Raw genomic sequence first — 72,089 nt, 5'->3', positions numbered from 1 at the left:
AAAAAGAAAAGAGAGGCAAGAGGCAAGTAAGAGAGAAAATGAGCGAATCTTGAGAGAACTTGAAAAAGCCTTTGAAAAGCAAAAAGAAAATAAAAAAGAAAATGAGACTGAAAAAGAGAACGAAAAGAAATTTGAGAGTGAAAAAGAAGATGAAAAAGAAATTGAAACAAAAGAAATGAGTGATTCAGAAGAAAAAGAATCGAGTGAGAAAACAAGTGAGCAAGTGAGGATTATTTCTACTAACCCACCTGTTCGATCTTCTTGTGAATTAACTTTTCAGGTTCCTAGAAGTTTGTGTGACCAATTCCATCTACATTACCTTCCAAACGAGAGGTGTTTTAGGTTGTTCGAAAAAGGTAAGTTCGCGAATGACTACCACCCACTTGCGATCGAAGGTAAGGAAGGTAAGGATTCTTTGTTTATCGAATCAAAGTCACTTGATTTGGATAATTTTTGTTCACTTACTGTTGTTAACGAATTTGTTTTAAAAGGTGCCATATACAGCTTTTCTTATGACGATTACTACATTGGCAAATTTGTTGACAACATTGGACTAGTTTTCTCTAAGCGAATTTTGAACATGTTTGATCAAAGTCTGTCACGTAAAAATTCTCATGTGTTTGACCCTGCAAACTTTTTGAACTCATGTGTTAAATCTTTATGTTTAAATATGCCTGCTCAATTGATTTGTGATAAATCTGCCTGTTTGAAAAGTTGCATGTTCGTTAAAAATTCTTTATTTGGCATCCATCTTAAAATATCTTCACATGATATGTGCAATTGTGTTCTTCATGAACAATCTTTGAGTTTTTGTGCGAAATTTCCATGTAGTGATTTGCATTCCCGATTAATACTCTTGAAGTATGAACCTTTGCATTTTGGTATGCTCGGTTTTGTCAAATCAACATGTGTGTTTAAACTAGTGAAATATAATTCGTGTGGTGAGTTGATTATATCTTTTTCTAATATGTTGCTTGTTGGAATTCCTAAACAAGTTCGTGTGTTCAAGCCTGGTATTTGCTACATGAATTCATTTTATGGAAACATTAAGCACTTTGCATCATTTACATTCAAATTATGTTTGCTTGATGTTCGAACTTTTGATAAGAAGGTGAAATTCAATGATTTGGGTTTCAATTTTGATTCATTTATTAATCACCTTGTTTGGCCACATCTGAAATTTTCGTTTCATTTCGAGAAGGTAAGGCCAACCTATGTTTTTGGAATTGAATCAAATTTCCATGGTAACTTTCCTTTTCCATTTAAGTCCATAGTTTTCAATAATAATAACCAGTCTTATTTTTGTGAATTCCACCCATCGAGGAGCAAGACATGTCATGGTGCGTCACCACCTATTCAAATTTATCGGAGTAATAGGTTTGTCTTACGTTATCTATCGAAAGAGAGAAGATTCATTTTGACCGAGAAAGGTAAATCCAATCCTCAATTGTCTTCTCTTCATATTCGTCAAGGTAAGTCATCTGAAAATTTTCAAATATCTTTGCTCAATTCGATTGAAGTTGAAAATTCAATTGATTGGTTGTTTGGAAATTATTTATACTTTGATGTGATGGATTTTTCCTTTTGGCATTGTGATGATGTGATTATTAAGTTGGAATTTGGAGACTCCCCTCATGTTGTTCAAAAACGAAAGGAAGAGTTAGCATACCTTTGGCCATGGCATACCTTGCATGAGCAAGACAAGGGACCAAATGAGTTACTATATTCGATTAAAGAAATTAAAATGTTTTGGATGAGGAATAATGTGTTTAAGTGCCTACCATCATTTTCAACCAATTATCCCTTGATCCAACTTAGTTTTCATGTTTGTAACGATAGTCTAACGAAACTCTTTGATAAATTTATGTATGCTTGCTTTGTCCAATTGAGATTTTTGGCATATGTTCGATTGAATGAATATTTTATGAACTATCAAACACATTTGAATTTGACTCCTTTGAGTTTCTTTTTACCGGCTGTGGTAAGAACTTTTTAGGTTTGTGTGACATCTTCCATCCCATTTGATCGAGGAAAACCATGCACGAGTCAAAGTTCTCCCATGGATAAACAGCTCGACTTGAGGACAACTCACCTAAAAGAGGGGGGGAAGGATACGAGCACGCCCCGCGAACTTCATCGAACAAGTCTGTCAAGCCGAGCATTGACATGTTGGCAAGCTGATCCCAACTCGTTTCCAGCTCCACGAGCTCCGTCCAGCTCAAATCCAGCTTATTCAAGCTCGATCCAACTTGCCTGAGCTAAACCGAGCTCACTCCTAGCTCATATTCAGCTCACGAGCTAAACCTTAGCTCAACTTCAGCTTAGGAGTTTAGCCTCAGCTCAACTTTAGCTCACGAGCTAAAGCTTAGCCCATTTTAGTTTAAACTCAGTTTTGTCTTTAATACATTAAATAAAAATTTTCACATATTCATTTAAGCATTAAACTTGTCTTATATTAATATTTGTTATTAATATGTCATTGTCATTATATAAATTGATTATGTTCACATAGCCGAATTAATGCATGACATTAATGTGTTCACATCATACCGAATTTATGAGTGTTCATGAGATGTCTTAATGACTTGTTTATTTCATGTAGGTACATTCCTTTGGACGGTACAATGTATGGATGAAGAAACACCTCTTTTGGGCATTCCACACTCATGAATGAAGAAGTATTAAATGCTGGTGCATGTACGGCTAGATGCAATGTTTCTACAAATTCATGCATGTGTCGAATGCATGTATGGACATTAAAGGCTAGTCCATGAATGGATCAAATGCATGGGATAATAGAATGCATGAATGGCTTAAGTGCATGTATGGTGGCTGTCTCCTAACTTTCCAAGGCAATTATTCGGCCAAGAAGTAGCTGTTCACACTTTGAATTAACCTATAAGCTACTACACATGCATGGATGGGTTCAAGAACGTCCAAAGGAAGGAACTAACTCAATAATTCAACACATTTATTGAATTAAGTGTATGCACAAAGGGGAGAACGAATTTACTAGGTTCATGCCGCCATTTATGAACCTACATGCTATTAAAGAGTTTAATTATGAGGATACATGTTCCATACAAGTGCATGAACGCCCCAAGGAGATGATTGCAACCTTTGGTGCACATACAAGTCACTTGAAGCCTTTCTTTATGATTAAGCATTATGCACACACTGATACGAGCACGCCCCGCGAACTTCATCGAGCAAGTCTGTCAAGCCGAGCATTGACATGTTGGCAAGCTGATCCCAGCTCGTTTCCAGCTCCACGAGCTCCATCTAGCTCAAATCCAGCTTATTCAAGCTCGATCCAACTTGCCTGAGCTAAACCGAGCTCACTCCTAGCTCATATTTAGCTCACGAGCTAAACCTTGGCTCAACTTCAGCTTAGGAGTTTAGCCTCAGCTCAACTTTAGCTCACGAGCTAAAACTTAGCTCATTTCAGTTTAAACTCGGTTTTGTCTTTAATACATTAAATAAAATTTGCACATATTCATTTAAGCATTAAACTTGTCTTATATTAATATTTGTTATTAATATATCATTGTCATTATATAAATTGATTATGTTCACATAGCCGAATTAATGCATGACATTAATGTGTTCACATCATGCCGAATTTATGAGTGTTCATGAGATGTCTTAATGACTTGTTTATTTCATGTAGGTACATTCCTTTGGACGGTACAATGTATGAATGAAGAAACATCTCTTTTGGGCATTCCACACTCATGAATGAAGAAGTATTAAATGCTGGTGCATGTACGGCTAGATGCAATGTTTCTACAAATTCATGCATGTGTCGAATGCATGTATGGACATTAAAGGCTAGTCCATGAATGGATCAAATGCATGGGATGATAGAATGCATGAATGGCTTAAGTGCATGTATGGTGGCTATCTCTTAACTTTCCAAGGCACTTATTCGGCCAAGAAGTAGCTACTAACTAATTCTATGTTGACCATAGAGCTCCTTGAGCATGTTCACACTTTGAATTGACCTATAGGCTACTACACATGCGTGGATGGGTTCAAGAACGTCCAAGGGAAGGAATTAACTCAATAATTCAACACATTGATTGAATTAAGTGCATGCACAAAGGGGAGAACGAATTTACTAGGTTCATGCTACCATTTATGAACTTACATGCCATTAAAGTGTTTAATTATGAAGATACATGGTCCATACAAATGCATGAACGTCCCAAGGAGATGAATGCAACCTTTTGGTGCACATACAAGTCATTTGAAGCCTTTCTTTATGACTAAGCATTCATGCACAAACTAAGGGGGAAGAAAGTGTCCATTCAGCTAGTGCATGAATCTGCCGAATTTATGAACTATTTTAATACATTAGTGTGAACGTTTTTATTATTGTGTGAACACCTAGATGCCGAATTTGAATGGTCATCTATGTGCCTATAAATATTTGTTTTCTTTCATTTGTAAAGGACTTTTGACTTTTGATCATTTGAATGAACTTTGTTCAAAGAGTGAGTTTTCTCCTCTCTAAATTCGTACGAGTTTCGATCTGACTTATCTAGAGCATGCTAGTGGCGTCTATCGTTCTCTTTTGAACTTATCACCTTGCTTTGGTGTGGCGTTCAACCTTCTACAATTCCGCAATCCCACCTTGAACCGAATAGAAATCGGGGTGACACTTTTAGTGTTGAATCGTTTCTGGTGTTTAAGCTCATTTATCCATTCCACCGACTATCCTAGATTTTACCCAACTATAATATCTTTTTACAAAACCGAGCCTTCATTTATCAACTTCCATTTTTCTTAATTTTATACTTAAATCGAGCCTACTACCCTTATAAATTTACCATCACCTTAGAAAGCTTCCGCATCTTTAGCCTTATTTCCTCCTATTTCCGATAACTCAACTATTCCTCGTCGACGATTGGGCAATCAAGTGAATCGACTCAATCAACCGAGCCGGATCACATCACACACTTAGGGGGAAGAAAGTGTCCATTCAACTAGTTTATGAATCTGCCGAATTTATGAACTATTTTAATACATTAGTGTGAACGTTTTTATTATTCTATGAACACCTAGATGCCGAATTTGAATGGTCATCTATGTGCCTATAAGTATTTGTTTTCTTTCAATTGTAAGGGACTTTTGCCAAAATTGTTAATGAACATTTGTTCGTGTGAGGTTGCTTCCTCTCATATCTCGTACAAGTTTCGAAAGACTTATCTGGCTTGTGCTAGTGGCGTCAATCGTCTTGTTTGAACTTATCACCAATCTTGGTGTGGCGTTCACCTATCCATCTATCCATCTTTCACCTTAACAATATAGGAACCGGGGTGACACTTCTTAGTGTTGAATCATTCCTGACGTTGAGTTCGTTTTTCCATTCCCCATCTTTCAACTTTTCCTTCTCGTAACCAAACCGACTCATTTATCCATCACCCATCTTTGGTACACATAACCGAAACTATTACTAAACTTACCCTTCTTGAAACCTTCCACTTATTCTAATCCATTATTTTACTTTTATTACTAAAATCCGAGGCACGAACGACTCTCTCGAACTACGATCGGGCAACTACGTGAATTCGACTCATCTACCCGAGCCGAATCACATCAATGAATCTTCATCATTCATGTAACCGAATGTGCATTTGAACCCAAACATTCATGTATTTTGTGCATTCATGTATTTGACAAATACATGAACTTGTAAACACCTTGAATCTGGTCTTGCATGCACCTAATAAATGTTGTTCATTCATGCATGTGGGATGTCCAAAAGAGATGTTTCTTCAAGCATTCATTGCGCCGTCCATGAGCATTGTACCTACAAGAAATAAAACAATTCATAAGACATCATGTGAACACACATAAATTCAGCACAATGTGAACACATTTAAGTTATGTGATATCTATGGCATTTTAATAACAAATATTAATATAAGACAAGTTTAATGCTTAAATAAATATGTGCAAATTTTATTTAATGCATTAAAGACAAAATCGAGTTAAACTAAAATGAGCTAAGCTTTAGCTCGTCAGCTAAAGTTGAGCTGAGATTAAACTCCTAAGCTGAAATTGAGCTAAGGTTTAGCTCGTGAGCTGAATATAAGCTAGGAGTGAGCTCGGTTTAGCTCAGGCAAGTTGGATTGAGCTCGAATAAGCTGGATTTGAGCTGGACGGAGCTCGTGGAGCTGGAAATGAGCTGGGATCAGCTCGCCAACATGTCAATGCTCGGCTTGACAGACTTGTTCGATGAAGTTCGCGGGGCGTGCTCGTATCATTTAATAACTTGGCTAAGTGTTAAATATGTCTTTTAAAAGCTAATTAATTTGTCTAAAATATTTCGGCATTAATAGGTCTAAATTACTATAGCAATTTAAGTTGTTTTTAGCTCATTTAATTTGTCTTAGTTACTGCATTATTTTAATGTGTTTAGATTAAGACAAATTTAATAGTTACTGCCAATTTAATTTGTCTTTGTCCAACCGAATAAGCTTAATTAGGTTGTTTTTGAGCTGCCGATTTTTAATGTGCCTTAAAGCTATTAATTTGCTGATTGTTAATATGCAGCTCACATACATGAACGACATTAAAAGAGAGCTGAAAATTATTTCTTTTCATGAAGTTTGCTCGTGCAACTCAATGGACATGTGCTGAAATTAAAATTCCACCAGCAGCCATTTAAATGTCTCCTGGTGTCTCTTTGAGGATTTCACTAGCCACCACTCTTCATCAAGATTCGGTTGAATAGTTGCTATCCATTAGTGTATCCTAAGCTCCATTATTAATTCCCCAAGGCTGTTCAGCTAACTGAAGCAGCATATTAGCTCCATGGATTCACTTGGCCGAACATACCAAGGAATTTCTAGCTCATCCATTACCCTTCAACTGGTTAGGAAGCTACAAGGAAGTTTCAAGGAAATTTCAGCCCTTCTAGATAAATCACAAGCTGTCCATTCGGTCTCCCAAGTGGCTGATCAGTTCTCATTCATTTTAAATATTTCCAGCTGCATGAAGATACCTTGGAAGCTGACCATTGACTTTCTCAAGGCTGGGAAGTTCATGGCACCTTCATGAATAATTCTGGAAATTTCCAGCTCATTAAAAGCTAAAAACAATGGTCCATTTAGCTACTCATTGACCATTCAGCTACCCCTTAGTTTTTAGCTATAAATATGTGTTAATTTCATTTTGTAAAGGTCACTCAATTTTAGACTTTGTCACTTTATGAACTTTATTGTTCTAGTGAGAATTCAATTCTCTTTATTCACTTTAGGACTGATTTGACTTATCGGGAATTTGTCTCGTGGCGTCTATCTTTCCTTGTTATCCCAAACTTATCACCTTTGTTGGTGTGGCGTTCAAAATTATACCTTTGGTTCCTATCACTCTTGATAGTGGTCAAGGTTCTTCGTTAATTTTCCTATACTGAAATCCACCTCAAGCCAATTTGAGACTAGGGTCAACAATCCCTATTGTTGGTTCATTCTCTGGCCTTAGTCGTTTATTCCCATCCGTCATCCAAATATAATAAATCCTTCTTTTGAGACCCTTTTAAGCCTATTCCATACTTTGATTTCACCTTCTTTTCAATCGAGCCAAAGATTGACCCAATTTACTATCGGGCAACTAATATGACTCAAATCACTCTCGAGGAGAGTTCATATCATGAAATCAGCTTGTGTGAACACCTTTAAGTACCAAATAAATTCGGTTAAGGCACCTTCAATAGCTCAATTTAAGTTGTACAAACTTAAGACATTCTAAATAACGTAGGAGCTAAGACATATTAAATGGCTGTAGTAATCAAAAAATATTTAATTACTTAGACATATTAATGCCGAATATTCTTAGACATGTTAATTAGCTTAAGAAACATTTAATTACTTAAGCTAAATATTATTTAAACTTATTCCAGCAACTAAGTAAGCTAAAAAAAATGCATAGATTAAGTAAAGCTAAATTTAAGCTGAAACCGAGTTAGATATTCCAGCAAATTGATGCACAAGCTAAAACCGAATAATATTGAGCTTAATGAGCTTGGATAAGCTATGAACGAGCTGAATGAGCTTGTAGCAAATTGCATAGAACACTTAAATCGAACTTCTTTGATTGTTTGATTTTTCTAGCAATGGTTTCCAACCCAAACTTGTTTAATTCAGGCCTGCACACAAATGAACAAACTAAAATTAAGCTTCATTTTGCACTTAAGCCCCTCTTGTTTAGGCCAATCTCGATGGTGTCAAGTTGCATCGTAACATGATGCGATCGGGATTGCATTATACCCTCTGTCTTGAAGATGATTTGTCCTCAAATCGGGCCATTTGCTCGCAAAGAAACTCTCAAGGACACAATCCCTTTTGTTCATGAGTCTAACAAAATCATTTTCAAAACCCCAAGAACCACAATTGGTTCGACAAGGAAGTAGGTTATTTGCATACCCTCCTTCTTTAAGAGGATACCACTTCGGCTTGTCACCTACACAAGAATAGAGCCAATTAGTGACAAAATAAGTTATAGGCATAAAAGAACTTGCTGAAATGCTATTCATAAATAAACCAATGTCGGAATAAAAAACACAATCGGTCTTACCTTTCCACAATGAATCAAAAAGCTCATAGATGGAAACAAGCCCGAATCACAAGGCATTCGATAGCTATGGTTTTGAACATCAGCACCCCATGGTTCAAATCCTTTAGACAAGGATATAGGATGATGTGCATCGGGATCAAAGACAAGGTTTTCTCTTACTAGATGTTCGATGTGGAATGTTTTAGTTTTTGTATTTCATTTTTATTTGTTATAATTTGGTCCTATCCAAAATAGATAGTTACCTATCCATATCAATCTGTTACTTTTTTATTTATTTATCTATTTTTAAATCTAATATTTAAATATATCAAATGATTTAGATTAAATATTTTTAAATATAAAAGCATTAATTGAATGTATAAAATTTCATCATTTAACAAATCTCAAGTAAACATTAAATCTTAAACCATTTAATATATATAAAGTTTATCTATTATCTCTTAAATAATTTAAACTATAATCATAATTTTAATATATTAAAATTAATATTAGCTATTTTACAATTATATAAGAAATTATTTAATATATAAATTACATAACACTAACTAATCTAAACCTTAAACCCCTAACCCTTAAACCCTAAATCATAAAATATAAATCATAAACCCTAAACCCCTAAAACTTAAACCTTAAACCTTAAACCCCAACCCTTAAAATAACCCATAATCCATAAACCTTAAAATAGTAACTTATAAACCTTAAACCCTAAACCCTAAACCCTAAACCCTAAATTATAATGATAATTAATTCAATATTTTAAATTTAATACTATCTCTTTTATGATTATATAAGAAATTATTTAATATATAAATTAAAAACAATCAGTCATATACCCAAAAAACTTTAAAATTATTTTAAATAATAGTATTTTAATTTTTTTTCAATTTTAACAAATATTTTTCTATTTTTTAATTTCAAATCTTTTCAACGTGTCATTATTTTTTCTGAAGAATTTAAATATTCAATTAAAAAATTGTATTTTAATTAATATAAATAAACTAGTTAAATAATAAATAGACAGATAAAATGTTTTTTGCGGCGTTTTTCAAAAAGCACCACTAAAGCTCGATCTATAGCGGCATTTTTCAAAAAGTGTCGCTAATGCTCGATCTATAGCACGTTTTTCAAAAAACTCCGCTAATGCCACTAAAGCTCAACATAAAACAACATTGTGCTTAATTTTTTTGGGCTGTTCTTTAGAAAGTGCTGCTAATGGTCGACCTATAGTGACATTTTTTAAAAAGCATCGCTAATTCTCGATCTATAATGGCACTTTTTAAAAAGCGCCACTAATACCACCAAATCTCAACATAAAATGGCAGTGTTGTGCTTAATTTTTTGCGGCATTTTTAGAAAGCGCCGCTAATGCTCGATCTATAGCGGCGTTTGTCGAAAAGCGACTCTAATGCTCTATCTATGGCAGTGTTTTTTTTATCCAAACGCCTCTAAAAACCTGTTTTGCTGTAGTGTTGTTTAAGGTGCCCTTATGGAATATTGGTTGAATGGAATTTGGTCATTTGAAAGTATGCATGGTTGAACATGCTTTGATACCTTGGTCATATGTGCAAATGGCTTGTTTAGGTGTGCTTGAATTTGTCATATTTCTTGTCAACACAGCCTAAGGCATGGGGGAGTGTCTCCTATAGATATTTTAAAGGTTGCATTTCAAGAGTTACACGGCCTAGAATACGGACGTGTGGCTTGGTCGTGTGAATCAAGTCAGAGAATTACACAAGCACGGACATAGGTTGGGATATGGTGTGAGCCCCTACTTCGAATGTTCACACGGCCTGAGACACGGGTGTGTGTCACAGCCGTGTGAGTCACACGGTTGTGCGACCCTATAGTTTGAATTTTTTAACTTTTTTCCATGAAGTTTTAAATGCTTCTGATTTAGTCTCGAATCATTTCTAAAGTATTTCTAAGGCCTCAAGGCTCAAATTAAAGATGTTATGAACGTGTATGTTTGAATTTTTCAATGATTATGAAATGTTAGGAATGAATTATTTAAGTTTGGTGTTTACAGTAATGCTTCGTAACCTTATTCCGATGAAGGATACGAGTTAGGGGTGTTACAGAGGAACTAAATTGTAAAAGTCCAATGGCTATAGTGTTTTAATTAAGAAAAGCGTGGGGACCTAGATAGAATTATCCAAAGAATTAAAAAGGTATATAAACAAATGTTCTTTATATAGATGGTGGGATGTGATGATGATATCTATTATGCATAATTTATAATTAAATTAAACTAAACATGTTTTCAAAATTAACTAAACATACTTAATTAAGTTAATTAGCTTACTAATTATACTATATATATGTTAAATGGGATGATAGAGAAAAGCTATATCATCTTCTCCCAACCTGTAAACACCATTTAAGAAAAGAAACAAGAAAGCATGAAACTTTTGAACATTTGTCTATTCAATTTCAAGTAATTCCCTAGCCATATTTTCTTTGATTTTTATGGAAATTAAATCGTGGGAGCTTGATTTAGCTAGCCCATGTACAAATTTGTGAAACTTTTAAAGTATTTAAGGGTTTCAATCATTGGGAAATGGATAAAATTGGTGTGAATTTGATAGAAATTAATCTTAGATTATAAAAAAGGACAAATTGTCAAGCTTAATTGTTAGTTTCTATATTAGGGACCAAATTGAATAAAATGCAAACTAGTATGAAATTTCAATAGGAATAGGAAATAGAGGGTCCCTAATTAGTATATGTGAAATCAATTTAATCTAAAGCTTTATATTAAAAGTTATGCTTGTCTCAAGTTTAATTGAATAATTTGCAAAATATGTTTATCTTTGTATTTGAATGTAATATGGATGGAAATTGATGATGTGTCATTGTTTAATTATTATTCGTAGCTAAAGAAACAACCAAGCCATCGAGAGGGAAAGGAAAGGCAAGAGCCAACAATAGTACACAAGCTTTCGATTTGTATTTTGATGGCTTAAGAGCAATTTAATTATTTCATATTTATGATATCTTGCATAACATGATATTAAAACGACAGAAATGTGCAAATGTACACAATTGCAACAAGTAATAAAGTGACAAGTAAATGTTGAGTTATTGTACCCATAGGGACCATGAAAAGAATTATTTATGAATGCTATTTAAAACACTTTGGTGAAGAAAAATAATTTTTTTGAAGATGGTGATTAAAAACTAAGATTTTAAACTAAGTAAGCTAAATAAATAAATCTCAAATGCATGATTTCAGAACACGACTTTAATCAAGATGACATAATTGTGTTAGATGAATTACATTTCTTAACTTAGAATTATTAAACTCATGTTTATATTGTTGCGAATAAATTCACGGCAACCTGGTAATTTGCTAACTTATGAACATACTCACCTACAAAAATGCATTCATCTCATGACTATATCCTTATGTCAATTCAACAGATTAAACAAATCTTTAACAGGCAAATATGTTATTGCACATACATACTTATTAAATTGAAATAATCTCTTTATCCCTATGTCAATTCAAATGATTAATTAAATCTAATAAACACATAAAAGACTACATGAGGTAACAAAGTATCCCTACCTTGAAACAGTTTAATCACAATAATCTTGCAAGTTATGCAAGGCAAATGTATTGTTAGATATCGTTGCTAATTTAACCCTCAACTACCTTAGATGATTAAACATGCATTGATTAAGTATTATGTCCATTCATTATAATTTCAATCCATTTAAATAATTAATTCATTAGCTATCTCAAGAATAACATAGTCTTGATTTTACTTAATCAAGCATCTTACCGAGGCCTATAACAACACAAACACAATTTTAGCAAATGAAATGCAATCAACCTAACACAAACTAAATTCAAGCTAAATTTATTAAATTACCCATTCTAGCAACATAAATATACATAGATATGTTCATCATAACAACAAAAATTAAAGAGATAGGGAATAAGAATCAAATCCGATGTTTTTCCGTAGCTTGACTAGTTTGCTTCGTTCTTCCTTCTCCATTGTCCTTGTCGACCAAGGCTGCTATGAACATTTAATTGCTACTCCAAATGGCTGATAAATGCCCCTTTTCCAAGAGGAGAAATCGACAAGAGAGCAAGGGAATTTGGAATGGAAAAGAAGAGAGAAAGTGGAGAGAAGAGAGAAAAGATGTGAATGCTTGAGATGTCTTTCAAATGACCAGCCTAAGAGGGCTGCTAAAAATAGCTAAAATTATCAGCCAAAGAGCCCTCCCTTGGCTGGCCACACATATGGCAAGGTTGATAGTTTCAACTTTGCTAATTTAGGCTTGGGGCAAATCTATAAAGCCACCAATTGTGGAGGGGTTTGTTTGCAACTTGAACAAGTCTTCAATGGCCTCTTTGCAAGCTAAATAATTAGCTAATAAGTTGATTTGGGTCAGCATATGGACAGTTTTGGGCTGTCTACTTCTTGGTCGATTCGGTTCACTTGGTTTGGCTCAACTAGACCACTTTTTCATAATTAATTAATAATAATTTATTTAATCCAAATTAAATTGGATATAAATTAAAATTAATTATATTATGAATTAATACACATAATTGGACTGACTTAGGCTGAAAATTAGTTCGCCTTGATGCTTCAAATTGCTTCTCAGTTTTGAACTTCTAACAGTGTTTGCCGAGCCAATATTCATCCTTTGTGCAAATCTATCGAAAATAATCAAAATTAATCAAAATTAATTATAAAATTAATTAAAATTCATTATTTTAATAATTTAAGTACAAAATAATTATTTTATAATATTTATATATTTTTTGACAATAATTTTACCGAAACTATATGATATTTGAGTTAAAAAGGGCATGAAAAAGTGTGTATATTTTTGTGTTTCTAGATATTAAGGTGATCTAAAAATGGTTATTTTTTAATTAATTGTGGTGATTGCTATGATATATCGAGATAGATGACTAAATTTAATAAAATAGAAAATAATATGGTTTAATTGATATATGATATTTGGTATGACATTAAGTTGACATGTTATATGATGTGTGGGAATGGTGAAATAATGATGAATTGAGAATGATGGAATGTGAATTAAACTATAAGATGAAATAAATAAAATTGGTTACCTTTTTAATTATTCAAGCAAGTCAGATATAGTTGGTATGTCACACAATTAGATTGTGTACGAGTTTATACTTCGATTTAGCCGATGATGCACTTATATGCCAGTACATTTGCTTTAATTTATTCGATGATGCACTATCTGTGACAATATGATGGCTTCGATTTATCCAATTATGCACTATGCGTGCCAGTATATTAGCTTCGGTTTATCTAATGATACGCTACATTTTCCAATATGATTACTTTGGTTTATCTGATGATGCACTGTGTGCTAGTATATTTGCTTTGGTTTATTCGATGATGTGCCATGTGTGTCAGTATGATTGCTTCGATTTAAACCAATGATGCATTATGTTTGCTAGTATATTTGCTTCAGTTTATCTGGTGATGCACTGTAACAGCCTGATTTAGACCCCAATCAAAACAGTGGTTTCGAGACCACGAATCCGAGTCAAAAAAATATTTAAAAATTATTTTCTATGTTTTTTTTGTGTGAATTTATATCTGTGAACTTTTCGTGATTTAATTTTGTCGTTTGAGTGTCTAATTTAACAAAAAGACTTAATCGCGTCAAGTACAAAATTTGTATGCTAATTTATGAAGTGTCTAATTGCTTTGTTCTTTTAATGTGGGGTATTTATGATGTAATTATACCCTTGAATTTTAGATGGACACATTCGGTCATTGTTAGTGGAGTATGAATAATATTAAAATAAGGTTAAAAAAATGTAAAACATATAATAATAAAATATTACTATATATGTTATATTATAAGATAACTAAAACAATCTTTTATTATTTCATCACCTTGCTGAATATAAACAAAAGAAAAAAAGAAAAGAAAGGAAGCTAGGGTTCGGGTGGTTTTGGAGCTCAATCAAGGTATGAAACTAGCTCGGTTTTTGATAATTTTTACGTTTTTCAGATCGTTGCTTCGATTACTATAAAACCCATGCTTGAATTTTTGATTTTGAAGAATATTTTGAGTTGTGCCATTATTGATAGCTTGTGATTTTTTTTGTTTGATGATGAAAAATGAAAGATATGTTTTAGATTAACATATTTTGTATTGGAGTTTTTGATGATTTTGAGTAATTAGGACTAAATTGAAAAAATAATAATTTGAGGGACTAAAATGTGAAATAAATTGAATATATGAACTTGTTTGAAAGTGAGTAAAATTCAGCCCAACATAAGTATAGAGAAATTTGGTGTATTTTGTGTTTTGTGCAATAGGGATTAAATTGTAAAAAGTTGTAAATGTCAGGGATAAAATTGTAATTTGCCTATTTATGTGTTTTTGGACTAAATTGAATGAAAATATGTTTGAATGATCTTAGTTTGAATATGTTTAGATCAAGAACTAAAGAAATCAAATTTGGACCGGGGAAAGTCAAAAGTTGTCGACTAGTCGATCCGTACCAGTTTTTCATTGTCCGAGGTAAGTTTATAAGCAAAAAGACGTGTTTATTTAGTAATTAAATGTTATATTTATATGCTGTTATGAAATGTAGAATTTTAATATGCTATGGCCGAAAATGATTAAATTTGACTACTACACTTCCGAGTTCAATTTGACCGAGTTACGAAGTCCGAAAGCCCCGTATGAACCTTAGGAATAGCTAGGATACATATGTCATGACATAGGATTCCGATATATGTGTGCGAGTAAGACTATGGCATCGATATGTGATTCCGATATGTGTTTACGAGTAAGACCCTGTCTGGGACAGTGGCATCGATATGTGGTTACATGTAAGACCATGTCTGGGACGTTGGCATTGTATGATTTATGTGAATATCCGAGTGTCCTATCCAATTCTGAATGGTTCATCGGGCAAAGATAAGTTGTATTCGAGTGTGTAAAATGAGCTAAATGACCAGGTATGAATTAGCTTGAGGTTTATTTAAAATAAGGTAAGTGTGTAAATTGATACTCATTACAAATTGTGTGTACTACAAATGAGGATTACTTGTGAACTAGGCATGGGTATTCAACCTTGTGAAAATTATTGAAATGAGTATTAATTATATGTATGGGAATTTATGTATTCGGTCACATAATCAATGCATGTATAAGAAATTATATGGTAACACCTGAGCTTATGTAATTGAGTGTATGTGAATTAAATTTGTAATGATTATTTGGCTTTAGAAAATTAAATGCTAATATGTTAGTTTGACTATATATACATTCGGTTAGGTGATATTTATAATGAATATATAATATGAATTTATATGCGTTTAGACCTAAATGTGTTATGATAATATAATTTGGTTTAGTTAAATTAAGTTGATAATATCCTTAGGTTGATTATTTACTTATGACTTACTAAACTATAAAAAGCTTACTTGTGTATATGTGTATTTTTGTTTTATAGATTTTGGATCAAGCTACGAGCTCGGGGACTGTCAGCAAAGTTCATCACACTATCTACTGTTTTGGTACCTTATAAGCTAAACTCAAATTATGGCATGTATAGGCTATACTATCCTTTGGACATGATTGATTTTGGTATGTATGTATTATAAGCCATGCGAAAATGGCTTGTTAATTTTGCCAAATATCTTTTCATGTTTTCATTAAATGATACGGTCGATATATTAATTATGGTTGGCATATTCAGCTATGATATATATTTAGATGTGAAATATGCTTGATGTGGATAGATAAATTTCTATATTAATTTGGTGCATAATTAGATGGAAGTAATGATTATAAAATGTTTTGGTTTTGGGTGATTTGACTACGACTTGTATATATGTGAGTATATGTAAAATTGGTTGATATGTTTGTTAAGACATGAATCTATGAATTGGTTTTGGATGAATTTGATGTTGATATATAGGAGAAATGAGAAAATTTTTAGTTATATGTAAGTTCAAATATTTAGCCAAATATGTGGCCGTGGATTTAGTCTTGGATATGACCATTGTGGCATTACATGATGAGCAATAAATAAAAAAACATGTTTGGATTCGATTCGGTAAGTTTAAGTGAAGGTCAAATAGTTGTTATGTATTATGCATATATATGCATTTATGGTATTAATATTGTAACGCCCCAAAAATTGGGCCTAGAAGAGTTGGGCTTTGAGTTTGGGATTCGGATAGAAGAAAACCTGAATATTGAGAAGTTTTAAATATTACTAGTGTTTAAAAAAATATATATATTGATAAAATATTTATGTTATTACTAATATTTTAATTTTTATGAAAATTATTATCATTATAATTATTAGATACAAATATATTTATAAAATTATTGTTGTTAATTTAGTGTTTAAATTAACATATTATTAGAAAATTTTACTGTATCTATTTTTATTAATTTATGAAAATTATAATTATTATTATTAGAAAAAAATATATATATTATCGTATTTGAAATTTTCATTATTATGGTTATTATTATTATTATTTTAGTTTTTAAATAAATTACAATGGATTTAAAGTGTGGGAAAAATTCAGACCAAGACTCTAGCAAAAAAATTATTATTTTTGCTCCTTTAGGGGATCTGGACATTAAGGTTTATTAATAAGTTGGGCTAAAATTGGACATAAGGAGGAGTCTGGCCTAGTGGTTAGGCGTGTTAAGCAGTAGGAAGGGAGCAGGGGTTCGATTCCCTGCGTGCACAAATGTGGGTTTTTATTTTAGAAAAACCAAGGGCTGTCGCAGGTAGGCCTTATTAATTATTCAGGCTAATTCATGTTAAAAGCAAGCAGCTGGCCTAGTGGCTAAGTGTGGTAGGAGGGTGGAGGAGTGCCTGGGTTCAAGGCACAGTGCGCGCATAAGTTGCTTTTTTATTTTAGAAGCCACGTCGAGCTAAGGTAAAAGTTAAGTATAGTTGCGACCGAGTTATGCCACTAAAAGGTTTATGGCGCAGTGGCAGCAGTGCGTTAGGGGTACCAAGGTGACACCAAAAGATAGGTGGGGCAAATAGAAATGACATAGTTACACACCTTGAAGCCTTCGATTAATTTATCATAAGTTTATTTTTATTCCCATGCATCAACACCTATTGGTGCATTATAAGTAGATCTTTGGTTGGAGTTGAATGTGAGAATTTATTCCATTAAAATTGTGAGTGAACTTATCACTACAAAACTTTTCTTTTTTTCTTAAGTGCAACTCTAGATTTTAGGTTAAAACAATTCGTAGTGTAATATGAATTGTTTCATTCAAGTAAAGACATTATACTGCAAAGATAGTACTTCTTGATTGTTTTGCATATAGCTAAGATCTAAAAATGTCACATCAACATTCTATTATTGAGTTAATCGATGAGTGACAAAAAAATTCAATTTCAATAATGTTGGTGATGAAAATAAAAACTTTTATAATTGAGAGATACAAACAGTAAAAGTCAATTTAACCTTTTTTTTTTGTAAATTTATTATATAAAATTTTCCACCATTTAAGAGTGTACTATACTCTAATATAAAAGAATGCCTCTGTAGATCTTATATATGAAATTCTATCCAGAATGTTTAAAATATGTATACATTGCAAATTAAAAGGACTAAAGATGTTGAACCCAAATTTTTTTTAATTAATTTACTTTCATACTAAAGTGATTAATTTGTTGTGTATGAAAATCCCAATTTTCCTAACTTAATAGACATCTGAATCATAAATAGATTCCCTGCAAAATCTTTGGTCCCCTTCTCCACCGTCAAAAACAATCCCAGTTTTGATGGGCGTAAAATCTTAGGGATTAGCGTTGTAGTTAGAAAAGACGCAGAAAACAATGGAAAGAATCAAAGGAAAGCAGCAGAAGGGAACAAATGGTCGGCTAAAAGTGAAGCAAAGCTTGGACCCACTTCACCAAATGTTTACCTTCTGTCTGCTAAATGTTCCCCCATCAATATCTGCTACCATTTCATCTTCTGTTAATTAATATCCCAACTTTGATACCAAGTAACCCAGATTTCCTTCTTTCTTTTGTTGTCTTCGCTTTGATTCTCTCACGCCGTAGCATATACATATATATACATGCGTTCGAGTCCAGGCGCATGTATGTTCTGTTTTATTTTTAAAAGAACTCAGGACGTCAGCAGGTAAGGTTTAAAAGTAAACGCGACGCTATTATATCAAAGAAGGAGACCCATCCCAGTGGTCAGCAGTGTGTTGGGCACCTTGGAGGTCCCATGTTCAAGCAGCGTTGCGTGCAGGAGGGTGGTTCTTTTTGATCTGCGCACACGAAAAGGGCCGTACGGGATTGAAACTCCCCCCAGCAGCAAGGTGCGAGGGCCGTACAAAATCTTCTCCCTTATTCTTAATTTATTTATTCCTTTGATTTTCTTTTCCAACAAGCCAAATCTATACTGTCATCTCCTCTTTTCTATCTTTCTATTTTCTCTTTTTCATTATACTAAAATCCGAAACATCCATACTTTAGTGATTCAGGAATTAATTTTTAGATCTATTTCCTACTTGCGATTAAGATAGATTCACAGTGGATTTAAGATTTGAAAAGTGTTGGAAACGCTTCTGACAAGAACGTCTTTGGTGGTAAGCATTCAAATCTTATTTTTTTTATTTAGTAATTCGAGGATAAGCTAAAAACCCCTAAATACTTTAGGGAGACTATCGATTTTTGCCAAGATTAAAATTAAGTATTTTTCATTCGGTTTTTTTATATGTGCGAATCGAAGGCTAGCGATCAAGATCTATTTGGAGGCTAGTAAGATCAACAAGGTTAATCGTGGGGGAGATCTCGTTAGCGAATCTTCATAAAACAGATGTGTAAACGACACCCACTCATAGACTAGATCGGCAAAAGCCGAAAAGCTAAAAAGTCGAAAAGCCGGCATTTGTGAACTTGCGAGCATGCGAGCGCTTGTGAGGTGGTTTGGTTGTTAATTTTGGTAATCGCAAGTAGTATGATTGCAGAGTGCGCAATTTCGTGCACTTCGATATATTTGGGCTTAATGGGCCGAAAACGAGTTAGCGGGCCAACGGGCCCAATTCGGTAAAAACGCTCGGTAAGTGTTTCTGTAATAGCCCAAAATTGGGTCTAGTTGGAACAAAGGTTTTGAGACCACAAAATCTGAGATATAAATAATTATTTTATGATTATTTTGAGGTCTATGATATGATTGCATGATTGTGTGAAAATTTCGTGAAGAAATTCTATGCATAAAGTGCTTAATTCGAAGTTAGGGACTAAATTGAATAAGTTGCAAAACTTGCATTCTAGAAGTTTCTAGTATGAAATTGATTTGAAATATTAATTAGGAGGTCTTAAATAGCAATTTGACCAATTTCTAAGTTATGGACAAAAATTGGACATGGATGGAATTTTTGGAAAGTTTAGTAGTAAGGGTATTTTGGTCATTTAGGGGTAAAATGAATTAAAATACAAAATTAAAAGCCAATTTTGCTCATCTTCTTCACCATGGACGTGTATACCAAGGGAGACTCCATGGCTAGGGTTTTCAAGCTTCCCAAGCTCAATTGTAAGTCCGTTCTAACCCCGTTTTTCAAGTTCTTTACGTTTTTAGAGTCCCGGTAACTTGATTTAGCTTATGCTAGCAATAGTTCAACCTAGGGTTCATATTTGGAAACATACACATAGGTAAAATTTGTGTATTCTGGTGTTTTATGATACAATATGAGGTTTTAAGTTATGTTAGACAACTTGTGCTACTCGGTTTTAAGTGAAAACGAGCAAAAGGGCTTAATCGGTAAAAATACCTAATAGTCATAAGTATATGTTAGAGTGAGAATTTGATGTTTCCATAGAAGGGAAAAGTGATCATGTCATAAAACATAAGAATAAGGGATGAAGTTTAATTCCTGAGCCTAGGGGCAAAAGTGTAAATATGCAAAAGTTTAGGGGCAAAATTGTAATTTTTCCAAAGTTTGAGTTAAGGACTGTTTTGCATAGTACATTAATTAAATAAGTAAAATATGATGTTTTAGATCCCGAAAAACGAGATTTGAACCTAGAATGAGAGAAAAATTGAAAATTGGGAAAGTTGGTAAAATGACCGTTTTAATATCAAGGTAAGTTCATATGTATAATAAGCATTAATTTATGCATGTTTCAATGTAAAATTGATATATTTACTATGATCTCCGAGGTGTTGAAAGTATGTAAGTTGGTATGATAATAATACAACAATAATGCTGTAATTTATATTTGAAAGTTAAATTTAGTGAATTAATTGAATTATGTTAAATTAAATGATTATGGTGCCAAGTTTATGAATTGATTTAAAAATATGTCTATGGTACATGAAGTGCATTGAATTATCATACATAAATGTGATTTCTATGATTATGGATATTATGGGAAATTGTAAGTTCATATGATTTTTAATAAGACAATGTGTAATTTAATGTTACTGCGTTGATAATAAATGAGATGTAAGTTTATATGTAAGTAATACATCACTATTACTTGTATTATGATATTTTATAAAAATATTGGAAATATGTTTGTCGATAATTACTTGATTGGTGAAATTGTTGGGAAAGAGAGAGAAATTCCGGTTGAACCTTCGGAAAGATTGGATGATACAGATGGTATGTAGCTAGGTCACATGTATAGTGCTGAGTGCACATCATGTGTACAAGAGAGCTACAAGACATTATGATGTAGCTAGGTCGCATGGGTGATACTATGTGTACACCATGTAGACAAGAGAGCTACGGGATATATGTAGTTAGGTCGCATGCGTGGTTCCAAGTGAAGGACACCATGTAGACAAGAGAGCTACGAGATAAACTGGCTAGGTCACATGGGTGGTACTAAGTGTTCACCATGTGTACAAGAGAGCCGAACTATATGATGGGTGGAGCTATGTGCTGAAACCACCAAGTATCGAGGATTGATCCGAAGTGTTCAATGGGAGACTCTCTATGTATTGCTTTGTGAGTTTTGTGATGAATAAGTGCAGGAACTTGGTTATGTGAATGATGTGTTCATTAAGTGACCAGGATGTGGTAAGGTTATAAACAAGTAAGTTATACATGAGGATGATTTTATGGTGACCTTGTGATCATGGGCCTATACTTGTGATGTATGAAATGTGGTGAAAATGATTTGTGATATGTATGTTAAAATGAGGTTAATACAAAGAAAGTGTGAAAGAGTGAATTAGCAATAAAACTATTTTGGACAGTAGCAGTGACATGATTTTGAAAAATCACCAAAAATAGTATAAATTGAATCAGAGGCTGAATGAGATATTAGATTAAATCTTAATAAGTCTATTTTCATATAAAAGAAACATACAAAGCAAAGGAGTTATATATTTTGATATATTTATGTTTTTGTGAGACTGATTCAGAATGATTACGTGATCCCCTGTTCTGACTTTGGAAAATCACAAAAATTTGGAGAAAAATAATTAGAGTCTAAAAATTATATTTTTAAGATCCATAATGAGTCTATTTTCAAGATAAATTAACAAGAACATTATCTGAGTTCTGTACTGTGAGATAATTATTTTTTAGTGAAGAGAGGTCAGAACTGTCAGAAAGTGAAACAGGGGAAACTTTAATGAATAAACTGTACTAATTTGCTGAACCAAAAATTATGAAAATTTTATGGTGGAAAGATATGTGAGTCTAGTTTCATGGGAAATTTACGGATCTTAATTTGGAGCTCTGTATCTCGAATTATAAATAATTAAGTGACTATGACTCGTGTGGACAGTTTGATGTGAACATTTATTAGTAAATTGTGAAATCGTACTTACAAGAATGCTATATACATTAAGGATGTGGAATGGAGAGGAGGAGGAGGAAAATAAATATATGTGGAATACATGGAAACTATGGTATATGAAATATTGATATAATGAAATAAATGATATGTGTTTATAAGAAAACAAAAAGAGAATGTTATGTATCATGACATGTATATATATGACTATTCTCAATGTAATGCTTGTTGGGTATGGAATTGAATTGAAATGTTTCAGGCAAACATGTTATTCTGCGCATCTGAATCGTGGTATTTTATAAAGATATGATCTAGCTTTAAATATGAATGCTTGATGATTAAGCTGAAGATATTTGGTAAGATGATAATCTTGGTATAAATGTATAAGTGGTACTATAATAAACAAGGTAAAATGAGTATGAGAGACACTTGTATGATGACATACAAATGCTATGTTTGTGGTTTAATTGAGGATGTTTAATCATTAAATGAATATCATGTTATATGCTTTTGATTTTGTATAAGTGTGTAAGAGATCAAGGTTGACCAAAGCTTGGAAAATAGCCTAGGTATATTCCACACAGGCAGAGACACGACCATGTGTCTCAGCCGTGTATGGAACACGACTTTGGGACACGGGCGTGTGGAGCCTTAAAGCATGAAATTTCCAAGATTTTCGTAAGTTCTCGGTTTAGTCCCAAACCCTTTCTAAAGTATGTTTTGGGCTCCGTAGACTCAAATAAGGGACTATGTGTAAGAGAATGAACGCTTTGAAATATGAATAAAATTTTATGGCTCATATTTTAGTTTAATGTTTGTATGTTTGTCTGGTAACGCCTCGTACCTTAGCCCGGCCTCCGATACGGGTAAGGGGTGTTACAGTTTCTGTTAATGTGTTAATGGTTATAATATGTATGTAAACTCTAGAATAGTAAATTTTACTGAAATACCCCTAAGTATGAAAATTACCATTTTACCCCTAGGTGCAAAATGACCGTTATACCCCTAGGGTTAATTTTGACTGAAATGCATGATATTCTGATTATGTTTGTTGTATGCCATGACATGTATATCTGTTGCATGGGGTTGGGTTTTGTTATGGAGGAAGAACCCGTTCTGGTGGCTGTGCCACGTATTCTGATATAAGCAGCTTTGCTGCGGATTATAGTTAGTGCCGCAACCGGTGCTAACACTGTAAGTGTAGGGATGGCGTGGGTGATTTATTCCCCACAGGAAGTGTAGGGATGGACGGAGGGAAGTGCAGGGTTGGATGGGGTTATCATGCATTAATCATATGAGACTGTTTTATTATGGGCCAACTGTATTAAAATGGGCCCAACTGTGTCAATATGGGCAAGGCCCAATATATCTCGACTTGTAATAGGGCTATGGCCCAGATTGATACTGATATGGGCTAGGCCCAGTATACTCTGTTACTGTAAGGGGCTATGGCCCAGATTAATATTGATCTGGGCTAAGGCCCAGTTAACACTAAATTCTGAATAGGGCTTAGGCCCAGTAAAGCTTGAACTGATTTGGGCTCTGGTTGGGATACTTTACACACTGAGTTTTCCAAACTCACCCCCTTTTTCCATCTTTGCAGGTGACCCTTAGATCGATGGACTTGGAGCTAGGCGGGATTCAGAGTGGCCACGAAGATAAGTTTTGTTTTCTTTAAAATAAGTTTCGCATTTATTATTTTGATTATTTTTATTCTGGTTAAAGTTGTAATAAGGCCGCTCTTTTTATTATTTTTAATATTTTGGGTTATTAAATTGGTTAGCTCTAGGGCGCATTTTATAAAAGTTACTTATTTTTAAAATATCACGATAACAGAGCAAAGCTTCCGCAACGTAAATGTTTTCAAAAGAAATAAATATTTTAAATAGACTTAAACTTAATTTATTGTTCGTGGACAAGTAATAGGCTTAAAGTGTGGCAATGGATGTGTGCATGTCTAGGATTGGATCATGGAAGAGCTAGGTACTTAAGCAGTCTAATTGACTCACCTCCTCTTTTCTTGAATCCTACCTGGTGCATAGTATCCATTCACTTTAAGCCATGACAAAGAAGGTTTGATACTTAACTGTTTTTTTTAAAATAACATGATTCTGCAACTACAAAGGTTTACAAGTTTTCAAAGTTTCCCATAAGATTTTACAAGGTTGTTAACAATGCTTTGATTATTACAATGAATCACGTTCTAGAAAAAAATAAGGCTAAGGTTTTATTCAAGTTTAAACGATAAAAGTTTCTAAACATCAAGAAGGGTTTTCAATGAAAACATGGTTTTCAAAAAACACTTCAATGTGACACGCCGGATTTGGTCGTAACATCTGGGCCGGGTTTGGGGTGTTACAAATATGAAAGGCAAAATTATGATTGATGTCTTGAATTGATTCTTTGAAATGTTTATGCGCATGGAATGATTGAATAGAAATGGAAGTGAATATTAGTTAATCATAAGTATTAAGCATTATTTGCATCCGATTAAGCTTAAGAAAATGATCAGATGAATAGTAACTTTTGTTACAAGTTGATAAAATGTCTATATATGAATTTAATAAATTGTCTTGAGCATTTGTGAAATGATGAGTAATGATACTATGAAGGTATATTAATGCTCATGACATATTCGGCCTAAATCACACATTTGTTTGTTTTCATAAAAGGTTTTATATGAGCATGTGACATAATTTGATGGATATTAATTTAGGCTTTAGTCACCTTGGTTATGATTTTTTTTATAATGATTTAGACAATAAGCATGCAAAATGGTCCATGTTATATTTATGTACTAAGTTCATAAAACCTTAGTAATAGATTTTTCTTTTATTAATTTCTTTGGAAATTATGTTAATGCAGATTATTTTATACGTTTATAAGCATGGTTCATGATTTTTTTATTGAGATTAATGTATGCTTTTTTTGACAACGAGTAGTTCACCTTCCACAGGTTATTCTAAGTCCTCCTCAGTTTCAGAAACCGATTCAGACTCCTTTTCTTCTTCATCCTCCGTCTCGATTTCACCATCGACATGAATCACCATAGTTCTTCGATTTGGGCACTGACTGGCTATGTGTCCCCTTCCTAGACATTTTAAACATTTAACGTCACGATTACAATTTATAGAAACCTCAGGTGCCTTACCTTTGTTTGTTTCGATATTAGGCTTGTTTGGTTTCGAAAGTGCCATAGAATCCTTTCCTTGAGATGTTGAAAAACCTCTACTTGAACTTTGGCCCCACTTGGATGTGTTAGAAGTGGAAAAATCTCGATTTGAGCCTTTACGCTTAAGTTGCTTTTCTACCTTGATAGCCATATGAACCATGTCCACCACTTCAAGATAGTGTTGAAGCTCGACGATATTTGCAATGTCTCGGTTTAATCCGGCCAAAAATCGTGCCATCGTTGCTTCAGAATCCTCTTGAACATCTGCCCAAATCATTGCAATTTCCATCTCCTTGTAGTAGTCTTCGACGCTTTTGGTCCCTTGTGTAAGATTTTGAAGTTTTTGGTGTAACTCCTGGTGGTAGTAAGAAGGGAAAAATCGTCGCCTCAGGACTGCCTTCATCTCAGTCCATGTAGAGATCGGTTGTTGATACAAGCTCGTTTCGTATGAAATAACGAGTCGTAATATTTCCCGATCGAAATTAGGTAGTGTCGGCCTTGAAATAAATTCAAGTCTTGGTGTTTAAAATTAAATGGCTTTGGGAAACAAGGGAGTTTGATGGAGTGTTGTTTGCTGGATATTTCAATGAAAACAAGTCGAACCCTTATTAGCAAATAAGGACCCGGGGCTTAAGGTTTCAAAGAAAGAAAGGATTTGGGATAAAACCGAGACCCTCTATTTAGCAAAATAGGAACCTACAGTATGAAGAACGCCACACCAATGGTGATAAGTTCGAAACAAAGTCAGATTGATGCCACTTGTTGAAGATAAGTCAATTTGAGCTTTGGAGAATAAAGAGAGTGAATTGCCTCACTAAAATGATATTTCATTCAGAAATTTGTCAAAAGTCCTTTTACAAGAAAATGAGTAACCATTTATAGCCTAATGCCTAGTAGCCGAATGGACATATTCTAGACTTAGTTTCTAAGCAAACATTGATCAAAAATGGCCAATGTAGGTTCGGCTGAATAGTGACCATACATGAAGCTTCCATATTAAGCAAATGAATCTTGGGAATGCATGTAACAGCTACATTCAGCTGATGAGCTTAAATGATCATTCAATAGGCAACTCTTGCTGAAAAATTATCAATAATAAAGAGGGCACTTGAACAGCCACATTAGGTGTGAATGGACGGTTTTGAAGAGCCTTAAAATGTGAACACCAAGAACCGAATGGCCAAAATGTATCCAGCAATGTGAAGGAAATAATGGCAGCTTGAAAAACTATCTCTTTAGCCGAATGGTCACTTAGAGAACTTCAATAATCAGCACACCATTTTTAATGTAGTTCATGCATGTATCATTAGGTGCATTGAATCCAACATGCATGCATCTTGCACACCACATTCGGCCAACCTTTCCCATGCATCTTCCACATTCGGCTGAACCTAAATAAAACAAATGAACCTCATTAATTTAACTCAATTCAGCTGAATTAATTTAAAACATAATATGAACGTACTAATTAACATTAAGCCGAATTAAATATGTACTAAACAAGACACATTAATTCGGCTGAACATAGTTAATTCATGTAATATATTCAAACAAATTAAATGACATCTAGACACCTTTAATTCAACCAAATCAACATATTAAACACTTGTAATAAATTAAGACATATTTAAAAGCTGTAATGAAACTTATTTAAATGCTTATTTAAATGGTCTAAAATTCCAGCAGCAAATTAATTAGCTAGAACGAAATTCAGCTTCAAAGAAGTTGAATATGTTCAGCTCGTTTTTAAACTCCTTGCTATCATTTTCCTCAACCCGTTCCACCATTGCTAAAATAGCATCTTTGAATCGTTTAGCTCTAGCTCGCGTTATTGGACCAATGGGCAGCTTAATGGCTTCTTGTTCGTTCTCCATTTGGTTCGTAGGCAAGCTCACATCATTCCCCTCCTCTTCAGAATGATTTGCCCTCAAATCGGAATCTGCATCAAACGGAGACAAATCAGAAACGTTAAAAGTCGCGCTAACATTATATTCACCAGGCAAGTCCAATTTATAGGAGTTATCGTTAATTCGCTCAAGGACTTGAAACGGTCCATCCCCTCTTGGAAGAAGTTTGGATCGCCTTTGCATAGGAAATCTCTCCTTGCGCATAACCAAACCCAATCTCCCAGTTCGAACACAACTCGCTTACGACCTTTGTTAGCATGTTGCTCATAGTTCTTGGTCTTGGCCTCAATATTGTCTCGAACTCGTTGGTGCAATTGCTTGACGAAATCAGCTTTGCGCTTCCCATTTACATGAACAAATTGATTAGAAGGCAATGGCAATAAATCAAGTGGAGTTAATGGATTGAAACCATAGACAATTTCAAAAGGAGAAAATTTGGTAGCTGAATGAACAGCTCGATTATATGCAAACTCCACATGTGGTAAGCATTTTCCCAAGCCTTCACATTCTTCCGAATAATAGCTCGAAGCAATGTAGACAGAATCTGGTTGACCACTTCGGTTTGGTCGTCCGTTTGCGGATGGCAAGTGGTTGAAAACAGTAACTTCGTTCCAAGACGCCCCCATAGTGTCCTCCAAAAATGGCTAAGGAATTTTGCGTCTCGGTCGGACACGATCGTTCTAGGCATGCCATGCAACCTGACCACCTCTTTGAAAAATAAGTTAGCAATATTAACGGCATCATCAGTTTTATGACATGCTATAAAATGGGCCATTTTTGAGAACCTATCTACAACCACAAATATTGAATCTCGGCCATTCTTACTCCTAGGTAAACCTAGCACGAAATCCATGGAGATATCAGACCAAGGGGTTTCGGGAATAGGTAATGGTTTATACAAACCGTGGGGCTTAATTCGTGACTTAGCCCGTTTGCACGCAATGCATCTATTACAAAATCGTTCGACATCTCGTCGCATCTTGGGCCAAAAGAAATGTTCGTGCAATGTAGCTAATGTCTTAGCAACACCAAAGTGCCCCATTAATCCTCCGCTATGGGCTTCTTCGATCAACACTTCTCGTACGGAACCTTGGGGTATACAAAGATTTCCTTCTCGGAATAAGTACCCATCATGTCAATAGTACTTCTCGTAGGCTCCCTTTGCACATAATCTAAAGAATTCACCAAAGTCAGCATCGTTGACATATAAATCTTTAAGAAATACAAACCCCATTAACTTAGCATCCAAAATATTTAGCAACGCATACCTTCGAGATAGTGCATCAGCCACTACGTTTTCCTTACCTTTCTTATATTTAATAACGTAGGGAAAAGATTCGAGAAATTCTACCCACTTAGCGTGTCGCTTATTCAACTTGTGTTGCCCCTTTAAATACTTCAAGGACTCATGATCGGTGTGTATGACGAATTCCTTGGGCCAAAGATAGTGTTGCCACGTTTCTAAGGCTCGGATCAACGAATAGAGCTCCTTGTCATATGTTGGATAGTTTAAGACAGCACCATTCATTTTCTCGCTAAAATAGGCAATAGGACGACCATCTTGCATCAACACAGCTCCAATGCCTAAACCTGATGCATCACATTCTAACTCGAAAGTTTTATCAAAGTTAGGCAAAGCTAATAACGGTGCATGAGTTAGACAATCTTTAATTTTCAAAAAGGATTTTTCTTGCTCCTCTCCCCAAATGAAGTTGGAATTCTTACGAATAACCCCGGTTAAAGGTGCGGCTAAGGTGCTGAAATTTGGTACGAATCGACGGTAAAAACTTGCTAGTCCATGGAAACTTCGGACTTGGGAGACATTCGTCGGACGGGGCCATTCTTGGATCGCCTTGATCTTCTCTTGATCGACTTCAAGACCCTCCGAGCTAACAATAAAACCTAAAAACACAACCTTGTTAGTGCAGAAATCACATTTCTTCAAATTAGCATACAAGGTTTCTTTTCTCAATACTTCCAAAACAGATTTTAAATGTAAAATATGTTCATCCAAATTTTTACTATAGATCAATATATCGTCGAAGTATACTACGCAAAATCTACCAATAAAAGGTCTTAAAACGTGATTCATAAGCCTCATGAATGTGCTTGGGGCGTTCGTTAAGCCAAATGGCATAACGAGCCATTCGTAAAGCCCATGCTTCGTTTTGAACGCAGTCTTCCACTCATCTCCCTCACGCATTCGTATTTGGTGATAACCGCTCTTAAGGTCGATTTTTGAAAATAAACTCGCGCCACTTAGCTCGTCAAGCATATCATCCAATCATGGTATAGGATGACAATACTTGATAGTTATTTTGTTTATAGCACGGCAGTCCACGCACATCCTCCACGTTCCATCCTTCTTCGGAACTAGTAAAACAGGCACGGCGCATGGACTAAGGCTTTCACGCACATAGCCCTTTTCAAGGAGTTCATTTACTTGCTTTTGTAATTCTTTCGTCTCTTCAGGATTGCTCCGGTAAGCAGGTCGGTTTGGAATTACGGCTCCCGGCACAAGATCGATTTGGTGTTCAATTCCACGAATAGGTGGTAACCCACTCGGGATTTCTTCCGGGAATACGTCTTGAAATTCCTGCAACACAGACAAAATAGAAGAAGGCAATTTGTCATCAAATTCGTTAGTGCCAAGCAAGCTCTCCTTGTACAAAAGAACCAACAATGGTTGTTTCAATAGCATCGATTTTCGAACTTCCCTCTCTTTTACAAACAAATTCTTTTTTTCAATCTCATCACTCATTTCTTTTTCTTTTGAATCACTCTCTCTTTTTTTATCACTCATCTTTTTGTTTTTCTTCTTTTCTTCACTCTTTTCTTTATTCTTTTCATTTTTTGTTCTCTCTTAATTTCTTTTGATTTTTCAATCGAACTCCTCATTTTGAGTTGATCTTCGTACACTTGTTTCGGTGATAACGGAGCTAGAGTCACCATTCGTCCCATATGTTTGAAAGAGAATCGATTTGTGTAACCATCATGAATTGCTCGCTTGTCGAATTGCCACGGACGTCCCAAAAGAAGATGCCCCGCATGCATCGGTACAACGTCGCACATCACTTCATCTTGATATTTTCCGATTGTGAATGAAATGAGCACTTGTTTTGTTACCTTCAATTCTCCACCATCGTTAAGCCATTGGAGTTTATACGGATGGGGATGTTTGGTGGTGGCCAATCCGAGTTTCTCCACCATCAACGTACTAGCCACATTTGTACAACTTCCCCCATCGATTATCACGCAACAAATCTTACCTTGCACTTGACATCGCGTATGGAAGATGTTTTCGCGTTGTTGATCATTTTCGGCACCTTGCAAAGTGAGACTTCTTTTCACAACCAAGATTTCTCCATTCTCGGCTTGTTCGATGTCTTCCTCTTCTTCGAGTTGTTCAATAGCCTCGTTCTCTTGTTCACTTTCGGATTCAATTTCTCCATCATCTCGAACAAACATCACATTTCGATTCGGGCATTGGCTTGCGATGTGGCCCCTTCCAAGACATTTGAAGCATTTGATGTCTCGGGACCTATTTGGTTGGGCATCCATCTTTCCTTTACTCGATTCGGCAATCGGTTTGTTGAATTTGGTAGCTCCACTTACTTCTTTATTTCGACTCGGCAAGTCTCGTTTGTTGGACCCTTGCCCCCACTTAGTCGTAGAAGAAGTATTAGGGAAAGAACGGAACGTACCTTTTCTCTTTAATTGTTTTTCAACCTTTATGGCCATATGGACCATATCAATGACCTCGACATAATGGTGTAGCTCCACAATATTTGCAATATCTCGGTTAAGGCCGGCGAGAAATCGAGCCATGGTGGCTTCTCGATCTTCCTCCACATCGGCGCGGATCATGGCCACTTCCATTTCCTTGTAGTAATCCTCCACGCTTCGTTGGCCTTGAGTTAAGCTTTGGAGCTTTTGATACAACTCCCGGTGATAGTAAGCAGGAATGAATCGCTTTCTCATTATGGCTTTCATTTCTGCCCATGTAGACACGGGACGTTCGCCATTGCGTCTTCGGCTCATCGTGAGTTGATCCTACCATATTATGGTGCATTCGGAGAATTCTATAGTAGCTAACTTTACCTTCTTGCTTTCCGAGTAATTGTGGCACTCGAAAACTAACTCCACCTTCTTCTCCCATTCAAGATAGGCCTCGGGATCTGACCTTCCTTGAAAAGCAGGAATCGCCATTTTAATGTTTTTTAAATCATCATCGGTCCTCTCTCGATCTCTTGGTCCCCGTGCTCGTTGGCCTTGTCGCCTTGCACTTTGTCGCGAAGCTCGATCACTTTCAACGCCACTTGCTTCATATAGATCATTTGCATGTTGCCATGGACGTTCTCGCTCTCTTCTCGGAATAGGAGGGGTGTTCGCACGTTGGCTTCGTTCCTCCATTTGTTCCATTCGTTCATAAAGGGAATCAAATTGAGGTTGGAACAAACGAGAAATTTCTCGCACGATTGCTTGAACTTGTAGATCGGGCACTCCGCCTCCGGGAACGTTTCTCCTTGGTTGAAGATTAACTCCTCCACCAGCGGCTTTCGAGGCTCCTCCACTTGTTGCTCGTCGTTTCGGGCTCCTTGACATGATGATTAAAATTAAGAAAATATCCTCACCACAAAAAAAAACCTCTCAATTCACTCACAAGAAAATAATTCACTCCTCTCGTGTTTCACTCTATTTTCAGCTTTTATCTTGATGTACTCTCTTGCCTTTTACCTCTCAAATCCAACTCTCGATATTCTGAAAAGCTACTTAGATTTATCCACACTTGTGGGTCGGCTTCAAGGGGTTTGCAAGGGAAAGTCGTATGGTTTAGGGTAGGCTCGAAAGAAAGAAAGGCTTAAGATGTGGCGTATAAAATGGATTCACTAATTGGGAAATTTTTTTTATAGCGTGAAAATTCACTAAAATGGGTATAAAGGAGTGTAGAATGTGATTTTAGAAAAAAATTTGTTGAAGTGTCTCCAGACTTTTTTTTTTACGGATCTTTCACGTTCTTTTCGTCCGCACCTAGACCGTATGCAATTTTTTTTTCAAAAATTTTTTTTTCAATTTTTTTTTCTCGATTTTTTTTTTTGATTTTTTTGAATTTATAATTTACGTACCTAAATTAACCAGCTCTGATACCAACTGATACGAGCTCGTTTCGTATGAAATAACGAGTCGTAATATTTCCCGATCGAAATTAGGTAGTGTTGGCCTTGAAATAAATTCAAGTCTTGGTGTTTAAAATTAAATGGCTTTGGGAAACAAGGGAGTTTGATGGAGTGTTGTTTGCTGGATATTTCAATGAAAACAAGTCGAACCCTTATTAGCAAATAAGGACCCGGGGCTTAAGGTTTCAAAGAAAGAAAGGATTTGGGATAAAATCGAGACCCTCTATTTAGCAAAATAGGAACCTACAGTATGAAGAACGCCACACCAATGGTTATAAGTTCAAAACAAAGTCAGATTGACGCCACTTGTTGAAGATAAGTCAATTTGAGCTTTGGAGAATAAAGAGAGTGAATTGCCTCACTAAAATGATATTTCATTCAGAAATTTGTCAAAAGTCCTTTTACAAGAAAATGAGTAACCATTTATAGCCTAATGCCTAGTAGCCGAATGGACATATTCTAGACTTAGTTTCTAAGCAAACATTGATCAAAAATGGCCAATGTAGGTTCGGCTGAATAGTGACCATACATGAAGCTTCCATATTAAGCAAATGAATCTTGGGAATGCATGTAACAGCTACATTCAGCTGATGAGCTTAAATGATCATTCAATAGGTAACTCTTGCTGAAAAATTATCAATAATAAAGAGGGCACTTGAACAGCCACATTAGGTGTGAATGGACGGTTTTGAAGAGCCTTAAAATGTGAACACCAAGAACCGAATGGCCAAAATGTATCCAGCAATGTGAAGGAAATAATGGCAGCTTGAAAAACTATCTCTTTAGCCGAATGGTCACTTAGAGAACTTCAATAATCAGCACACCATTTTTAATGTAGTTCATGCATGTATCATTAGGTGCATTGAATCCAACATGCATGCATCTTGCACACCACATTCGGCCAACCTTTCCCATGCATCTTCCACATTCGGCTGAACCTAAATAAAACAAATGAACCTCATTAATTTAACTCAATTCAGCTGAATTAATTTAAAACATAATATGAACATACTAATTAACATTAAGCCGAATTAAATATGTACTAAACAAGACACATTAATTCGGCTGAACATAGTTAATTCATGTAATATATTCAAACAAATTAAATGACATCTAGACACCTTTAATTCAACCAAATCAACATATTAAACACTTGTAATAAATTAAGACATATTTAAAAGCTGTAATGAAACTTATTTAAATGCTTATTTAAATGGTCTAAAATTCCAGCAGCAAATTAATTAGCTAGAACGAAATTCAGCTTCAAAGAAGTTGAATATGTTCAGCTCGTTTTTAAACTCCTTGCTATCATTTTCCTCAACCCGTTCTACCATTGCTAAAATAGCATCTTTGAATCGTTTAGCTCTAGCTCGCGTTATTGGACCAATGGGCAACTTAATGGCTTCTTGTTCGTTCTCTATTTGGTTCGTAGGCAAGCTCACATCAGTTGTTCTCCATTACGTCTCCGGCTAGTAGTTAGTTGATCCCACCAAATCATGGCATAATCCGAAAATTCAATTGCTGCTAACTTCACCTTTTTGTTTTCAGAATAGTTATGACAATCAAACACCAACTCGATCTTCTTTTCCCACTCAAGATAGGCCTCTGAATCTGATCTACCTTGGAACGGTGGTATAGAAAGTTTGATGTTCTTAAGATCATTATCTTTACGTCTCCGATCTCGGTGTCGTGGTTCCCTCCGGTGATTACTTGCATTCGAATCTTGACCACTTTCAAGATCACTATGATCATTTACAGCATCATCTTGATCTCTTCGTCTTTCCTGTTGTTGATTTGGCCTCTCCCGTCTAGGTCGGACAACTTCAGGAGTTCTTTCGCGTTGCTCTCTTGCTTCAACTTGGAATAGACGATCTTCAAGGGGATTTAATCTTCTATCTAAAAGTCTTTCCATCTCTCGTAATAATGCTTGTATGCTCAAATCTAGGACGTTGCAAACAAGTTGTCGTACAGGATGATCTTCCATGTTAGGATCAGATTCTTGTGACATTGAGTTTAGTAAAGAACCTCACAACAAAAACCTCACTAGTCACTCACAAGAAAATTTTATTGGCACTCACACTCGTGTTTTACGCTCGAGAATAGGCTTTTATCTCCACTCTATTGCGCTCACAACTCTCATGCCTTTTACCTTTCTTTACCTTTCTCGTGATTTCGTAAGCAGATTCACCAAGGCTTAACCTTAGTCTAGGTGGTCGGTTTCAAATGGGTAACAAAGGATGATGTGATTTAAAACTGGGTAGGCTTATAAGAAAGAAATTAATTCGGGTATAGTGTGGCGAAAAGGTCAAGGATGGAAGTGGATGAGAAGGTAAAAGTTTCAGGATTGAAAAATGGAGAAGGAGTAAAACTATGTTCAAATTTTCAGATTTTGTTTTTTTTTTCAAAATTTTTTTTTTGAAATTTTTTTTCGATTTTTTTTGAAACTTACTTGATGAGTCACAGACTATTCCTAGAGTAATTTTGAATGCTCGTACTCCTTGTTTTTGTAGCTCTGATACCAAATGATACGATCCGCCTCAGGGTGAGTCGAGTCGTATGTGAGTTTGCCTGATCGTCTACGAAGAAGTAGCATTTGATTTATTCAAAAGGATGTTTTAACATAAATAATGGCGAAAGCTATGTAAAAGGATTCAAAGATAGGTTTATGGATATGAAGTTATGTAGATGGGTTTATGGATATAAAGTTTTTGTAGGTTTGGTTATAATGAAACGAAAAGATGGAATGGAATGGAAATGAAAATGATCTCAAAAATAAACACGAACCAATATTAGAAAATATTAACCCAAATGTTTATAAGTTTTCAAGGTGGTCAGATGGAGAATATGAGAACCTCGACCCGCTACTTAGCAAAGTAGGAACCTTGGTATGTTTGAACGCCACACTACGAGTAGTGATAAGTTCAGTTTTCAACAAAGAAAATGGATGACACAACTAGAACACTAGGTAGCCAACAAATCTTTGAACGAAAATAGAGAAAAGTTTGCCTCACACTACTTTTCGGAATATTTTTGTTAATGATATTCTGCCAAATTTGTGAGGCAAACTTTTCTCTATTTTCGTTCAATGATTTGTTGGCTACCTAGTGTTCTAGTTGTGTCATCCATTTTCTTTGTTGAAAACTGAACTTATCACTACTCGTAGTGTGGCGTTCAAACATACCAAGGTTCCTACTTTGCTAAGTAGCGGGTCGAGGTTCTCATATTCTCCATCTGACCACCTTGAAAACTTATAAACATTTGGGTCAATATTTTCTAATATTGGTTCGTGTTTGTTTTTGAGATCATTTTCATTTCCATTCCATTCCATCTTTTCGTTTAATTATAACCAAACCTACAAAAACTTTATATCCATAAACCCATCTACATAACTTCATATCCATAAACCTATCTTTGAATCCTTTTACATAGCTTTCGCCATTATTTATGTTAAAACATCCTTTTGAATAAATCAAACGCTACTTCTTCGTAGACGATCGGGCAAACTCACATACGACTCGACTCACCCTGAGGCGGATCGTATTATACATGTTCCATACAAGTGCATGAACGTCCCAAGGAGATGAATGCAACCTTTGGTGCACATACAAGTCACTTGAAGCCTTTCTTTATGATTAAGCATTCATGCACACACTTAGGGGGAAGAAAGTGTCCATTCAACTAGTTCATGAATCTGCCGAATTTATGAACTATTTTACCCATGTTAAATATTTGTGTATTTTGATGTCTAATGGTAGAAAATGTATGCTTGATGTTAGGTAAAGAACATTTACCAAGTGATTTTTGCTGAAAATGTCAAATAGGGACCTATTTGTAAAAGTTGTAAAATGTATGTAAAAATGTGAATAAATGAAAAATGTGGACTGATATGAGTACTAAAATAATCGGCTAGGCTTGGGTAATGAAGAAATCAAATGAAAATCATTTTACGAGCCTAGGGACTAAAATGTAAAAAGTTGAAAAGTTAGGGGTACAAATGTAATTTTTTCCATAAGGTGTTTTTGGGATTAAATTGAATAATGTAATGATTGAATGAGTTAAATTTGATATTATAGATCAAGAAAGATGAGGTTCTGACCTAGACCGGGGAAAGAACAAGGTTGTGAACTAAATCGAACTATTAGCCATTTTGTACAAAGGTAAGTTCGTATGTTAAAAATAAGCTTTAGAATAATTGTATTTAAATGCTTTAATATTGCATGAATTGTATGTTTGATTATGTGAATGAGTATGATTCTACGAACGAGTTTGACGACGTTCGGCAAGCAAGAAATCCCATTTGAACCTTAGGAATAGGGTAGGATACAAGTGACATGTCACTAGGGTCATTATGTGTTATGTGATTATGTGATCCGAGTACTGGTCTTGTACGTCCTACCGATGGCTGAGAATACCAGTATATGTTGCGGATACTTGACAGCTTGTGTGAGTAGCACCAAGTAGCTACGTCTTGACATCTTATGTGAGCAGGCCTGTTGATAGCTCGAGAGCGAGCAACTATGTGATATGAGACTTAGGTAGTTTTGGCTACATATGTGGCACTTAGAGTGCAAATTTTCTGAGTATCTAACATTGTTATTCCTAGTGGTTCATGGGTATGTCAAAGATAAGAAAATGTGTAAGTTCATTTCGAGATGGTTCAGGTATGTACGTAAAGCTCATGTTTATTAAATGCTTAAAATGATGAAAATGAGGTAAGTTTAGTGATGGAATGAATTATGATCATGAGACTATGGTAAATTTACATTATGTTATAATATTTAAATGTTATATGTATGGCAAGGTTAGCTTATTTCTTGCATACGAGCTTACTAAGCTATATAGCTTACTCTGTTTATTTTTCATGTTTTTATAGTGTCGCCAAGATAGCTCGGATTAGAGATCGTCAGAGATTCGAATCACACTATCGAATTCTCATTTTAGGTATTGATGATCTTAGTCTTTGAAAGTATGGCATGTATAGGGACTTGGTCATTTTATTATATATGTCATTATGATTTAGCCAATATATTGGCTTGTAATTTGTCAAAGGCTTGATTTGATATTTGGCCATGTAAATTGGCTTATTTTGGCTAACATGGTTGTAAGCCTAAGTATATTCATATATGTGCCAACGTCTTTAGTGATATGGTCATGGAATGCTTGGTGATTGATGGAATGTGATTCATAGCATGAATGTGAAATGTTTGGAAATGTGATCTATTGATGAGATAATAAATCTGTGCACAAATTGGTGTCATGAAAATAGTTTAATGATACTTAGTATATGTAGAATTAGCATGATTGATTTAGGGCATAATAAATGTTGTGAGTATGATAGATGTTGCTATTGTATTGGCATGTGTTGGTCATATTTGTGGATGTTTTGGTTGCCTAAGTATAATATGTTTTGTGCCATTGAATTGGTGTATGTGTATGTGTGAATAAGGGTGGCAAATGGCTTGGTAAATAGCCTTTATTTTGTCCAACGGGTAGACACATGGGCATGTGTCTAGGCCGTGTGTGACACACGGTCTGCCCCATGGGCATGTGTTCTGGCCATGTGTCCCCTGTACCTAAATTTTTTAAAAGTAGAATGCTTATAATTAAGCACACGGGCAGAGACACAGGCGTGTGTCTCAACTGCATGGACGACACGGCCTCTAATATGGGCGTGTGCCCTGGCCGTATGAAGTCTGCACCTATTTTATGAAAATTAATTTTTCTGCACAACCTAGCACATGGGTGTGTGACTTGGCCGTGTGACCTCAATTTGTTCATGGGTTACAAGTCAAAGAGTTACACGGGTGTGTGTAGTACAGGGCCTGCCCACACAGGTGTGTCCCAAACCACATGGGCGTGTGACCCCTGTTCAAAGAAAAAATTTTCTAAGTCTTGTAAAAATTTCTTGAGTTGTTGGTTTACTCCCGAACCACTTTCAAAGCATGTTTTGGGCCACGTAGGCTCGTATTGGGGATTGTTTGGTTGAATGCAAATGGTTTTAATTTGGACACAAATTTATGACTTGGAAATTGTGTGAATGTAACAGCCCTTTTTTGAGTCAAATCGGAATAGTGGTTTTGGGACCACAAATCCAAGGTTAAAATATTATTTTAATATTATCGTTTCATTAGTCAATTTGAGAAATATGACTAAATCCCGTAAAATGAAAAAAGTTGCATTCTATTTGCTAAAGGTGTCAAATAGCTTTGACTTTTAAATATGATGGCCTTAAATAGAAATTAGACCATTTTAAATGATAGTGGACTTTTATGGACAACATTTATGTGTTTTTAAATGTTATAATTTAAGGTTAATTTGGTAAATTGGTTATTAAATGTTAATTAAATAAAACAAATTGAATTTCACTCATGCATTCATCTTCTCCACCAAATGCTAGAGCTAGAGAAACCATTTTTTCAAGCTTTTTAATTTTGGAAACTTCAAGCTTAAATTGGTGAGTGATTTTAGCTCGGTTTTTAATGATTTCTATGTTTTTCAGATCGTTGTTTCGTATTATAGTTAGCCCGTACCTTAGATTTTGAAATTGTTAAAGATTTTGAGAGTTTCCATTATTGCATCCATGTGTTCTTTGAGGTTTGATGATAATTTATGAAAGCTTGGTGATAGATTTTCATGTTTTGTAAAGTGATTTTTGATAAAAATGCATATTAGGGCTAAATTGAGAAATGTTGAAAATGTGTGGTTAAAATGTGAAATAAATGAAAGTTTTGGGCTGCTAGGGACTTATATACAATTTGGCCAAGCTTGGGTGTAATGAAATTATGTGAATTTTGTGTAATTGTGAAATAGGGACTAAATTGTTAAAAGTGTGAAAGTTTAGAGGCTAAAATGCAAATATGCCTAAATGCATGTTTTGGACTAAATTGAAAGAATATATGATTGAATAAGTCAATTTTGAATTCATATAGATCAAGAAAGAAAGAAGTCAGATTTAGATTGGGGGAAAAACAAGGTTATTGAGTAGTTGACCTGATCAGTCAATTTCGAACACGAGGTAAGTTCGTATAATTGAACTTAAATGTGTATACATTTATTGAGTGGATGAAATTCAGATAGTATTTATTCTATTAGATAAATGTTGAGATCTTACGTGAAATGTATGAGTTTAGTACGACAAGTTGTCAAATAAAACCATAGTTGGGCTATGGCAATCGAATAATAAAACCATAACTGGGTTATGACATGTGAATGAAAGACCACGACAGGGCCTTGGCAATATATGTGTATGACTAGAATTGGACTATGGCATTGAAAAATCGATGAATGTGTATCGTAAGTACTTATAAATTGGAGCGGTTTGATAAGAGTATTGATGAGAAATAAAACTGTATCGGTACAAGTATGTATGGAAAACTATTCAAGTATCGAGATTGTAACACCCCGAACCCGAGGCCGTCGTCGGAGTCGAACACGAGGTGTTAACAGACTTCAAACCACTTAAAAAAAATTTCCCAGACAAGCTGCCAGTCTGCGTATTAGTCGTTTTAAAAATCATATCTTGAGTTCTGAAACTTGAAATCCAGTTCCGTAAATTTTCCCTGAAACTAGACTCATATGCCCATCTACATATTTTTTTCTAGAATTTTTGGTCGGGCCAATTAGTACAGTTTATTAGTCAAAGTCTCCCATGTTACAGGGATCGACTACACTGACCTTTGTGCATTACGACTTGGATATCTCCCTGCACAGAGCTTCAATGCTGATCCCGTTTATTTCTATAGAAACTAGACTCAGAGAGGAATCTATAAATATATGGCATGGCTCCTAATTATCTCTGGTTAATTTATAATGATTTTCCAAAGTCGGAACAAGGAATCCAGAAACCGTTCTGGCCCTGTCTCACGAGAACCTAAATATCTCTTAACATACTGTCCATATGATCATTTCGTTACTTTCATATGAAAATAAATTCATCAAGGCTCGTTTACATAATTTATTCATTATTTAATTCCAATCCTAATATTTTTAGTGATTTTCCAAAATCTACATCACTGCTGCTGCCATCATCTGCCTTTAAGGTAGACTTTACCTATTTCATAGTTTCCATGATTCAACTAGCCCTTTTAGCATAAATAGCACAAATTATGATAGTGATTAACCATTCCATACCAAATGATTACAACATTATGCTCAAACATATATAAGCCATTTTCACATGGCTATATACATTAACCAAAATATTCTTCCGCCACTAGTCTATTTTATACATGCCATAAGATAATCCAAAACATAGCAGTACCAAACAGTGGATAGTGATAGTGTGACTAGTTGCCGACGATCCCCGAGCCTGTAGCTTCGCAATGAGATCTATAAAACAGAGGAAACAGAGTAAACGGAGTAAGCATTACAATGCTTAGTAAGTTTTAAGCAGTGTCAACAGATAACAATCAAATTATAACGTAGTTGTTCGTATTTTTTTATTTCACTCTTCCTTTGGGCATACCATCCCTTTACCGAATATGCACATCTCATCATATACAATAGGCAGATAAACTTTCACATAAAAGTGAGCTCATGTGACATAGATATATCGTATGATTTCACATCACCTCTCACACTGATCCGATGTCACATAATCATAGGAATAGTCTCATAGATTGCTCTCGTATGCATCACATAACTACCTTATGATTTAGTGCAAATCAAGCTCACATATAAACTTGGAGTACATACCTGTTTAACCTTTCGCATTGAATATATTTATAAGCAATTCTTATTACAAAGTCTTACCCGGACATAATCTCCACACGAAGTTATCGGGTCTTACCCGGACAAAATTCCCACACGTAGTCATCGGGTCTTTAGAGCTCGGATATAGTACGAGCACGAAGCTTACGGACATTAATCAGTGATAATATTCTCGCATAAAGCCTACGGGGTTTTAACCCGGATATAGTACTGACACAAATGCCCTTCGGGACTTATCACATTTATGCAGTTTCACATCCATCACGTTGGCCACTCGGCCCCGTCACATATATACACTTTCACATTCATCACATCGGCCATTAGGCCTTATCACATATATACACTTTCACATTCATCACATCGGCCATTAGGCCTTATCACATATATACACTTTCACATTCATCACATCGGCCATTAGGCCTTACTATCATTTCATATTCGAATACTCATAAACTTACAATATCACGATTTAGAATTCAAGTATGGGTTTAATCAATAGCTTATGAGCAACTAAAACAAGTTTATCAAGGTTCACAACATAATCTCAAATTCAGCACAAGCTGTTTTTCCTGAGCAATAGTCACTAAATTATTTATAACTGGAGCTACAAAACTCCAAATCACTTTCCGTTAATTTTTCCTGAATATAGACTCGTATATCTTCCATCCATAAAGTTTCCAGAATTTTAGGTTTGGCCAATCAATACCAGATTTTTCTTAAAGTTTCCCCTGTTTCACTGTTTGACTAATCTGACCACTCTTCACTACGAATAAAATTTCTTATTTTACTGAATTCAAAATGTGTTGTATTTGATTTCATTTGAAACTAGACTCATTAAGGAGTCTAAGCATATAAATTTTATCTTATAACCATTTTTGTACAATTTATAATGATTTTCTAAAAACAGAACAGAGGATTACAGTGTCATTCTGCGCTGTCTCACACAACTTTAAGTATCTCATTATCAGAAATTCCTTTGCTTACACGGTTTCTTTTATAAGAAACTAGACTCATTAAGCTTTAATTTCATGTCTCATTCAGCCTCTAATTCAAATTAATAAATTTATGGTGATTTTCTAAAGTCACGTTACTGCTGCTGTCCTATGCAGACTATTTCAAATTACCCTTGAATTCCCAAGCTCAAACACTTAAGAACTTACCATTTGAGCTTAGAACATATCATGGCCACATCATATCTTATTAAATCAACTCATCATGTCCTATTATAATTGAATTTACTCAACGTTTAATCACTTAAAACTTACCTCGGATGTGGTCGAACAATTTCGGCGGCTATTCGATCACTTTTTCCTTTCCCTTGTTGGACGCCTCTCCTTTAGAGTCTTGAGCTTAAACAAATAAATTAACTCATTTAACCGCTTTGCTACATATATTGGTATCCACATTTTAATGATTTTATGACATACGAAACGACATGGTAAAATTTTCATCTTGCTACTTTATGTTCTTAGCTATTCGGCTAATAACCTCATGCAATTACCATACTATCAATAATCTAATCACACATGCATATGCATACTTGGACATTCGGTAATCACCTTTGCTAATTTTAAACTCAACATCACATAAGCTCCCAAGTGCTGGCCGAATGCTTCATTTGTTACCCAACTAACCATTCAACAACCTCAACCTCATTACCACCCTTTTATGCCTAATTATCTAAGTCAAGATAAGATCATCAACATGCCTAACTATAGCCGAATGTGCAACATTAATCTATCATTTCTATCTCATTTAACACTTAACATTTACCACATATTGATTCACCAAACTCTCCATCTATTCATGCTCTCATATTCGGTCACCCATACCCATACTAACCATATAACTAATTAATCCTAGGGTTAAACACAAGTGCAATATTGAAGCACCATGGCCGAACCTTCATGAAGTTGCTAAGACCCCTCATTTCTACTCCTCACACACTCTCACATCCAAACCTTTTTATTAAACACTCAAGCTCAATCATCTTCATGCCTCATCACCACAACATCAAAACACCAACCAAGAAAGACAACACCCATGGCCGAATATCATCTCCATCACATAGCAAGATTTAGACCATGGGCTAGGTAGAACTCAAACTAACAACTAAAACATGCATGCATCTCATGGAACATCATCAAACATACCTTAGTCTAGTTACATGCATGGCCGAATCTCTTCAACCTTTCTTCTTCCTTCCTCCTTCAAATTTTCGGCCAAGGTGTTAAAGGATGAACACCCTTTCTTTTTTTTTTTCTTTTCTTTGTCTTTTCTTTGTCTAGTTACGGCAAATGGAGGGGGGGATGGATGAGACAACTTTGTTTTCATCACCCCTCCCTTTTCATTACTTAATTACTAACCCTTTATTTATTCTTTCTAACATAACACACTAAGCCAACATGTTCCCAACATGTTTCCACCCATAGCATGGCCGGCCACTAGCTCAAATTTTGGGTAATTTGACATGCAAACCCATCATTTTCATAACATGCATTAATAGGCCACTTCACATTTGCCTAGCACATTTCTAAATTTTCTCACATAAGTCCTATTTAATAAAATTCACTTACAATTAACAAAATTCAAACATGAAATTTTCACACATGCATATATACATATAATAGACATAAAATATTATATTCAATTATTTCTGCAACTCGGTTTAGCGGTCCCGAAACCACTTCCCGACTAGGGTCAAATTAGGGGTGTCACAACTCTTCCCCCCTTTAGGGATTTTCGTCCCCGAAAATTTCTACCGATGCATAGTTTAGGATAACGTCCTCTTATTGAATTATATTCATATAAACATTAGCTCATCGATGGCAATTGTAATTCATTATTGATTTCGCATCGATCTGTAAAATCATTTTCTTATCTTAAAACAAATACATAAACATTTCTACAAGTATGCACATATATCTCATTTTCTTGATTTCATAAGTAATAATCACTTAATTTAATTCACAATTGCATCTCAACAACATATTAAGCACATATTAATATGTATAATTCACATCATCAACCCACATATTTGTAACCCATGTTTTCATTCATAAATAAGCTGTAACCTAACCGAAAGTACACATATACTCAAACATCCCAATAAATATCCTTTATAACTTTATCACATCTCAATATTCAACTTAACTCATTTCCAAAAGAAAAGTCAACTTCCACGTACCTGAACATTTAGTTCATTTAGCACATTCAATCATAGTTAATGTTACCCGTATACAGTCGAATAGGCATAAAGCCTAATATAATACTCTGGCATGAGATTTATTCTAGCGCATAACTCGTATATCCAAAATTATCAACATTCATAAAAAATTCTTTCAAACTTTCGAATGTCGAAACTTAATCAAAATAATTTCTTGAACAAGATTAACAAAATAGTGTCCATTCAGCAATAGCACATATAGCTCTTACAATGCCATATCCTAGATATGGTCCTACATATTCTCACATATCGAGCCGATGCCATGTCCCAGACATGGTCTTACACACTATCTCAAATCAATGCCTTCGTCCCAAACGAGGTCTTACATGAATTCTACTTCACACACTTAGTGCCCACTGACCGATCTCGCACTCATAGTGCTCGGTTAAAGGAATTCGCACACACACAGTGCCTCTAATTATTCACATACATAGTGCTCTTATTCATTCGTTAATACACATTGATGTGACTTAACCAAGTCTATAAACATCATGTATGTACACTTTTAAACATATAATCTCATTTAAATTTGAATTCGTATAGTAATGAATACTTAAACTTTGCTCAAATTACCGGCACGAAGCCTACTAGGCACGAAGGCCCGAATACACGTCACCAGCATGATTGCTCTTCGGGATTTAGCACGGATATATCACTAGCACGAATGCTCTTCGGAACTTAGCCCGGATACATCACTAGCATTAATGCTCTTCGGGACTTAGCCCGGATTTAGTAACTCGCACCAATGCCTTCGGATCTTAGTCCGGATATGGTCACTTAGCACAAAGCCTTCGGGACTTAGCCCGGACATCATTCGAATAACCATGCACATTTAACAATAAATCATGACACATTCGTATTTCATTTTCATTAGCAAAACTCAAACACAAGACACTTATCATTCTTGCAATTTCGGCTCAATAGCCACACACAAAGAGCATGATTTTGATTTGCTTAAAACATGATCTAATCAAATCATAATTTAAGCTCTATTACTCAAGAACTTACCCCTTTCCGCTGTTCGAAATCGACTTGGTAAGGTCGCACCCTTAATATAAATAATTGATAGAAAATATATATATATAGTGGGTTCGCACACATAGTGCTTAATAATCAACCACGCACACTTAGTGCCATGTACTTTAAACTCGCACACTTAGTGCCATGCATTTCAAGCCCGCACACTTAGTGCCAATCTCACAACCGTGAACACTTATTGCCCACACACTTAGTGCCAATCTCACAACCTTGAACACTTATTGCCCGCACACTTAGTGCTGAAAACCAACCACTCTATACGCTTCACTGCCTTTTTACATTCGACAATTTCGTCTCTACATACATATACACATATAGCAATACACATTAGTATATCATTTACATTACTTGAATACGAACACAACATGCTTATCGACCATTCAACTTCCAGTTCCATAGCCACATACAAAAATCACATTTATAGTCATAACACTCCTTCAAAATTGCATCACTTATACCCTTATAATCCAATCCAAATCGAAATTCAAATACGAGTACATGATACGTACCTGATCAACTTAATAATTTAGGCATATCTAAATGAAGTTATATCGCAAATTCTCATAGTCAGAAGCTTGCTACAGCTCGATCGGGATCAAGATTCATTACAATACAGCAAACACATTTTAATAGCCAAAAATCATCACACTATCATTTTATCACTTTATGGCATGTATAAATAGACTCACGCGTGCTACGTTAGTCCTAGAATCGACTAAACCTGGCTCTGATACCAAGCAAATGTAACACCCCGAACCCGAGGCCGTCGCCGGAGTCGAACATGAGGTGTTAACAGACTTCAAACCACTTAAAAAAAATTTCCCAGACAAGCTGCCAGTCTACGTACTAGTCGCTTTAAAAATCATATCTTGAGTTATGAAACTCAAAATCCAGTTCCGTAAATTTTCCCTGAAACTATACTCATATGCCCATCTACATATTTTTTTCTAGAATTTTTGGTCGGGCCAATTAATACAGTTTATTAGTAAAAGTCTCCCATGTTACAGGGATCGACTACACTGACCTTTGCGCATTACGACTTGTATATCTCCCTGCACAGAGCTTCAATACTGATTCCGTTTGTTTCTATAGAAACTAGACTCAGAGAGGAATCTATAAATATATGGAATGACTCCTAATTATCTCTGGTTAATTTATAATGAATTTCCAAAGTCGGAACAGGGAATCCAGAAACCGTTCTGGATCTGTCTCACGAGAACCTAAATATCTCTTAACATACTGTCCAAATGATCGTTTCGTTACTTTGCTATGAAAATAGATTCATTATTTAATTCCAATCCTACTATTTTTAGTGATTTTCCCAAATCTACATCACTGCTGCTGCCAGCATCTGCCTTTAAGGTAGACTTTACCTATTTCATAGTTTCCATGATTCAACTAGCCCTTTTAGCATAAATAGCACAAATTATGATAGTGATTAACCATTCCATACCAAATGATTATAACATTATGCTCAAACATATATAAGCCATTTTCGCATGGCTATATACATTAACCAAAATATTCTTCCGCCACTAGTCTATTTTATACATGCCATAAGATAATCCAAAACATAGCAGTACCAAACAGTGGATAGTGATAGTGTGACTAGTTGCCGACGATCCCCGAGCCTGTAGCTTCGCAATGAGATCTATAAAACAGAGGAAACAGAGTAAACGGAGTAAGCATTTCAATGCTTAGTAAGTTTTAAGCAGTGTCAACAGATAACAATCAAATTATAACGTAGTTGTTCGTATTTTTTTATTTCACTCTTCCTTCGGGCATACCATCCCTTTACCGAATATGCACATCTCATCATATACAATAGGCAGATAAACTTTCACATAAAAGTGAGCTCATGTGACATAGATATATCGTATGATTTCACATCACCTCTCACACTGATCCGATGTCACATAATCATAGGAATAGTCTCATAGATTGCTCTCGTATGCATCACATAACTACCTTATGATTTAGTGCAAATCAAGCTCACATATAAACTTGGAGTACATACCTGTTTAACCTTTCGCATTGAATATATTTATAAGCAATTCTTATTACGAAGTCTTACCCGGACATAATCTCCACACGAAGTTATCGGGTCTTACCCGGACAAAATTCCCACACGTAGTCATCGGGTCTTTAGAGCTTGGATATAGTACGAACACGAAGCTTACAGACATTAATCAGTGATAATATTATCGCATAAAGCCTGCGGGGTTTTAACCCGGATATAGTACTGACACAAATGCCCTTCGGGACTTATCACATTTATGCACTTTCACATCCATCACGTTGGCCACTCGGCCCCGTCACATATATACACTTTCACATTCATCACATCGGCCATTAGGCCTTATCACATATATACACTTTCACATTCATCACATCGGCCATTAGGCCTTATCACATATATACACTTTCACATTCATCACATCGGCTATTAGGCCTTATCACATATATACACTTTCACATTCATCACATCGGCCATAGGCCTTATCACATATATACACTTTCACATTCATCACATCGGCCATTAGGCCTTATCACATATATACACTTTCACATTCATCACATCGGCCATTAGGCCTTATCACATATATACACTTTCACATTCATCACATCGGCCATTAGGCCTTACTATCATTTCATATTCGAATACTCATAAACTTACAATATCACGATTTAGAATTCAAGTATGGGTTTAATCAATAGCTTATGAGCAACTAAAACAAGTTTATCAAGGTTCACAACATAATCTCAAATTCAGCACAAGCTGTTTTTCCTGAGCAATAGTCACTAAATTATTTATAACTGGAGCTACAAAACTCCAAATCACTTTCCGTTAATTTTTCCTGAATATAGACTCGTATATCTTCCATCCATAAAGTTTCCAGAATTTTAGGTTTGGGCAATCAATACCAGATTTTTCTTAAAGTTTCCCCTGTTTCACTGTTTGACTAATCTGACCACTCTTCACTACGAATCAAATTTCTCATTTTACTGAATTCAAAATGTGTTGTATTTGATTTCATTTGAAACTAGACTCATTAAGGAGTCTAAGCATATAAATTTTATCTTATAACCATTTTTGTACAATTTATAATGATTTTCTAAAAACAGAACAGAGGATTACAGTGTCATTCTGCGCTGTCTCACACAACTTTAAGTATCTCATTATCAGAAATTCCTTTGCTTACACGGTTTCTTTTATAAGAAACTAGACTCATTAATCTTTAATTTCATGTCTCATTCAGCCTCTAATTCAAATCCATAAATTTATGGTGATTTTCTAAAGTCACGTTACTGCTGCTGTCCCAAGCAGACTATTTCAAATTACCCTTGAATTCCCAAGCTCAAACACTTAAGAACTTACCATTTGAGCTTAGAACATATCATGGCCACATCATATCTTATTAAATCAACTCATCATGTCCTATTATAATTGAATTTACTCAACGTTTAACCACTTAAAACTTACCTCGGATGTGGTCGAACAATTTCGGCGGCTATTCGATCACTTTTTCCTTTCCCTTGTTGGACGCCTCTCCTTTAGAGTCTTGAGCTTAAACAAATAAATTAACTCATTTAACCGCTTTGCTACATATATTGGTATCCACATTTTAATGATTTTATGACATACGAAACGACATGGTAAAATTTTCATCTTGCTACTTTATGTTCTTAGCTATTTGGCTAATAACCTCATGCAATTACCATACTATCAATAATCTAATCACACATGCATATGCATACTTGGACATTCGGTAATCACCTTTGCTAATTTTAAACTCAACATCACATAAGCTCCCAAGTGCTGGCCGAATGCTTCATTTGTTACCCAACTAACCATTCAACAACCTCAACCTCATTACCACCCTTTTATGCCTAATTATCTAAGTCAAGATAAGATCATCAACATGCCTAACTATAGCCGAATGTGCAACATTAATCTATCATTTCTATCTCATTTAACACTTAACATTTACCACATATTGATTCACCAAACTCTCCATCTATTCATGCTCTCATATTCGGTCACCCATACCCATACTAACCATATAACTAATTAATCCTAGGGTTAAACACAAGTGCAATATTGAAGCACCATGGCCGAACCTTCATGAAGTTGCTAAGACCCCTCATTTCTACTCCTCACACACTCTCACATCCAAACCTTTTTATTAAACACTCAAGCTCAATCATCTTCATGCCTCATCACCACAACATCAAAACACCAACCAAGAAAGACAACACCCATGGCCGAATATCATCTCCATCACATAGCAAGATTTAGACCATGGGCTAGGTAGAACTCAAACTAACAACTAAAACATGCATGCATCTCATGGAACATCATCAAACATACCTTAGTCTAGTTACATGCATGGCCGAATCTCTTCAACCTTTCTTCCTCCTTCCTCCTTCAAATTTTCGGCCAAGGTGTTAAAGGATGAACACCCTTTCTTTTTTTTTCTTTTCTTTGTCTAGTTACGGCAAATGGAGGGGGGGGATGGATGAGACAACTTTGTTTTCATCACCCCTCCCTTTTCACTACTTAATTACTAACCCTTTATTTATTCTTTCTAACATAACACACTAAGCCAACATGTTCCCAACATGTTTCCACCCATAGCATGGCCGGCCACTAGCTCAAATTTTGGGTAATTTGACATGCAAACCCATCATTTTCATAACATGCATTAATAGGCCACTTCACATTTGCCTAGCACATTTCTAAATTTTCTCACATAAGTCCTATTTAATAAAATTCACTTACAATTAACAAAATTCAAACATGAAATTTTCACACATGCATATATACATATAATAGACATAAAATATTATATTCAATTATTTCTGCAACTCGGTTTAGCAGTCCCGAAACCACTTCCCGACTAGGGTCAAATTAGGGGTGTCACAGAGATAGATGAAGTTGAGAACTCATGAATGAGGTTATGAATAAATTCTATGTTAGCTCATGAATTGATCTTTAAATGTTGATGATATTATCTATTTTGAATTGATATATGAATGTTGTGATTATTTCATGTTCACATACAAACTTACTAAGGTTTATAGCTTACTTTGTTTAATTTTCTATGTTTTATAGTTTTGTGAAGCTGGGTCGGACCCAGGGATTGTTAGAGACTTCATCGTACTATTGATCCTCTAATTTGGTACTTTGAAGCTATGTGTATATTGTATATGGCATGTATAGGCTTGAGTCATTTTGGTATGTTTGATGAATATGTATTTTGGCCATTTGAGTTGGCATAAGATGATGAACTTGATGATGCTTATGAATGTGCAAATAGTTCTACTTTTAATGTTTGGTAATAGACCTATAATGAATAAATGGGACTAAAGTGGTTATGTATGTTTGGATTGGTTTTGCCTAATGAATTATGCTTCGTAAAGCAAGTAAAATTGTTTGGTATTTGAATAGGTAAATGGTATGAATTTGAGTATTGAATTTAGTTGAAATGGAAATGGTATGATTATGTATTGCGGCTGCATATTTGTGACTTAATGTGATACCATATGAGCTTGTGTAGGTATGTGCAACAAAGGGTGGCAAATTGGTCTTGCAAATGGCCTATTTTTGTCTACATGGGCAGAGACACGGGCATGTGTCTCAGTCGTGTGCAACACACGGTTAGGCTACACATCCATGTGTCCCTTGGTTTTGAAATTGAATTGAAGTCAGTATGCTTCACACGATCTCACACACGAGCTTGTGACTGGCCATGTGGTATAAGTCAGTATACCCCCTAAATGGCACACAGCCTAGCACACGGGTGTGTGGTTGGCCGTGTGACCTAAGTCAATATACTCTCTAGTTTTCACACGGCCTGGCACACGGGCGTGTCCTCGGCCGTCTGATGCAAGTTAGTATGTATGCCCTATTTTTACACGGCATAAGACACGGGCGTGTCTACTAGCCGTGTGAAGCACACGATCTGTTCACACGCGCGTGTGACCTCTGTTTACATGAAAAATTTCTAGGTTTACCAAAATTATTGTATGTTATGGGTTTAGTCTCGAACTATTTCTAAAGCATATTTAGGGCCTCGTAGGTCTTTATAAAGGACAATATGGTTGTATGAAATGATGCATGAGAATGAATGCTACATGTTGTGTATTAATCGGTAATACCTCGTAACCCTATTTCGACAACGGATATAGGTTAGAGGTGTTATAGTGAATGCTTGTCTTGTAAGTCCGGTAATGCCTCGTACACTATTCCAATGTTGAATACGGGTAAGGGGTGTTACACCCTTCATACCGGGCCTATATATTATGGCTTAATCTAAGCGATTACATAGGCCGTACAAATTGACATGACCATGCCCTGAAGCTCAACGAGTTCTAAATCTGATTCCATCAAGCTCCCTAAAGGTCCCAAGACTCGAGCTCGAGCTAAGCGACTTTAAGAGGCTGTTTCAGCTTTAACAACTCAATTTTGGGAAGAATACAAGCTCAATACTGTGAAGAAGCTCAGGCCAGATCTTTTAAGAACCCTTGCACCCTTGTGCAAACTGAACTCAGCTCGTCTCCAACTCCCCAAGCTCTAATCAGCTCGTTTGAGCTTATTTCAGCTTGTTTGAGCTCAATTTAGCTACTTTTTAGCTCGTTTTCTTTATCATTAGAATAAACTAAGTTTCTATTCTAATTAGTTTATTTTGCTACAGCTCATTAGTTCATTTAATAACTCACTCCAGCTTATTTGTGCTTTTCACATCATTTGAGCTAGCTGAATTAATATGATAGCTAAGCTTTTATTAAATATGTTCTAATTTAATTAATATAATTATTAATTTATCTATATTATAATTTATTAAGGTTCAACCGAATCTATGTGTGATTTAATGTGTGATTTAATGTGTTCAATGTTTGTTTGTAGGTACAGCCGAATGCATGAAGGTGCAATTAACACAAGGTTCATGAATGGCTTGGTGCAACGTATGGAAGGGTGCAAGCATAATTAAGGTTCAATGGATGGCATATAAAGGAACACATGTGATACGAGCACGCCCCGCGAACTCTATCGAGCAAGTCTGTCAAGCCGAGCAATGACATGTTGGCAAGCTGATCCAAGCTCGTTTCCAGCTCCACGAGCTCCGTCCAGCTCAAATCCAGCTTATTCGAGCTCAATCCATCTTGCCTAAGCTAAACCGAGCTCACTCCTAGCTCACTTTCAACTCACGAGCTAAACCTTAGCTCAACTTCAGCTTAGGAGTTTAGCCTTAGCTCAACTTTAGCTCACGAGCTAAAGCTTAGCTCATTTTAGTTTAAACTCGGTTTTGTCTTTAATGCATTAAATAAAAATTTGCACATATTTATTTAAGCATTAAACTTGTCTTATATTAATATTTGTTATTAATATGCCATAGTCATTACATAAATTGATTATGTTCACATAGCTGAATTAATGCATGACATTAATGTGTTCACATCATGTCGAATTTATGAGTGTCCATGAGATATCTTAATGACTTGTTTATTTCATGTAGGTACATCCCTTTGGACGGTACAATGTATGGATGAAGAAACATCTCTTTTGGGCATTCCACACTCATGAATGAAGAAGTATTAAATGCTGGTGCATGTACGGCTAGATGCAAGGTTTCTACAAATTCATGCATGTGTCAAATGCATGTATGGACATTAAAGGCTAGTCCATGAATGGATCAAATTCATGGGATGATAGAATGCATGAATGGCTTAAGTGCATGTATGGTGGCTGTCTCCTAACTTTCCAAGGCACTTATTCGGCCAAGAAGTAGCTGTTCACACTTTGAATTGACCTATAAGCTACTACACATGCATGGATGGGTTCAAGAACGTCCAAAGGAAGGAATTAACTCAATAATTTAACACATTGATTGAATTAAGTGTATGCACAAAGGGGAGAACGAATTTACTAGGTTCATGCTGCCATTTATGAACCTACATGCTATTAAAGAGTTTAATTATGAGGATACATGTTCCATACAAGTGCATGAACGTCCCAAGGAGATGAATGCAACCTTTGGTGCACATACAAGTCACTTGAAGCCTTTCTTTATGATTAAGCATTCATGCACACACTTAGGGGGAAGAAAGTGTCCATTCAACTAGTTCATGAATCTGCCGAATTTATGAACTATTTTAATACATTAGTGTGAACGTTTTTATTATTGTGTGAACACCTAGATGCCGAATTTGAATGGTCATCTATGTGCCTGTAAGTATTTGTTTTATTTCAATTGAAAGAGACTTTTTGCCAAAATTTTTATTGAATTTAATCTTGTGAGAATTTTCTTCTCTAAACTTTGTTTGAGACTTTGTTGACTTATCTACCTAGTAGTGGCGTCAACCCTGTTTCGTTCACCCATATACTGAGGTTCCTACTTTGTTAAGTAGTGGGTCGAGGTTCTATCATTTTCATTTTCGCCTTGAAAGCCTATAAGCATTTGGGTCGATATTTTCTAATATTGGTTCGTGCTTGCTTTTGAGTTCCTTCTTTCCATTCTTTCATTTACTTTAAACCGAACCTTAATATTCATATTTTAACCCCTTCATTTGAACCCCTTGAATAGCTTCCGCATAATTTATTTAGAAACATCTTTTTTGAACAAACCGAACGATACTTTCTCGTAGACGATCGGGCAAACTCGCATACGACTCGACTCTCCCCGAGGCGGTTCGTATCATTGATTTTCTTCTCTAAACTTTGTTTGAGACTTTGTTGACTTATCTACCTAGTAGTGGCGTCGACCCTGTTTCGTTCACCCATATACTGAGGTTCCTACTTTGTTAAGTAGTGGGTCGAGGTTCTATCATTTTCATTTTCTCCTTGAAAGCCTATAAGCATTTGGGTCGATATTTTCTAATATTGGTTCGTGCTTGCTTTTGAGTTCCTTCTTTCCATTCTTTCATTTACTTTAAAACGAACCTTAATATTCATATTTTAAACCCTTCATTTGAACCCCTTGAATAGCTTCCGCATAATTTATTTAGAAACATCTTTTTTGAACAAACCGAACGATACTTTTTCGTAGACGATCGGGCAAACTCGTATACGACTCGACTCTCCTCGAGGCGGTTCGTATCATTGATTTTCTTCTCTAAACTTTGTTTGAGACTTTGTTGACTTATCTACCTAGTAGTGGCGTCAACCCTGTTTCGTTCACCCATATACCGAGGTTCCTACTTTGTTAAGTAGTGGGTCGAGGTTCTATCATTTTCATTTTCGCCTTGAAAGCCTATAAGCATTTGGGTCAATATTTTCTAATATTGGTTCGTGCTTGCTTTTGAGTTCCTTCTTTCCATTATTTCATTTACTTTAAACCGAACCTTAATATTCATATTTTAACCCCTTCATTTGAACCCCTTGAATAGCTTCCACATAATTTATTTAGAAACATTTTTTGTGAACAAATCGAACGATACTTTGTCGTAGACGATCGGGCAAACTCGTATACGACTTGACTCTCCCCGAGGCGGTTCGTATCATTGATTTTCTTCTCTAAACTTTGTTTGAGACTTTGTTGACTTATCTACCTAGTAGCGGCGTCAACCCTGTTTCGTTCACCCATATACCGAGGTTCCTACTTTGTTAAGTAGTGGGTCGAGGTTCTATCATTTTCATTTTCGCCTTGAAAGCCTATAAGCATTTGGGTCGATATTTTCTAATATTGGTTCGTGCTTGCTTTTGAGTTCCTTCTTTCCATTCTTTCATTTACTTTAAACCAAACCTTAATATTCATATTTTAACCCCTTCATTTGAACCCCTTGAGTAGCTTCCGCATAATTTATTTAGAAACATTTTTTTTGAACAAACCGAACGATACTTTATCGTAGACGATCGGGCAAACTCGTATACGACTCGACTCTCCCCGAGGCGGTTCGTATCATTGATTTTCTTCTCTAAACTTTGTTTGAGACTTTGTTGACTTATCTACCTAGTAGTGGCGTCAACCCTGTTTCGTTCACCCATATACCGAGGTTCCTACTTTGTTAAGTAGTGGGTCGAGGTTCTATCATTTTCATTTTCACCTTGAAAGCCTATAAGCATTTGGGTCGATATTTTCTAATATTGGTTCGTGCTTGCTTTTGAGTTCCTTCTTTCCATTCTTTCATTTACTTTAAACCGAACCTTAATATTCATATTTTAACCCCTTCATTTGAACCCCTTGAATAGCTTCCGCATAATTTATTTAGAAACAGTTTTTTTGAACAAACTGAACGATACTTTATCGTAGACGATCGGGCAAACTCGTATACGACTCGACTCTCCCCGAGGCGGTTCGTATCAACATGTATTTGGGACGTTCATGCAAGAGGGAGCTACTAAATGTTCATGTATTTGAAGATTCATGGACCGTATTTATGAAAAAACATGCATTGGGATGATTCATGCATGCTGGTCAGCTCCATGCAAATTCAAGCTGACCATTCAAGTATTTAAGGCACATTGAAGCTTCATTTGGCCAAGGGAAATGTAGGAGTATTAAAGGGTTGCACATTCATGGAATTAGGGTTGTTCTTCAAGGCTAAGTATGCGTGAATGCATCAAGTGAAGCAACATGATAGTTCGACCAATTCATGCACCATCTTTAAGCATGAACCAAATTTTAATGCTATATGTGTGGACATGTTAAATACAAATATGAACAAATTTAAGATTAGTTTGAACACATTTAGATGCTGAATTTCAATAGGCACTTTAGGCTTATAAATAGTTGATATAATCATGTAGAAGGGGACTTTTTGCCAAATTATTGAATGAACATTTGTTCTATGAGGTTTACTTCCTCTCTATTTTTGTACGAGTCTCGAGTGACTTATCTAGCGTGCTAGTGGAGTCAACCTGATCTCTTTCTATCCAAACTTATCACCAGCCTTGGTGTGGCATTCATCCATCTTTTTATACCTTCGGTTCCTACTTTGCTAAGTAATGGGTCGAGGTCCATCAACCTATTTTCCTTCTTTCACCTTAAGCCATATAAGTCTAGGGGCGATACTCGCTATAGTATCAAATTGTTCTTGACGCTTAAGTTCTAACTTCCGTTTCCACTTTCTATCTTATCTATGTTTCTTTCTTTATTTGTTAAACCGAACCCATCCAATTTTCTTTCATCTTTTATTTCTTGATAGCTGACTTAACCTATATATATCGAATTAAAAAAATTCAAGATGAATTCAAAAGTTCTCTTGTATTCATTCAATTGTAGTTGAAGTTAAAAAAAAAGTATACGAGTTAAAAAAAAAGTGAAGTGTTGAAGTGCTTGTTTATTCATCCATTTGTAATCCCGATCATCAAGTTGTTCATTTTACTATCAGTTGCCCTCCCAATGTCACACTTAACCCAAGTTTTCTTTGTTCAACCTACCTCACACCTTTTACGTTATAACCCTTGAAACCACTTTGAAATCGACCCTTAAGCAGCAAATAAGTCTAAAAGAGATGAAATACGAAATCACAAGAGAAAGAATTAAGTGGAAAAAGGAATGAGTGTGTAAGCGCATTGAGAGAAGAAAAGCCTTAAACGAATGTAAACACGAGCGCAAGTGTAAAATCATTAATCTTCTTTCTGAGTGACTAGTGAGGTTTTTGTGTTTCTGTTTTGTGTTTTTAACATTTTTCTTTTCAGCAATAAAATCATGTTTGGGGAAAAGTTTTCAAAATCTGAAGTTCAGTATTTGATGGAAGAGATGGAGTGCATGCTCAACCAAAAAATCAAGCCTATCCAAGAGAAGCAAGATCATCGACCAAGAACCCAACGAGAGCAAATTTACCCAAGTGAAAGACAGAAACGAGATTACCAAAGAGATGAACATCCAACGAATATGAGAAAAGAGACCCTTATCGAACTTCCTATTCCTCAAGGAATTTGGGTCAAAATAAAACCAATTTTGAGTTTGAGTCCTTTCGAGATGACAAAAGAGAAGGTCGAAATATCTCTTCAAGTGCATCAAAGTGCTCAACCCCAGAGGAGTCCTTGCAAAGAGATGAACGTGGTTCGTACGAAAATTATCTAATTATGAATCATTTGTAACATCTTCATATTGTAATGAAAGAACGAAGCAAAAAGACAAAGAAATAAAAATAAAAGAGATGCAAGAAAAGATAATACGAGAAAATGAACAAATTTTTAAAGAAATTGAGAATGAGAAAGAAATAAAAAAAGAAAACAAAAAAGAAAAAGAGAACGGAAGAGAGCAAAAAGAGATTGAGAGTGAAAAAGAATGCTAGCAAGAAAAGCAAACTGAAATAAAAAGTGAGAATGAGTTTTCAAAAGAGACGATTGAAAAAGAGAGAGTTTGAACCTGAGATTGAAAAGAGATGATTGAAAAAGACAAGAGAGAATAAGAAAAAGTGAGCGCTATTTTTACTAACCAAGAATGAGTTGTCCTTGTTTTGTTTCTTCTTTTCATGTTTCTAAAGGTTTATGTGACGAGCTCCAACTTCATTACCTTTCCAACGAGAGGTGATTTCGATTGCTCGAGAAAGGTAAGAATGAGAATGACATCCACTCACCATGGCTTAAAGGTAGCAAGGTAAGGGACCTATAACATTTGAGCCTCATTTATCAATGTTGAACAACTCACCGAAGAAACTTTTTAAAGAGTTCTTCATCTCGATTTGTTTAAGAGTCACTCTCTAATTATTGAAGAAAATCGTGGTGTGAATAATTTTTCTGTTGTTGAGTATGGCATTGGTAAGCTTGTTGAAGAAAGATTAATTCAGCATAAACCACACCTGATCTCGTGTAATAAAAAGTTGATACATTAAACGCGTAATATGCTTGCTTGTGATGTTATTGAATATCTTCTAAGTTGTGCAAAATTTATATGTTTGTGCCAGTTTGTTCACATGAGATCTAAAATATTCGATTGTATGAGTATGTGTGTGCTTAATTTCCCTATGCCTAGCATGAGTGATTTATTGGTGACAATAAATTTTATGCTATGTTTTGGAACGGGTGATTAAAATCATGGGTTCAAACCCGGAGCATGTTTTCTTAAGTTGATACCAAGTAAGGGTAAGCATTGTGATTATATGTTGAATAAATGTGTTGACCTTTTCTGTGTGCTCTGAATTTTATCCTTTTGTTCGAAGATAAAGCACATGAATGTAGTTGACTTGCAAAGTCAAAATCATGTTCTTGATTCTAGAAATTATTTTAAATTGTGGTTTAAAAGATTCGAGCATGTTTTGTCTAATAATGGCTTCAAATTACTCCATGATCTTTCTATGATTCTGGTCAAGGAAATTTCTTGCCAGTTTGAAAAGGTAAGAGGAAAGTTTTGATCCCTATAATTATTGTTTCTTGTTATTAATCAAGGGATTTGAGACATGGTTTTCTGCTGTCCAAAGTTATAAGTTTCGAATGCTTCATGATTTTGGTATTTTACCATTGAAGAAATTCTTGATTCACCATGAAAAGGTAAGACCCATCTTTGTTTTTGAATCACGGCAACTAAATTTAAATGTTTGTCATTATATTGTTGATATGGTTATTTGCCCTTCTTTGATTAATGTTGATTCTTTTGTATTCAATGAAAGCAATGAGAGTTTCTTTAATGAAAATTGTTGCGTTAACCAATGTGTGGATGAAGTAAGATTAAATCATCACAAACACATCTCAAGCCTGTATGATAAAAGGTTTACATGCAAAATGCCTAGTTTACTTGATTGTGATGATGATGTGTCGTTTATGCTTTGTTCTGTAAATTCTGCATGTTTATGTAAGTCTGATCAAGCGAGACTTAGGATATATGATTGCTTGAATGATTACTTGATCTCATATTATTTGTTTAATATGAGAAAGATCAATCCATACAAACTTTGTGAAGGTAAGTTTGAGTACGATGTGTGCCTGATTGATGTTTGGCCCTTAGTTAAGAAAACAACACTTGTGCAAGATGATTCCAAATTTATTCCTCTACTTTCATTTTTGCTGACCTTGAAGATCCATTTTGACAAGGTAAAACCTATTTATACACTTGAATTCGGCAATGGTTTACTTGCTCTAGTTTGGAATAAGGATTTGGCGCGAGTCTGTAAGTTCATAATTCAATATGTCCCTAATCCTTTTCTTTATTATGACAATGATACTTTGAAATGGCTCATTACTAAAAAGTGGGGCTATGTGACTAATATTTTGTCTTTTCGAGTCTTGTGTGACTTTCATGTTATTGTGAGCCATTCTACCCCATTTGACAACCAAGGGCCTTGTGACGACGAACGCTTTTTTGAAGCAAGTGGCCCGACTTGAGGACAAGTCTCTTTGAAGAAGGGGGAATGACGTGACCACGCCCTAAAGCTTAACAAGTTCTAAATCTGATTCCATCGAGCTCCCTAAAGGTCCCAAGACTCGAGCTCAAGCTAAGCAACTTTAAGAGGCTGTTTTAGCTTTAATCACTCAATTTTGGGAAGAATACAAGCTCAATGCTATGGAGAAGCTCGAGCCATCTCTTTTAAGAACCCTTGCAACCCTTGTGCAAACTGAACTCAGCTTGTCTCCAGCTCCCCGAGCTCCAATCAGCTCGAATCAGCTCATTTGAGCTCAATTTAGCTACTTTTCAGCTCATTTTCTTTATCATTAGAATAAACTAAGTTTCTATTCTAATTAGTTTATTTTGCTAGAACTCATTAGTTCATTTAATAGCTCACTCCAGCTTATTTGTGCTTTTCACATCATTTGAACTAGCTGAATTAATATGATAGCTAAGCTTTTATTAAATATGTTCTAATTTAATTAATATGATTATTAATTTGTCTAGATTATAATTTATTAAGGTTCAGCCAAATCTATGTGTGATTTAATGTGTTCAATATTTGTTTGTAGGTACAGCCGAATTCATGAAGGTGCAATTAACACAAGGTTCATGTACGGCTTGGTGCAACGTATGGAAGGGTGCATGCATGATTAAGGTTCAATGGATGGCATATAAACAAACACTTGTATTGCATGATTAAGGTTCAATGGATGGCATATAAATAAACACTTGTATTTAGGACGTTCATGCAAGAGGGAGCTGCTGAATGTTCATGTATTTGAAGATTCATGGACCATATTTATGAAGAAACATGCATTGGGACAATTCATGCATGCTGGTCAGCTCCATGCACATTCAAGCTGACCATTCAAGAATTCAAGGCACATTAAAGCTTCATTTGGCCAAGGGAGATGTAGGAGTATTAAAGGGCTACACATTCATGGAATTAGGGCTATTCTTCAAGGCTGAGTATGCATGAATGCATCAGGTGAAGCAACATGATGGTTCGCCCAATTCATGCACCATCTTTAAGCATGAACCGAATTTTAATGCTGTATGTGTGGACATATTAAATACAAATATGAAAAGATTTAAGATTAGTTTGAACACATTTATATGCTAAATTTCAATAGGCACTTTAGGCTTATAAATAGTTATTATAATCATGTAAAAGGGGACTTTTTGCCAAATTATTGAATGAACATTTGTTCTATGAGGTTTACTTCCTCTATATTTTCGCACGAGTCTCGAGCGACTTATCTAGCGTGCTAGTGGCATCAACCCGAACTCTTTCTATCCAAACTTATCACCAACCTTGGTGTGGCATTCGTTCATCTTTTTATACCTTCGATTCCTACTTTGCTAAGTAACGGGTCGAGGTCCATCAACCTATTTTCCTTCTTTCACCTTAAGCCATATAAGTCCTGGGCCGATACTCGCTATAGTATCGAATTGTTCTTGACGCTTAAGTTCTAACTTCTATTTCCACCTTCTATATTATCTGTCTTTCTTTATTTGTTAAACTGAACCCATCTAATTATCTTTTATCTTTTATTTCTTGATAGCTGACTTAACCTAATTATCTTCTAGGCTTTGAACCTATTTCATCATATACTTCTATACTTAGCCAAAATACACCTTTCTCTCAAAACCAAATGACACTTCTCATCGACGATCGAGCAACTTAGATCGACTCGACTATCAAAGCTGGGCCAGATTACGTCACAAATGGTGAAAACATTTATTGACTTGGATTCATTTTTCTTTGTAAAATTGAAGTTTTTGTTTCTTTCAAAAATGATGGAAAATACTTTTTCTTTTTTTTTTGAGAACATCCTAGTGATTCTTAAGCTCATGATCGTTAAATAAAGTTTACAAAAATGGTGTTATTAAGAAATTACCAATTCTTTCAATCCATAAAATAAATCCATGCAAATTAACCTGTGTTCAAAATTTAAAATACCATGCCACAATTCAATAGTTTATCACAAAAATTAAAGCCCAAATAAAATCATAAAGTCCATAAAAGTCCCAAAATAAAATATAAGTTCATAATCATGAAAACCATTGTTTGATAGCATCTCTGATGACCGAATCCGAGTCCTAACCACAAAGATTATCTAAAATACACAAGTAATGTGGGTGAGCTTTAAAAGGCTCAGTGTGAGACCAACAGAAGTATATTTTCACATACATATCATTCCATAAAAGAATCACAACATTTCATAGCTTATAACACTGATACTTATGCATGGACATATCGATGCATATCTAAAAATGATGCACATTTTATAAAAGTTCCTACGGATCTATGCTACACACCACGTATCGAGTTCCCTATAGCTCATTTATTATCATTTGTAACAGTCCGTTTTTAGTGAAATCAGAATAGTGGTTTTGGGACCACAAATCCAATGTGAAAATATTTATTTTATTATATTTTAGGATTTAAAAAATATTGGAAAAGTCATATAAAAACTTTGTTAAGAAATTTTATCGTTTGCATACTTAATTTGGTAAAAAGGACTAAATTGTAAAAGGTGAAAATTTTGAGTTCTACAAGTTAAAGGAACTAAATAGCTATGGAATTAAATATTTAAGGGATTTAAATGGTAATTTTACCATTTATAAATTTAGTGGACATTCTTAGACTTGTATTAAGTGATTTTAATGTTTTATAATAAGGTTATAAATGTAATTTAATAAATAAGTCAAAATTAAGTAAAACAGTTCCACTGTTCTATTCATTCATCTTCTTTACCAAAATTGTATAGGAAGATAACACCATTTTAGGGTTCGTAAGCATTCAGCCAAGTCTTCTTGTGCAAGTAAGTGATATTTTGATCTGTTTTTAATGATTTTTATGTTTTTGAAGTCGTTGTAGCTTAATCTAGCTAGCCTAGGAACTAATTTATAAAATTGTTAAAAGGTTAGGGTTTTTTCATAAATGTATTCATGAATTTTTTTATGTTTGATGGAAGAAAATGAATCCTTGTTGATAAATAAACAACTTTTGTAAAGTCATTTTTGTTGAAAATGTCAATTAGGGATTTATATGTAAAATGTGTAAAATACAAGGTAAAATGGTGAAATAATGAATTGTATGAGTTTCTATGAGTATATATTGGATTCGGCTTGCTTTATATGTGGATGAAATTGCATGAATTTCAATATACGGGCTTAAGGATTAAATTGTAAAGAAATTAAAATATTAGGGGAAAAAGTGTAAAATTTTAAAAGTGTGTATTTCGGACTAATTTGTATAGAATTATTATTGCATGTATTGAATTTGATTATTTAGATCAAGTTAAGCCTCGTACGAATTTAGATCGAGGGAAAGATAAAGTATCGAACTAATCGACCCTATTTCATCGTTTTTATGATCGAGGTAAGTTCATAAGTTTAAATAGTTTGATTTAAATTGTAACGCCCCAAATTTTGAGCCTAGAAGTATTAGGTTTTGAGTATGGGAACAATTAGAAGGCTGCACATAAATGTTTAGTTTTGCTAGAAAGAGACACAATTGAGTATTTGCTTTAGTGGTCATGTGTTTTGGGAGTGTCTGAGAAGTCTTGACTTCAAGCCTTGGCTTGTGCAAAAGTTTTGTTTTAAAATGAATAAACCTCTGTCTCTAGTCAGTAAGCTTTTAAATAAATGTGGGAAGTTTATGTCAGAAAGGGCCTGCTAGTCTAGGGGATAGGTGGCGTGTTGTTATTCTATGAGGTCTGAGGTTTGAATCCTGCTTTGAGCAGTGGGAGCATTTTATATTGCTGCCAAGGCCGTGTGGGAGTTCTAGTCTACCTGAACTACTGAAGTGTTTGAGTGGATATTGAATTAAGTAGTTGAGGGAGGAGTGGATAGCATGGAGGGATTTGGGGAGGAAATTATTGGAAGTTGAGGTGAGAGGGAGTGTTGTGCCGAATTTGAATTCTAAGCACTCTAGAATTTCGGCTGAGGCTGAATGTTCTCTCCAGTTTTCTGTTTCTAGCAATATTGTTTTCACTTTTGGTGGCCGAGTTGTGCTAGGGGTTATTGTTTGTATCTCTCGTTTTCATTTTTGGTTTTGACTTGGTCTTTTCCTTGCAATTCTTTTCATTTATTGATTCCCTATTCTTCCTCTACTCTTCTATCTGGTAGCCCTTCCTTTTGCCTTTGGCCGAATACTCCTCTCCTCTCTCTATTAGTTTTTGCTTTGGATAAATACCCTCTCTTATTTCATTCGACTTTTACTCTCCTTGTAGCCTAACCTTGCCTGTTCTCCATCCATCTCTCCCTCTCTTTCATTGTCGAACCTTTTTCATTCTTTCTTAATTGTTGTGTTCCTTTCAACTTCTGGAACTTTTTGAGAAATGAAGGATTATTCATTGATATTGGAGCAGTCGAAACCTCTCTCTCTTCACTCGATCTAAGGTGACTTTGTCTTTAGTTATCGCGTGTTCAACTCTGATGCTTTGGCTTCCATTTTTGGGGGTAGGCCGATTGCCTCATTCCCCTATCTTTGGTTCTAGGTTTTCTATAAGTTGGTGTGCGTTTGTATCAGGCTATGTGTATGGACAGTAGTGGTTAACATAATTTGGTTGTATGCAGATATTCGCCAAGGAGCAGGTAATCAATCTTTGCCATCGGTTTAAGTGGGCACAGGCACATTTGTTCAATAAAGGTATGTGGTTGTCGATTGGATGATTTAAGTGTAATAGTACAGTGTTATCTTGATGTTTGTTGATTAGGTGTTTACCTATTGTTGGTTGGTGCATAGGGACCTTTTGAAGGGGGAAAAATCCTTAGTTGGCATTAGGGTGGACGAAACTCCCCTCTTGGCTTGATCGAAGGTATGTTGCTAGGAGTTTAACGATAGGGGTAGTTTGTGTGTATTCGATTAAGTACTTGGTTAAGCGAGTAATTGAGATTGTTGTTTAAGTGTAGGGTTCAATGGTTCGAGCTGTCTCTTCACTCAAAAAATAGAAACAAGGTGTGTACAAACACAACTTCGGCTATGGTTGATACGATCACAGCTTCCCATAAGTCAAGTCCAAGCCGAGATCTGATGGTGCTACCTCAAGGGCCGATCACAAGGGCTCGTGCAAAACAATTTAAAGAAGCTATTATAGCTTTAGTTCAGCATGTGTGGGATGATGTCAATGCTAGACCTATCGAACAAGTTAGTGGCCATTTTGGAAATCCATGCCGAACTTTTCTAGAAGTTCAGTTCAGCTCACCGAGCTCACCTTCAGTTCAAGTTAGCTCCTATGTAGCTCCACACCAGCTCATTAGCTCGGGACCAGCTCATTATCAGCTCACGAGTTTAGGCCCAGCTCGGGTTTAGCTCATGAATTAACCATCAGCTCGTGGAGTTCACTTTGAATTCATTTGACTACTATTGACTTTTTAATTAATAAGTTCAATAATTAGTTAATTAATATCCTACATATTAAATTTAGTTCACATTAGCTATATTAAGTATGTCTTAAAAGTGTTTATTAATGATAATTAAATTTGTCATAACCAAATTTAATGTTGATATTTGTGTTCACATTAGTTTGAATTAATTCTGTTCACATTTCTTGTAGAAACGCAATGGACATATGGAGATTAAAAGCAAGCATGAATTTTGAAGGTGCATGGACAGTTGGGGGACTTGAATCTCTTAGGTGCATGTTCGGCCAAGTGCATGTATGACCATATTCAATGTCTTTAAGGTTCATGAATGTTTCCATTCATGTATGGTGTGCTATCTCTTCATTCTCCAAGGTGACCATTCGGCCAAAGGACACTCACACTGATACGATCACGGCTTCCCATAAATCAAGTCCAAGCCGAGATCCGATGGTGCTACCTCAAGGGCCGATCACAAGGGCTCGTGCAAAACAATTTAAAGAAGCCGTTATAGCTTTAGTTCAGCATGTGTGGGATGATGTCAATGCTAGACCTATCGAACCAGTTAGTGGCCATTTTGGAAATCCATGCCGAACTTTTCTACAAGTTCAGTTCAGCTCACCGGGCTCAACTTCAGTTCAAGTTAGCTCCCATGTAGCTCCACACCAGCTCATTAGCTCGGGACCAGCTCATTATCAGCTCACGAGTTTAAGCCCAGCTCGGGTTTAGCTCATGAATTAACCATCAGCTCGTGGATTTCACTTTGAATTCATTTGACTACTATTGACTTTTTAATTAATAAGTTCAATAACCAGTTAATTAATATCCTACATATTAAATTTAGTTCACATTAGCTATATTAAGTATGTCTTAAAAGTGTTTATTGATGATAATTAAATTTGTCATAACCGAATTTAATGTTGATATTTGTGTTCACATTAGTTTGAATTAATTCTGTTCACATTTCTTGTAGAAACGCAATGGACATATGGAGATTAAAAGCAAGCATGAATTTTAAAGGTGCATGGACGGTTGGGGGACTTGAATCTCTTAGGTACATGTTCGGCCAAGTGCATGTATGACCATATTCAATGTTTTTAAGGTTCATGAATGTTTCCATTCATGTATGGTGTGCTATCTCTTCATTCTCCAAGGTGACCATTCGGCCAAAGGACACTCACACTGATACGATCACGGCTTCCCATAAGTCAAGTCCAAGCCGAGATCCGATGGTGCTACCTCAAGGGCCGATCACAAGGGCTCGTGTAAAACAATTTAAAGAAGCCGTTATAGCTTTAGTTCAGCATGTGTGGGATGATGTCAATGCTAGACCTATCGAACCAGTTAGTGGCCATTTTGGAAATCCATGCCGAACTTTTCTACAAGTTCAGTTCAACTCACCGGGCTCACCTTCAGTTCAAGTTAGCTCCCATGTAGCTCCACACTAGCTCATTAGCTCGGGACCAGCTCATTATCAGCTCACGAGTTTAAGCCCAGCTCGGGTTTAGCTCATGAATTAACCATCAGCTCGTGGAGTTCACTTTGAATTCATTTGACTACTATTGACTTTTTAATTAATAAGTTCAATAATTAGTTAATTAATATCCTACATATTAAATTTAGTTCACGTTAGCTATATTAAGTATGTCTTAAAAGTGTTTCTTGATGATAATTAAATTTGTCATAACTGAATTTAATGTTGATATTTGTGTTCATATTAGTTTGAATTAATTTGTTCACATTTCTTGTAGAAACGCAATGGACATATGGAGATTAAAAGCAAGCATGAATTTTGAAGGTGCATGGACGGTTGGGGGACTTGAATCTCTTAGGTGCATGTTCGGCCAAGTGCATGTGTGACCATATTCAATGTCTTTAAGGTTCATGAATGTTTCCATTCATGTATGGTGTGCTATCTCTTCATTCTCTAAGGTGACCATTCTGCCAAAGGACACTCACACTGATACGATCACGGCTTCCCATAAGTCAAGTCCAAGCCGAAATCTGATGGTGCTACCTCAAGGGCCGATCACAAGGGCTCCTGCAAAACAATTTAAAGAAGCCGTTATAGCTTTAGTTCAGCATGTGTGGGATGATGTCAATGCTAGACCTATCGAACCAATTAGTGGCCATTTTGGAAATCCATGCCGAACTTTTCTACAAGTTCAGTTTAGCTCACCGAGCTCACCTTCAGTTCAAGTTAGCTCCCATGTAGCTCCACACCAGCTCATTAGCTCAGGACCAGCTCATTATCAGCTCACGAGTTTAAGCCCAGCTCGGGTTTAGCTCATGAATTAACCATCAGCTCATAGAGTTCACTTTGAATTCATTTGACTACTATTGACTTTTTAATTAATAAGTTCAATAATTAGCTAATTAATATCCTACATATTAAATTTAGTTCACCTTAGTTATATTAAGTATGTCTTAAAAGTGTTTATTGATGATAATTAAATTTGTCATAACCGAATTTAATGTTGATATTTGTGTTCACATTAGTTTGAATTAATTCTGTTCACATTTCTTGTAGAAACACAATGGACATATGGAGACTAAAAGCAAGCATGAATTTTGAAGGTGCATGGACGGTTGGGGGACTTGAATCTCTTAGGAGCATGTTCAGCCAAGTGCATGTATGACCATATTCAATGTCTTTAAGGTTCATGAATGTTTCCATTTATGTATGGTGTGCTATCTCTTCATTCTCCAAGGTGACCATTCGGCCAAAGGACACCCACACATGTATGAAGATAGCTTGGCCAATTAGCTTCCCCATTACTCTCCTTAATTCGTTCACACCTATGTTCACATGGCAAGACTATTCGGTTCACCTTGTTCACACTAGAAGACTCTTCAACATTCGGTTTCACACACATGATGGCCCTTGGAGTGTCCACAATTAATTCATACTTTTTGGCCAAACATTGCTTCATTTAACAAGGATGGCCGAACCTACAAGTGACCATTTGACATCATACATTCACTTTGAGTTTTCTTAAGCATGAAGATTCATTTATTTCCTATTACCATAGCCGAATCTAGACATGCACATTAAGGGTCATTTTTTTAGAATTTTCTTTAATTAATGTGTAAGCATGAAAGGCCAATCGGCTACCTAGACTTAGGTCTATAAATACTTGTTCAATTTCCATGTAAAGGACTTTTGAAACTCATGTTAATGTTATGCTGCCGAAATTGTGAGGCAAACTTTTCTTATATTTCGTTCAAAGATTCGTTTGGTGTTCCTAGCGTTCTAGTTGTATCAACCGTGTTCTTTGACGTACCCGGACTTATCACTATTCATAGTGTGGCGTTCAACATACTGAGGTTCCTATCTTGTTAGATAGTGGGTCGAGGTTTCCCTTACCGAACCTATAACCGAACTCAAAAGGCTTAATCAACGGTCGATACCATTTCGGTATTGGTTCTTGAAAGTACCTTTAGTAGTTCAAACCCGTTCTCTTCTTTACCTAATCGAACCTAAACCGACCAATTTGTTCATATCCTTTCGTTCCTACCATTCCATTCGTACCCCTCTTTCTACTTTGACCATACCTTCAACTCAACTAAACCTAACGTAACTTCTCGTAGACGATCGGGCAATCTACATACGACTCGACTCTTCCCGAGACGGTTCGTATCATCTGGTATCAGAGCTACCTAAAACAAGAAGCTTAGACATTCGAAGCGGAGCATTCCCGAGGTAGGTTCAGAAAAAAAATTATATACCGAAGTTTTCTCATTTCGATTAGTTTGTTATTGTTGCTATAAAAACAAAAATCTACGCAGCCGAAGAAAAAAATTCGTGTACAAAAGTGTTTTTATTGTATTTAGTTTGTCGATATAGTACAACAAAAAAAGTTATACAAGTTAAAAAAATTCAAAAAAAAAATCGAAAAAAAAATTAAAAAAAATTAAAAAAAATCGAAAAAAGTGATTTATGCAATTCAATTGTTATTTGATCGTCAAGCTTTGATCTGATATAGTTCCCTACCCTTCTTCTATTCTACTCTCCCTAATTCGCCACATTTTTTACCCAATTCCCTATTCTTTCAGCCTACCCTATATCGAATACATCAATCACTTGTTATCCCTTTTGAACCGACCATCTAGACTAAGGACTGAGCCTTAACGAATCTGCTTACGAAATTACGAGAAAAGTCAAGAGAGGTAAGAGGCAAGAGAGCATGAGCGCATTCGAGGGGAGGTAAAAGTCGAACTAAGAGTGTAAACACGAGTGTGAGTGTCATCAAGCTTCTTTCTTTCTGAGCGGATTGAGAGGATTTGTTTGTGAGGCTATCTTAAACGAATAGATGTCCCAAAATAGTGGACAAAACATGGAAGAACAACAAGGGCGACAACCCATTAGAAACATTCCAGATTTGCAAATGCAAGCCCTTTTGCGTGAGATGGAACGATTACTTGATCGAAGGCTTAATCCTCTTGAAGATCGACTCTACCAAGTCGAGGCCCAAAGACAAGGCGATGAATATCCTGAAGTTGCTAGGCAAAGACGTGAAGGGCCCAATCAACGATGAAGACAACCAAGGGTTCAAGATGATGATGTTAATGAAAATAGTGAAGATGAAAGCGATCACGGGTCTAACATAAGCCTAGAAAGGAGACGACCCTGAAACCGTGGACAAGTAGATCGAAGGCGGGAAGATTATGACTTGAAGAATATCAAACTCCCCATTCCTCCTTTCCAAGGTAAATCTGATCCCGAGGCGTACCTTGAGTGGGAGAAGAAAATCGAACTAGTGTTCGAATGTCATAACTACTCTGAAAATAAGAAAGTCAAACTCGCCGCAATTGAGTTTTCAGATTACGCAATGATATGGTGGGATCAGTTGACCACTAGTCGGAGGCGTAACGGGGAGCATCCCATTTCCACTTGGACCGAAATGAAGGCGGTTATGTGACGATGATTCATTCTATCCTACTATCATCAGGAGTTGCATCAAAAACTCCAAAAACTCATCCAAGGGATGAAGAGTGTGGAAGATTATTATAAAGAAATGGAAGTGGCTATGATCCGTGCCGAGATACAAGAAGATCGAGAAGCCACAATGGCTCGCTTTCTAGCGGGACTTAATCGAGAGATTGCAAATGTCGTAGAACTGCAACATTACATTGAGGTTGTGGACATGGTCTACATGGCTATCAAAGTGGAGAAGCAGTTAAAGCGAAAAGGTACCACCCGAGCCTATCCTAACAGCAATCCTTCTAAATGGGGCCAAAGCACAAGCAAGGGTTTTCCAACAAATCGAACGAAGGATTCTTCAACAATATCTAAGGCGAATAAGCCTATTACCGAGTCAAGTAAAGGTAAGGCTCCTGAAAGTTCCACCGCCCGTTCAAGGGACATAAAGTGCTTCAAGTGTCTTGGTCGTGGACATATAGCGAGTCAGTGCCCGAATAGACGTACCATGGTGATAAGGGCCAACGGTGAGATTGAAACGGAGGACGAGGAAGAGAACGATCCTGAATCGAATTTCGAAGTTGAGGAGGACTTAGAACAACCCGTTGAAGGTGAGTTACTCGTCGTCAAGCGAAGCCTAAGTCTTCAAAGTGTGGAAGACGAACAAAAACGTGAGAACATTTTTCATTCGAGATGTCAAGTGCAAGGGAAAGTGTGTAGCATCATAATCGATGGAGGGAGTTGCACAAACGTGGCAAGCACCCTCATGGTAGAAAAGTTGGGGCTGTCAACCACCAAGCATCCGAATCCATACAAGCTTAAGTGGCTTAACGATGGCGGTGAACTCAAAGTGACAAAACAAGTCCTAGTGTCCTTAGCATCGGGAAGTATTCTGATGAAGTATTATGCGATGTAGTGCCGATGCACGCGAGCCATTTACTTCTAGGATGACCATGGCAGTTCGACCGACGGGTGATGCATGATGGTTACACTAATAGATACTCCTTCAAACATCTTGGCAAGAATGTGACACTTGCACCCCTCACTCCGAAGCAAGTGTACGAGGATCAACAAAAACTTAAACTTTCAGTGGAACAAGCGAGAGAAAAAGAAAAGAGTGCAAAAGAGAAAATTAAGGAAAAAGAGAGAGAAAAGACTAAAAATGCGAGAGAAAATGAAAAGAAACAAAAACAAGTAAAAAGTGGAGAGGAAAAAGAAAGTGGAAAAATGAGTGTGTTTGCGAGGGTTAGTGATATCCGGCGAGCGATGTTTTTGAGACAGCCTATGTATGTAGTTATGTACAAGGAGGCATTGTTGAATACTAACGAGTTACCTGAAAACTTGCCTGCTTCTGTATTGTCTTTGATTCAGGAATTTGAAGATATATTTCCGGATGAAATACCAAGTGGGCTGCCCCCTATCCGAGGCATCGAACATCAAATAGACTTAGTACCCGGAGTTGCACTACCCAACCGTCCTGCTTATCAGAGTAATCCCGAAGAAACGAAGGAATTGCAAAAGCAAATTACTGAACTCCTAGACAAAGGATACATCCGAGAGAGCTTAAGTCCCTGTGTGGTGCCGGTGCTGCTTGTACCCAAGAAAGATGGGTCGTGGCAGATGTGCGTGGATTTTCGCGCCATCAACAAAATCACTATCAAGTATCGACACCCGATACCCCATCTTGACGACATGCTTGACGAATTAAGTGGAGCCCAGATTTTCACGAAAATCGATCTTAAAAGTGGCTATCATCAAATACGAATGCGAGAAGGTGATGAATGGAAGACGGCCTTCAAAACGAAATTGGGGTTGTACGAATGGTTGGTAACGCCATTCGGCCTTACAAATGCTCTCAACACTTTTATGAGATTGATGAACCATGTATTATGTGCGTTTATTGGTAAATTTTGTGTTGTATACTTTGACGATA

The sequence above is a fragment of the Gossypium hirsutum genome, chromosome A09 (genome assembly GCF_007990345.1).
Source record: "Gossypium hirsutum isolate 1008001.06 chromosome A09, Gossypium_hirsutum_v2.1, whole genome shotgun sequence".
NCBI classification, from domain to species: domain Eukaryota; kingdom Viridiplantae; phylum Streptophyta; class Magnoliopsida; order Malvales; family Malvaceae; genus Gossypium; species Gossypium hirsutum.
The sequence above is the reverse complement of the archived record's forward strand: the minus strand, read 5'-3'. Positions refer to the sequence as shown.